The sequence below is a fragment of the Gossypium raimondii genome, chromosome 9, assembly GCF_025698545.1.
Source record: "Gossypium raimondii isolate GPD5lz chromosome 9, ASM2569854v1, whole genome shotgun sequence".
In the NCBI taxonomy this organism is placed as follows: Eukaryota; Viridiplantae; Streptophyta; class Magnoliopsida; order Malvales; family Malvaceae; genus Gossypium; species Gossypium raimondii.
In genome coordinates this window covers 43,892,608-43,953,265 of record NC_068573.1, presented here as the reverse complement: position 1 = coordinate 43,953,265, position 60,658 = coordinate 43,892,608, and the positions used below count along the sequence as shown (strand labels likewise).

At 31.8% G+C, this 60,658-nt stretch overlaps 5 protein-coding genes and 1 pseudogene across 12 annotated transcripts in view; 2 read left to right on the top strand and 4 right to left on the bottom strand.

The window, feature by feature from the left end:
• Nucleotides 1-1,330: 1,330 nt before the first annotated feature.
• Nucleotides 1,331-8,359, bottom strand: LOC105800075 (uncharacterized). Its single transcript, XM_012630972.2, has 10 exons — nt 8,194-8,359; nt 7,900-8,090; nt 6,350-6,458; nt 4,683-5,022; nt 4,102-4,171; nt 3,886-3,953; nt 3,354-3,469; nt 3,159-3,265; nt 2,266-2,405; nt 1,331-2,004 (listed from the first exon to the last, which is right to left on the bottom strand). The coding sequence occupies exons 1-10, from the start codon at nt 8,272-8,274 to the stop codon at nt 1,751-1,753; spliced, it is 1,476 nt and encodes a 491-aa protein (XP_012486426.2). The 5' UTR covers nt 8,275-8,359; the 3' UTR covers nt 1,331-1,750.
• Nucleotides 8,360-10,339: 1,980 nt separating this feature from the next.
• On the bottom strand, nt 10,340-18,237 carry LOC105800074 (nuclear poly(A) polymerase 1). 3 transcript variants are annotated; one of them, XM_012630969.2, is made up of 13 exons: nt 18,105-18,237; nt 17,253-17,930; nt 17,085-17,162; nt 16,815-16,922; nt 15,840-15,902; nt 15,581-15,742; nt 14,596-14,709; nt 14,440-14,502; nt 14,015-14,344; nt 12,608-12,772; nt 11,447-12,421; nt 10,778-10,845; nt 10,340-10,663 (listed from the first exon to the last, which is right to left on the bottom strand). In XM_012630969.2, the coding sequence occupies exons 2-13, from the start codon at nt 17,367-17,369 to the stop codon at nt 10,618-10,620; spliced, it is 2,289 nt and encodes a 762-aa protein (XP_012486423.1). In that variant the 5' UTR covers nt 17,370-17,930; nt 18,105-18,237; the 3' UTR covers nt 10,340-10,617. The 3 variants fall into 3 exon arrangements, with proteins under 3 accessions (XP_012486423.1, XP_012486422.1, XP_012486421.1); XM_012630968.2 differs by having other exon boundaries at nt 18,019-18,165; XM_012630967.2 differs by lacking the exon at nt 18,105-18,237 and having other exon boundaries at nt 17,253-18,095.
• Nucleotides 18,238-25,539: 7,302 nt separating this feature from the next.
• LOC105800072 (T-complex protein 1 subunit delta) lies at nt 25,540-27,631 on the top strand. The gene has a single exon (XM_012630966.2). The coding sequence runs from the start codon at nt 25,685-25,687 to the stop codon at nt 27,284-27,286; it is 1,602 nt and encodes a 533-aa protein (XP_012486420.1). The 5' UTR covers nt 25,540-25,684; the 3' UTR covers nt 27,287-27,631.
• Nucleotides 27,632-29,058: 1,427 nt separating this feature from the next.
• Nucleotides 29,059-31,744, top strand: LOC105800071 (mitochondrial succinate-fumarate transporter 1-like; annotated as a pseudogene).
• Nucleotides 31,745-33,704: 1,960 nt separating this feature from the next.
• On the bottom strand, nt 33,705-42,148 carry LOC105800070 (cyclin-dependent kinase D-3). Of its 4 annotated transcripts, XM_012630964.2 has the most exons (9): nt 42,032-42,139; nt 41,577-41,856; nt 40,756-41,054; nt 40,566-40,674; nt 39,772-39,897; nt 37,549-37,784; nt 37,166-37,474; nt 34,163-34,308; nt 33,705-33,975 (listed from the first exon to the last, which is right to left on the bottom strand). In XM_012630964.2, exons 2-8 carry the CDS (start codon nt 41,670-41,672, stop codon nt 34,251-34,253), a joined length of 1,233 nt encoding a protein of 410 aa, XP_012486418.1. In that variant the 5' UTR covers nt 41,673-41,856; nt 42,032-42,139; the 3' UTR covers nt 33,705-33,975; nt 34,163-34,250. The 4 variants fall into 4 exon arrangements, with proteins under 4 accessions (XP_012486418.1, XP_012486419.1, XP_052476994.1 ...); XM_012630965.2 differs by having other exon boundaries at nt 33,705-33,989; nt 41,577-42,148; XM_052621034.1 differs by having other exon boundaries at nt 33,705-33,969; nt 41,577-42,148.
• A 12,639-nt stretch (nt 42,149-54,787) lies between these two features.
• Nucleotides 54,788-60,658, bottom strand: part of LOC105800067 (uncharacterized) — a 9,044-nt gene continuing 3,173 nt past the window's right edge. For all 3 annotated transcript variants that reach the window (XM_052620900.1, XM_012630961.2, XM_052620901.1), the window contains 13 exons: nt 59,811-59,856; nt 59,587-59,658; nt 58,964-59,026; nt 58,716-58,870; nt 58,543-58,607; nt 57,489-57,639; nt 57,219-57,324; nt 56,995-57,130; nt 56,823-56,887; nt 56,556-56,720; nt 55,937-56,009; nt 55,774-55,847; nt 54,788-55,162 (listed from right to left, as the gene is read on the bottom strand). In XM_052620900.1, coding sequence (XP_052476860.1) covers nt 55,792-55,847; nt 55,937-56,009; nt 56,556-56,720; nt 56,823-56,887; nt 56,995-57,130; nt 57,219-57,324; nt 57,489-57,639; nt 58,543-58,607; nt 58,716-58,870; nt 58,964-59,026; nt 59,587-59,658; nt 59,811-59,856 — 1,153 coding nt within the window. In that variant the 3' untranslated portion in view covers nt 54,788-55,162; nt 55,774-55,791. The remainder of the gene's footprint in view (nt 55,163-55,773; nt 55,848-55,936; nt 56,010-56,555; nt 56,721-56,822; nt 56,888-56,994; nt 57,131-57,218; nt 57,325-57,488; nt 57,640-58,542; nt 58,608-58,715; nt 58,871-58,963; nt 59,027-59,586; nt 59,659-59,810; nt 59,857-60,658) is intronic.

The window sequence follows — 60,658 nt, the reverse complement described above, 5'->3', positions numbered from 1 at the left end:
CCTTAATAGTAATGTGCGCCGTCCTGCCTCTAGCTTTTCTGCCCTAAGTGCATAGTCAAAGGTCTTGTTTGCTTTTGTTTTCTTTCATGCTATCTGTTTCTTTCGTTTGCAGTGGAGAGAGAGATGGAGAATCTTTCAATGGAAGAGAAGGAAGACGTGGAATTAGTTGTTGGGCCAGAGGGTCTTAACAATGTAGTTGTAGATATTGATTATGAGTTATGTCTTATTACCAAGTTTATTGGGGAAAAGCGATCAATTTTTGAAGCCAATACGGAGTGCTAGTATAAAGCCAATTGTTGGTAACGGTTTGTATCTCATTTAATTTCTTTCATGTGGTTGATTTGGGAAAAATGATCTCTGAAGTTCTTTGGTCATTTAACAATTGTCTTTTGCTTGTTCATAAGCTGGCTCAAAGTGGGATTCGAAGGTGATTACTTTTTTTTATGTAGATTTTTGGGTCCAATGGAGAGTTTGTAATGAAGATTGATATTAGTAAAGCTTGTTGATTGGAATTATCTACGATTTATTTTATAGTGTTCAGGCTTTCATCGATAGTGGATGGATTGGATGATTTTATGTGTCACTTTAGTGAGTTACTCAATTTTTTTTAATGAGATCGAGTCAATATCACCGAAACAGAGTCTTGGCCAAAGGGACCCGATTTCATCTTATCCTTTTTACAGACCGTTTAAAATATAGACCTAAATATTATGCGGTCAAGGCTAATTATGCAAATAGAAAAGGTTTTCTTACGCCATATCGCGAGGTGTAATACTATTTGAAAGAACGGTGCTAGTCACAAGCATCATAGACACCTCGTAAACTCTTCAATTTGGCACATTCAAGATTTCGAAATGTGGTTGAAAAGAAATGTAATTTTCTAAAAAATTATTTCTCATATTAACATCTCATTAGTATAACATAAAAAAATGATACATCATACTAACATATTGAATATTTTATAACTTCAATCATACGTGAAATTAAGATGGTCCATATACTTGAAGAGTATATAAAAGGAAGTTTTAATAATCTTAATGATATAAAATCAAATTCAAATGATAATAAACTCGATCAAAGACTAAAAGATGATGATAAGAAGCATATGTTAAATATTAAATATGAAATAACTCAACAAATATGCACTAAAACAATTAAAAAATTATATATGTTTTTTTTCTTTTGCTATTTTTATTAGTACTCATATTATCATCTACTTTTTAGGCTAGCATAATACATATAATGATTTTATTTTATTTTTGATACTTGTTTATTTATCATACTAATAATTTTTATAATAATTAATCTTTTTAAAATATAAATTATGTAGTTATGTAATTACAATTTATACTACCAAATATGACATAAGGAATTTCAATGCAATTACACTTTGTCAACCAAACACGTTAAAGAAATTACAATTCATTGTAATTACAATCTCATTCAATTACTCTATTCTACCCAAAGATACCCTATATGTTTATGTTATAAGAACAATGCAAGGCTGCAGGAGAGCAACCAGCTTTTGCATTGCTGTACTACAAAATAAACTTTGGACCCGATAGATCTATGAACCAACCATTGCAATAACTCCACGGAAGAGCTTCCAGTTCTGAACCAATAAGCTAATGTTAGTATGGGGATGGCTGCTCCTTGCACTCTGGCCATGCTCAGTTCAAGGATATCAGTACATTGAATGCGGATGCGGCTCTCCAATCCCCAACTTTTTTCCTCAACTTTTTCTCAAAACTTACAAAGTTTCAGGCTCACTTCTCTCATCTTTGTAGCCTGATGCCTTTCCACTTCTTCCAATTAAATATGGCTCCGGTGAGGAGCTGTTGGCTTGTGTTTCAAGACCATGATAAGATCGTGTAACGAAAAATTCAGCTCCCGATTTAGCTATTCCTTTGACAAGAGAATCAGGGTCTCGGTCACGCAATTGCAGAGCCTTCTCGGTTACATTAGCTAAGGCAAGAGTGCCATCATTATCTCCATCTCCATTCTCTGTATAACATTACATTCCCACCAATGTGAAACCACGTAGAAAGGCATTGCTTAATAACTCATCCAAGCAGAATATTATCAATAAAACAGTTACCATGAAAGCAATAATAGAGTTCTACAGGTGAAACTGGTGCACCCATTATTTTATATACAAAAATGAAACACTCAAAGCATTATGCAGACAATATTTTCAGCATAACTTTCAGAAAATAAGAGTAGAAATCTGAATACCACCAATAATGGAAAGTGGGGGATATGTACCTTGGAGTTCAAAATCTTCAACATATCCGCCTTTAAGGAACGAAAACCGTGCTTCTTCAGGTTGCTTACTTACCTCCAATTGAGATGAATTGATTAAATCTCGAAATTCCATTATATATGTTCCCGTCCACTGGCTTCCTCTAAAGAATGTAATTTCCAAATCAAATATCCAAAATGGAAGCATAAATATACCAGAGATTTTATGTACAAGCACTTATATATGTCAACAGAGCATTTGTCCTACAAAGTTCTCAAGTTATATGCTTTACCACTTCGACAGCATATCTCCCCTCAAATATACTTTATTTTTGCATATCATTTGAATTTGTAGAATACAAACACAAAAAACATCATCTTTCCATGAGAAATTTCACAAAATCGACAAATATACAATAAACAAAGAACAAATTAACAATTTAGAACAATCCATGTAGGTTAGACACTCAGGATGCGAGTTCCAACAATAGCAAAAACTTTTGTAAAGCAAACATCTTTATTCATCGCCTCTTACTATCTTTAATATTACATCTTTCTTCAAGTTAGAAAAATAGAAAGTCCGGGACAGAATAAAAATATGCAATTGGCCAGTCTCCTCAGTTTCACAAAGCATGCAATCCTTCAATTTTAATATGTTCACTAAGAGAGAGGTATTTCATTAAACTGGCAATTGCATAAGCATTCATATGGCCAACCCAGTTACACCATAAAGCATAGTTAAGTTGAACTGAGAAAAGAAAAAACGATATATATATGACTAAACATGTAGATAGATGCTGAAAGGATTTGGGAATAGGGGACAAGCACAGAGAGGACAGTCAAGACAGATTAGAGAAAGTTAAGTTTATTCTCGATCAAATAAAACATAAAATGAGAATAGTTAATGGGTCATTCACCTGCTGAAAGCTAGCATGGCTTCAAATGGAGTAATAACAGGTGCTAAGAACTCTTTGCTATCCAAAAGTGCAGTTTGCGCACATGAGACGTAGATGAAAACATCACACTGCAAAAATGTAATATTTTTTAGATTAACCACAAAGTCTTTGCCTTCCTAACATAGAGACTATCTACAAGCATGTCTAAGAGGTTACTTCAGGAAAATTAGCAAGTTTGGCAGGGTTCGGTCTTCCCATGACAAGAGTGTAGGCCTTTTTCCCAGCAAGCATGATCAGTTCCTTCATCTGACGAATCATGTGAAGGTAGCCAGCTGCACAAAAGTTACCACCTTATTTAGTACACTTTGATGCATGTAGAAAGTTCCAAGAAAATATAAAACCTTAGATGAGCCTTAATAAAATAAAAATTCTTAAGAACATCTCCAACAAATGCACAATAAAAAATAACAGAACTATGGATTTAGGGCAGTATACACATCTAATGTAAACAAAAGTAAGCATTACTTCTGGACCAATATATTAAACATGTTTGGATGAAGAGTTATATGCACGTGGATACTAAAAAACAACACTATTAACATGGTCAAAATGATTTAAAAAAGGTAACCATGTAAACCCAACAAAGACACTTCACATCCATAATCCAATTCCTAAAAATAACAATTACGAGGAAAGGAGTGTCCTCTGCATAACTTTTAAGTTTAGGAAAACCACCATGAAAACTTACCCACACCAAGAGTTCCTACTAAAATCCCAACCATATTAGCATCTTTTGCTCTCTCCACTAGATAATATCTGCAAGAAACGGCAGTCACATAGTGCAAAACAAGTAACACAATACCGTATTGATAAGGGTGTTGCTGACTTGGGAAGAGAAACAGCAAAACTTTGAGAAGTGGTAAGGAAAGTAGTGAGCAGAAGCATGAAAAGTTGAAATGCATACCTACGCTTAAGGATCCTTTTCTGTTGTGAAACATCTGTCACTAATTGATCCTCTGTTGCATCATATCTGACTAAAAACAAACATCAAAATTTAAACAAATAGCTTCCCGATAAGATAAAATTGTCATATTCTTCTATCATTGTTAAATGTGTACTGTACATGGATCACTAGAAGAAGCTAATTTTCCAAAATCATCACATGAAAAATCATTTTCAGACTAGATGAAATACTGTTTCCTTAATCAAAATGTCTGAGAAAGTCTAGCAGGAGCATAGAAGAAAGTATATCAATGCATGGTAACAAAATAGAAGGAAATCAACATATGATTGCATGCAAAGTGGGAGTCTATCATTTAAGTGGCTTGATGCAGAGGAGGAATGTATTTCTTAATTACGAAAAGTTATGCCAACTTACCAAGCAGAAAGCTAGCAAAAAGGTAAATTCATGTCCATAGATGCAAACAAGAAGTAAAATGTCCTTTCTCTGTGGTGTACGTACTCATATAGCTTCAGTAATGAATGCATCAGTAATTACTATATTCAAAGATGGGAGTATCTGGGGAAACATGGCAACATGTCTACCTATCTCACAGCCATTAAATGTCAGCACAACATTGGAAAAAGCTGAATTGTCAGGCCCAATCCATAAAAGCAAGTAATCTTCCATTCTCCGTCCTTCTAGTAGATCCCATATCAAGCCTCCTAGACTACACCTAGTACCAGTTGCCGCACCTAAACTGTTAACAGATGAACAGCTGCCCAAATATCCAAGTTCGTCGGACTTCCTATGATCTTCTAATGGATTAATAATGGAACACATAATATCAGCAAAAATGAGCTCCAATTTGGTCTTAGGCATAGCTTCCACCATTGCCTCTTTGATATGTGATATCGCATGTGCATACTCTAACCCATAAAGAACCTGCAATACCCAAAAACAAGATAGGAATTCTGAGAATTGAGAAAGAGAAAAATCACCATAGGAAAAACATAATGAATCCTTTCCTCAAATATCTTTTAAGTGATCCATAAGAAAAAAAAATGATGATTATGTCACGGTGCAAATATTTGGCATTTAGATAATATTTCCTTCTCATCTTGAAATATGTTGCTTGCATACAATGAAGAAGACCTCTCACAAATAAGGCAGAGAAAAATGAAACATCAGGAAAGAGAAACATAAGCAGAGAAAGACCATTATGACTCTTTTTTAGTACTTTTCTAAGTAATACATAACAATCAACTTTGAGCATTTGACATTTCCTTCCATCTTAAGATAATGTTGCCAGCTTACTCAAAATAAAAAAACAAGTCGCCTGCGCATTATGAAGAGAACCTTTCATGAGATTTGAGAAAAATGAAATCTCCGAAGGCCCCGAGTATGAAGTGGCATTGACAAAAATAAATCAGTTGATTCAAACGAAATACTTAAATAGCAAAACTAAAAAGTCTATATGCTTCTTATCTGCCTTGAAATCCATACATATAACAATGTTTCCGTGACAAGTAAATTGCAGCTAGAAAGTGATGCTTGTAAGAGGGTCAAATCAGATTGCTCTTCCAGATGCTAGATTTGAAAAATCACTTGATTTGAAATGAAGGGGCTTCTTGTTTTCAGCTATCTACTTTATGAAAATAAAAGTATTTTGCTATGCTAATTGCAGCAGCTGGAATTGGGCTCCATTTAAGGATCAAAATTTATTTTCATTTTCTAAAACAATAGCTAAGCCTTTTCCTGCTACAAAAGTCCAGGCATATGAATCAGATTGAAAAATGCTTTATTCAAACCATCAATGCGCTCAGTAATAGTGAGGTCCGTTTTCATAGTTTCAGCTAGTCCTCTTTGGTCTCTTCCTCTCCCTTGCTTGACATTAGTGTCCTCCATTAATTGATATCTTCTCACAGAAGCATTTATAGGTTCCTAAACATATTTCAATAATTGGGTCTCCAATGAATGTGATCCTGACCATTTACCATGCCCCCATTCCTAATGTTACTTATATTTTTCTCATTTTAGATCCGTATTCCAAAGAGAGAATCCAAGGCAAATTGGAAATAAAAACAAAAGACTCCAAAAATATATCTCATATCATCAACTGAGACACATCTACATATGCAACTACGTGAGCTACAAGTTAAAAGTACAGAAGAAATATTTATTAGTTTTAACAAAAGCTATCTATGATTTTTTATCACAATATAAAATGGCTTAAAATTGACAAGCAGAAATTCTACATTACTTATCATACCACAATAGGTTTGCCATTGGTCCCAAAGTAACTTGATAACTTCTCGACACAAAGAGGTATGCTGATTGAAGCCTTTCCAAAGACACAGAATGCAGGAAGAGTTGAGGTTCTGCAACAAAAAGTAGTTTTTGATATAAAAACATATTTAGTACAACACAAAGTTTACGGGAAAAAATTTTGAACCATTTCTAAAGTCACAATTCTTCAAACTGAACCATCACAGGAGAAACCCTTAAAGCATAGAAACCAAGAGAAATAAGCTAAGTTCAAAATCCCATTAGCCAATCCCAAAAACTGAATCATAAACCATAATAACAGCTAACTCTTGCAACAATCACTAGCACCCTTGACTTATAACCATCTTCAAGAAACATAAAAAATCCAACTGGTGTAACTCTTAGAATAAACTCCTCCAAGAATCCCATGATTTGAAAACAAAGCATCCTGTGGATAAGTTCTGTTCCCATAGAGCTACACAGTTTGTTTTACATGAAAAAAAAAAATTAACCACAAGGTCCTGATTGGAAAAAAAGAAATCACAGGATGTTATGTGGGGAAAGCTGTGACCACAAATGGTGAAGCAGTGTAGCTGAAGTATAAGCTGATGCTTGATCATTTTCTTATGAGCAGAAACTAAAAGGTCGAGATAATTTAAGCTCCACCATATTAACAGGTATCAAGAAGAAAAGATCTTTCTAGACTCATATTCTTGAGTTTTGGTACCCCAAAACCTTCTCCAAAACTAATTTTTTTGCAAGACTGAGGATTTAAGTATTCATCAATCAGCTTTAGCTTCTCCTTAGAAGTGGTCTAAACTCTAAAGTTTCACTTCACCACATCATCAAAAATCTTTATTACCAAGAATTTAAACCCTTATCACTTTTTCCAACTCTAGACAATTAAAACTCATTACATAAAATATTACAAGTCTTTCCTAGGTCCAAGTAGAGGAGGGTTGTCATTAGTAACTTAATAGTCGGTGCAAAGCTTCGTTGAATCAGAATATAAGTAAAAAAAATACACAATAATTTCAGTGCTATCAGTTTGGACTCAAAATCACATCAGGCATTGTAATTTAATGGCACAACTAAGTGACATAAAATTGCGAAAGAGAATTGGAGTGCTGCTGACATGACGCAGCATTTATACTTAATTCTGATACATCACTCACATGTAAACCAGAAATGATTAAAAAGTGTTTTGCACATGAAACCAGTTGTTCCAAGAAAGTGAAAGCTAAAGAAAAGGTTAAAGAACATTGCATTAGACCTCAATTAACATGACACTAAATGAAGAAACTAATTAATAAAGTATAAGATTTTCAGGATTTAACACAAGAAATTTGGCTTAATACCACATATTTAAGATATAACAAGGATACTGCAAAAACCAAAACATTCTTAAGCAATAAACAGAGGAAAAAGAAGTCCATTCCAACATAAATGTTCGAAAAATCAAATCATCAATAAAGACCCAGAATTGATTAGACTACATCTCTGCTTCCTATAAAGACAAAGACAAAAATAAGTTTTTTTTTTAAAGGTACTTACGGGCTGAGACAGGTATGGCCATAATGTATAACGCAATCAGCACCGATATGAGAAGCTCCCACTTCATCAACACAACAACTCCCAAATGTTGTGTCTGCCATTACGAATAACCCGACTTTATTACCAGACCCAAGCTTGTTTCTTAGACAAGTAACGACTTTTGTTGAATGTTTCAACAAGTCATCTGGGAACTGGAACCCAAAGCCAAAATCTTCATTAAACAGATGAAACAAATAAAGAGAAAAGGATGGCAACGGCCAGAAAAAAATATATATGTAAATATCTGATTACTACCTGCAGAGCAACTCTTGTGAAGTTCCTATTTAGAATGAACTCTGCTGTGCGGCTGATTTCGAAGTTCAATTCCAAGTCCATGGCTGCTGGCTGACTAGCTCGCCTCCGGGTGCGGCTCCTGGAAGAAGAAGACGAAAGTGAGGGAAAAATTGAGCCTTGGGCTGGGTCCTGTAATGGCATAAATGGCCTGTCCAACAACTTTTATTAAATTATATTTTTTTAAGAAAAATTATTTATATTTATCAAAACAATAAAAAAAATTTAGAATTTAAAATAAATAAATAAAATCATGACTCAATGTTTCGTATCTTAAATCTCTACATTGAATAGTTATTTCAAAATATTATTATCAAGCTAAATTTTTTAAAAATTTTAATAATTAATTAACATGCATAATAGCTTGAAAAAACGTGCTTACTTCAATTAAAATAACATAATATTTTAAAATATATTATTATCTTTATACACATTTTGTATAATTTAGTGGAATATTAGCATATTTAATAATTGTTTGAAAAGTTATAATGAAAAATGAATTTTAAACGTGTATAAAAGTGAAATTCAATTTTATTAAGTTTTAGATTATTATTTGATTTTTCTTTTAATTCCAATACCAAGGCTAAGAAATATTAATTGTAGAAATAAAATACCCTGTATGAAATAATTATTTTATTTTATTTTTTATTATAGAGATTAATTATAGGGTTTACCATATGGAAAAGCATTATTTAATACCATGTACTTTTACTTACCATGTACTTTCAGTTTAGGAATATGATTTTAATGACAAATTATGAGTAATTATTTGACACATACATGGTGACAAAATTTATATCTAATCTTTAAATTTATTTTTCTAAAATAAGATAGTTTTGACTATTTTAAGCTCAGCATTTAATTAATTAAAATTTGCTGTTTTGATGGGTAAATGAGACCTAAACTGTTATTAAATGTACATCGAAGATTTAAAATTAATTAATAAATATAAAGTGAGACAGAAAACTTGTGAGTAACTATTGTATACCTCACAACGTTGGGGATTTCTATAATTAATTAAAATAAAATTTTAATTATTCTTAATAATGGTCAATTAAAATACCTTTCAAAAATTGTGAATTAAAATATTATTTTACATCTTTAATATTTTATGAAAATAATTTTAAATTAAAACAGAATACATCAACAAATATGAGATAACTTGATATTGAAAATACGATGGAATAGAATTAAAACATGACACACTATTTAATGTGCGGTCAACCAGTCAATATAATTCAAAACAAAATAATATGTATACATTACTATGTAAATTATATAAATAGTTCTTGAAAAGTACCAAATTATGTCAAGAAATAAATATAGAGATAAATTCTTAAATTTGAGCGAGTATATGGACAAACAGCTAAAATTTGACCATTATTTTATAACTAAAAAAGTAAAGAGGTCAAAATTAAAATTGCACCTCATCTTATAATGGAGAGAAAACAACAAAACACGTAACAAATTATGTTACAAATTAAATATAAAGATTAAATCTCAAATTTGATTAAAACTAAAATTTAACCTTCTATAAATTAAAAGAGTAAAGTGATCTTACTTGCAATTGAACCATTATTTTATAATGTAAAAAGCGGCACACGTGTTCTGTGTGGGAATGCCCTAAGGTCTTCGTTTCATATTTAGTTTATAGATATCCATACGTTATATCTAAAAATAGAGTCCAAACCGTTCTCCTAAGGGCTAAAACTGAAATTACACCACCATTTTAAAATCTAAGGACTACGGTTTGAACCATAGCGGTCACATCGTTCTAATGCAAAACCGGAACAACCACTATCCTTTTCCGCACCGGTACTGGCCGGTGCATAAATAATATTAAAACTTCATGAAAATGATAAAGGCATCCAAATTTCAACATCCGTAGCAAAGTGAAGCGGAAAAAGACAGCGGTGGTAGACATTACCATCTCTAGTTTCATGTTACTCGAAACAACTGCTATCTTGTAATCCAGTGATATGACTTCCAACTCAAAAAAGTTTGAACCGAGTTTCACTTGATCACGAAAAATATGACCATTCCAAGTATTCTTCGCTCGATTCATTTAGAATTCTTTTTCTCTTTCCTAGATTCAAGTAAACGGAATAGCTAAAAGAAAAAGGTACTGAAATATAAAAAGCCGGAAGCATTACAGCAAATAGGTTTTCCAGCTGCTTTATCCTTATAATACTTATAGCATTAGCGGTCTACCATTTCATTTACACAACTGAAAGCTGGAATTCTTGCAAACTCTGACAATTCTTTTTTATTAACTACAAGTCTTAACTGTTTAAGAAAGGATGGAAAGGGATCAATTAACTTCAGTTATGATGCATAACCCCACCTTCCCAAACTACTGTGAAAACCACTTCTCTAAAAACCCCCCTTTTACCCACTTTTCTCCGAAGCCTTACCCAAGGACGTGAAGTTCAATCTGCAATTCACAATGGAAATATATAAACCTCAATTGTGCCATTTCAAAACAACTAATCTGATCCTCGTGCCTTTTAGAGTTGTAGTTTTTACCATACTAAGTCATTGAAATTACCTTATTAGCGGCTTCTTCTGGACCACAGGTGCAACAGGGATTGATGTCATTGCAGTAAGTTCCGCAGGCTGTACGTGAATAGTGATAGTCAGAATCAATCAGTCCTTAGTAGTAAGAACAAACATCGATATTTGATCTTGTGTACATTCTGAGAATTGCAAAGAGATAAAGCAACATTTACATGGAACAAAAATGTTTTATAGGTATGGAGCTTAGTGAAGCTTCTCTTGGTTGAACCAGTTCCATTCACAAGCTTATTATTTACAATTGCACATTTTCAAAACTAGTCAACCCATTGTTCCAAGCGGAAAAGGGAAGCCTACTTCAATTTCCTAGCTAAATGGGCATCTTGCTTTGTATAACAGCATTAAAACAATCTTTTGTGCAACCGTTTACCCTATCTCCAGGCTTTGTTTGTGCCCCAGGTTTTATTATCACAAAGGGAAGAAAATTTTTGTTTTCAGGCACAATGGTGCACTTTCTAACAGAAAACCATAAAAATTTAAGCCAATCATACAGAGAACTTCCCCCCAAAAACAAGCAGCAGGGCTCAAGTCAAAGCAAAAGAATCATAATGGGGATATCTAGCAATTTAATGAAAGCAAGAATTCATAGAGCTACTAGAAAAATAGAAATTAGTAAATAATTGAGAAGGGGTAGCACAAAAACCTCTAACTCCTCTATACTCCCGCTAGCATGTAAACTGATGGAAGGACCAGCTCCATTGCTTGAAATTATCGGTGCAGCTCCTGCTGCATCTGACACTGGAGCCTGCAGAGGGCCATTGTTAGTGTTCCCCACAGATACAACCCGGTTCCTAAATTCTAAATCATCTTCAAGCTCTTCAGGTTCCTCTGGAAAAGCTTGGTGGGAGACATATGGACCAGACATTATCTGCTCAATAGCCAACTTCTCTGCCTCTTTAGAGCTTGATGCATCAGCGGTCACATGCAAACCCGTATGTGGAGGAATACATCTAAGTGATCCATCAACCTCACTGTTGAGGGAAGAAAGTTCATCTGTACTTGAAGTTTTTGAGCCATTTGTCATATTGCTCTCATCTTTTCCCCTTGTTGGTTCAACCAATCCTGTTGCATCTACATTGTCACCCTTCAAGGAACAAGGACTCACAGTACCGCCAGGACTACCCGCCTGAACTTCTGCACTAGAAGAAGGCACAGCAGTGATATATTTGCTGTTTTTCAATTGAGTATCTGCACTGTCATCTGCCCTCTTCCTCTTCTTTCCATCAACCTGTCCATCTGCAGCTCCTTTAACTTCACCAGGCTTGTCTGAACCAGCATGACCAGAAACTTTTGCATCTGATGCCCTCCTACTATCCCAGGTTGCTTTAGATGGACGGGAAGGACGGACACCACCAGGAAATACAAAGCTAGGTATGCTCCTACGTTTTACATGAGATACACGGATTTCCATTCCAGGCTTCCACAAAGTGTACGTATTAACAGAGTGTTTAAACTCCTCGACAGTTAACCTTATATCAAATTGTTCGCCTTCATTTACTGGAACTCCTAGTTTGCGTTGCAAGCCCATAAAGTAACTGCAATGGAAGGGCCTAGAATTGTCTTGAAAATCGCCAGGATGTGGGTGGCATTGAAGCATGTTATATGTGTGCCTTTCAATCTAGATTTAAAAATAAAAAATTGAAAAGGATTACGATAGACTAGAAGCATAAAAAAGACAAAGAACAGGTAGGGTACCAAAAACCACTTCAGAATTTTATAAGAGGTGAGTTGTTTGATTTTCAAGAGGGTATAAATAGAACTCTAGTCATGCCTTCTCTTGTACAAAAAAGAAAACTACTTTCACCTTCAATGTGAGTTGACGGAGACGGGACTCAACCCAGCCTTTCCAATTTCTTAAATCATCATCATTTTCGGCAGAGATATCTATTTGTAGATAATTCTTGTATGCTTCGAAGAAGGCATAAGCCTCAAAAAGGGCATCCCAGTCAGCTTTGTTTGCCTCCATAGCCTGCAAGCACTAAAAAAAGTCAACAACAAATTCAAAGTGCAAAATCAATATGAGAACTATAGAAATTATTAAAAAGGTATGAAGAAATCAAACAGCAAACAAGTTTTATAGTCCTTTTGGAATTAAGAATTGGACAGTGAAGGATTTTCAGTTCAGCTCCAAATGAATTATTAGTTGGGAAGTCCAAAACAACATGGACTTAAATCTGAGCCAAATCTGTATCTGATTTTAGAAGCTCAAATATTTGAAACTCCAAATAATGTCTTTAATTATGTACCCCCAAAAAGCTTCTTGGCTTGGAATTGGAGAAATCCAGCCAATCAAAACTGTTCCCCCTAGTTCAGACCTAAGCCATTAAAACAACAGATTTGTTTTAAGATACTGGGTTTCGCTAACTTATACAAATAAGGGGTCCAAATCCAAGTTTTAGTTGCCCAACAAAACTTTAAAATCCATGATTAAGATGATTGAGGTCTTCATTAAAAATTCGCTAATGCGATCGGTTATCTTACACTTACATTGATGTACTTTATCAACAACCATGAGTATTCAAAAACTAAATTCTAAAGAGTCAACAACATTATGAATCCACCTAGAAACTGCTTTGAAATTCAAACAACTTCGGACATTGGGTACCAAACCCAACAGTGAGCTGAAATGAAAATAAAATATTACTGAGGTAAACTCATAGTTCTTATAAATGCAACAAAGCTTTTGATATTGCCTTTTCTAAATCATTTGTCTAAGAATTGATCTCAGCTGAGATTTTTCTTATCTAAGATCAATAAGCATTTTTAGATCTAAGATCAATATCAATTATTTAATGCTAACACTTTTCTTAATTTTTTCATTTCAGTATTTATTGAATCTTGACTTTCCCTCATTTTCTTATCTCTATTCTCTCTCCCCCCTCCTTTGCCCCCCCTTCCACACCAATATCTTCTCTTATTACAGCCTGGTATCCATATACATAGCCCATACTCTCCAACATGGCCCCCAAACTCAAAACCTCAACAATTTCTTTCCACTTGAAACAAACTTCACTCTCTTTTCTCTCCTTAGTCTCTCCCTCACCACTTGGTTCAATGAAAATGCTCCAAAATAGATTTGTGCAAGTTTTTCGTTTGATTTTGGGGTTTATTGGAAAAATAATACACTACTTCGTGGGAGTTGATTTCATACTAATAAAAGCAAAACAACAAATAGGCAAGAAGAGATTTGACATGAACCATAATATCATACCTCACAAATTTCACTACCCCTCTGAAATTCATCTGTCATGATTCGCAAAGTACTTGATGACACATTGTAACTAGAGTTCATAGAAGGATAAGCAGGAGTAATTATAGGCATCAAATGATATCTATCTTTAGGATTTTTTCGGGGATCCCAAACTTGAAGACCAAGAGATCCTTCCTTGATTGCACAAAGCATGACAGGGTTTGGCCAACGCCACTGGGTATACACCCTAAAAAATCGAGAAACTAACATATTGGGCAAAGCATTAGGGTATAGCTGACATATGCGAGCAACAAGCAAAGCCCAGTTTATACCACCAAGAAAACCAGCAACCTGCCAAATTAAAAAAAAAAAAGATTACTTTTTTATCAAGGTAAGAATAAAAGGATCTAGAGGATAATCTGACCAATAAGAGAAGCATCTTATACATTAGAATAAACACCACGACGTTTTGCCCAAAATCTCATGCATCTCAAAGTTGTACGGAAATTCTGCAGATCAAGTAGCAGAACATAATCAAAGTCAAGAATCTCTGGAGGAAAAAAACATATGTAGTGCACACTATATAAAGTGGTAGCCACAACCTGAATATTTGGAACCAACCGTAAAATTTGGTCAGTGACTCTGCAACCATTAAGACTACGAACTGTCTGGTCATCTGTATTTTGTAATATAGAATCTTGCGAAATATCCAAGTCCTGCACCAGAAATCAACACAAGCTATGAGAATTTTCAGATGCAATGAAGAAGAGAGAGAGGTACAATATAATGAATTTTAAGTGACAAGATTGCTATGCAAAGAATTAATACACAAAACATCATCACTCCATAGGCCATAGCCAAAGCTGAGTAAAAACCACCTGTTCTCCCTCAGAATACCTCTAAGGGCACAGCTCTAATGATCGTCATTAAACATCATGCAAATTTTAACGTGGTTGCAATCTAATATTCTAATTTGTTATTTTCATTGCATACAATGTAAATTACCGACCATGAGCACCTCCTTATGATAGAATTTGTTTAATAAAATACATAATGGAAGTAGACCTGAGGTTTTGTTTGGATTCATTACAACAACCAAACCGGCAAGCCAAAGCAGCCTCTAAACTACAAGGTGAACTAATCACATTCCTCTATGACCAGTTAAACCATTTCTATTTTAATTATAATAATTCCTACTCTCACTATACATGAAAAGGAAAGCAAGCAAAGGAACCTAGAAAAATGCATGTGGAGAAGCAAATATAATGGGGACTAGGAAGTGGAAACAACTTCTAATGCTTCATAAAGATTTGGCTGTCATCATTCACAAAATAAAATACTAATATAATTCATGTAGTAGATTCCACTCCCACAACCAATCTAACACTGCCTCCACAAAGTGAACCCCCAAATTCCTCAAACTAAAAACTCCAGCAGAAATAGAATAATAACAAGCTTCATCACATAGATAAATCTTCTTCTAAATCTCGAATGGCAAATTAACTTTAAAGAAAACCCCTTGCAATAAATGAAAACAGTACAGTGTATGTGATATTAAAGACAGAGACAGGATAAACCAGTGCATACTTCAGGAATAACCCAAAGTGAGAGTTTTGCATAAAGAAGATCTATGGAAACTCCTTTGAATTTGAATTTCATGATCGGGACATGAGCATCAGGCACAGGGTGCAATTCCGACACTTCAGGCATCTCTGATAGCATCTTGTGTAGTTCACCAAAGAAATCCTCCTACATCCAAACATGTACAAGCATTTTTGGTGTCAATTAAAACTTCCTGATTGAAAAAAATACTGAAGAAAATAAGCAGAGAAAGATATGGTCGCACTTCTCGTGTCGCATGTCTAGGTCCCACACAAAGGGTATCTATATCTGCACCAGGACCATGTACCTGTTTACAGAAAAACAAAGACAAAGGAAAGCATGACAACCTAGAACTCCAAAGTCAAAGCAAGAGTAAGAGAAACCACGTATTTGAAGGTATTATTATGAAGTCTGCAGAACTACGAAACTCAAAGCAGTATAGACATTAATTAATAGAAAACTATATACTCCAATGACCAGATAAAGAAGATCAAACTCTAGACACAGATTTGTCTCCTTTCTTAAAATGGGAAACAAGAAACCAAATATAAATGCCTTGTTCCAGTCAGATTGGAGCTATTTGAGTAAACCAAGAAAACATCACAGCACGTTCAATATCTGACCAAATTAGAACATAGAACTACTATGCAGGCATGTCTAAGATTACAAGTACGCACTGGAATAAAATAAAACCCTAAACAGAGTAGTTGAAATTGCACAAAGAAGAAGCATGAATAGTTCTTCCACTAAACCCTGTGCTGTTTCATAAATGAATGAGATAGCAGAGCAAGCAAGTATCCTGCATAAAGTAATTCTAGCCAATAAACTTAGTCACAAGCTGAAAGAGCCGGTTCAAGACAATGGTCAAGTTGTGCATAAACCACCAGGTATTGCTAAGATAGATGCATCAGCTACGAATATATAACCAAATATGACAAGCTTCACTTTGCAGAAATTCAGAACAAACATGCAAGCTCGCATCAATAGCCGCTTGAAGACATAACTCAGTTCTGTGTTTGTCCACCATCTCATAATCAGCTAATAAAAGTGTACATCCATTACAAAACTTTATAATAAATTCATTAAACCCTAATGCTAAACTTTATAATAAATTCATTAAACCCTAATGCTTTGCCCTTTATAACTTACAGGACTGCAACTCAAATGAAATTTAGAGATAAATACAAATAAGCCAAGACAAGTAAGAAATCAGCCATACCCCTAGCCGATAAGAACCAAAAGTGAATATCTTAGCATTTGCTTCTTGAACCAATTGCTCATTCAAACCTTTAGCACGGCTAATTGCCTTAACCCAATTCTTCACAATCTGTTTAAGTTAACATCAACAACAAGTTCATCATCACCAATCACTATAACCCGAAAACATAAACCCACACTCAAAGAATCAAGCAAGAAATAGTAAGTACTATTACCAAGTCATTCTACTTCAAATTCTTAAGAGACAGACAAATAAGGACTACAAACCAACCTGATCAAGCCTCCCCAATACTTCCTCTCGACTAACAGCCTCCTCTTGACTCTCGTACAATCCCACATTTTGCAAATACTGGAAGTTAAAAATTCCAAAGAACCAAATTTCAGTATAGTCTCAAACACTAAACAACATACAGCAGTGGAAGTGCAGTTAAAAAGAAACCTTCTCAAGCTCTCGGGTTTTGATCACATCATATTCAGTCGGTCCTCCCAACGAAATAGGTTCCGTGATGCCTAACCTTTGCCCACTGTTTCCAGTTCCCAATCCAGGACTCCCCATTTTCTTTATTTTTTTATAATTTTTTTCTCTTTTTTTTTTTTTCCCTCTCACTCAGTCTCACTTTTTTCTTTTCCTTTCTGGCAACAAAATGAGAATTAATCAAAATTTTATTGATAATATTTTTACACAGATTTTTTTTTGTTTTCCTTTCCTTCCTAAGTTATATAAAAACAAAAAAAAAATAATAAATGCAGCGGTAAGAATCAAATTATTGCTGATTGTAGAGTATTAGGGAGGATACAGCCAAAATTGAAACTGAAATTACAGAATAAAAAGCTAATCCTTCTTTTTCCTTATAATAAGACTATAAAGGAAAGATTACAACACCAAAATTAGGGGCTCCGATTGGAAACCTACTCAAACCCTAAAACAGGCACAAAACCCAAAAACAAAATACAACTAGAAATCCTAACTCGCGAGAACTTCAGGGTCTCCGGCTTGTGTTGCTGACTCTGCCGATGGTTATGTTAACGTTGTTGTTCTTCGTCTGCGATGACGACCGAAGGAAATATTCAATAAAAAAACCCCCCAAAAGCCTCCAATAGAAAATGTAAAGGAACCCTGAAAAACAAATTTTAAAAAATCAGAGAAAAATTGGATCAAGAATAGGGAATTTTTCGAGACTCTAGACAGGAGACAGAGAGTTTACAGGGGTTTCGTGATTGTTGTGGAAAAACTTTTAATTCCTTAATAGTATATTATTTTCTTTTTATTGAAGAGAGGAAAGAGAAGTACCCCTTCTTGGGCTTTACTTTATCTTCTGCTTTTTTCTCGTCCCAAACAGCTAGCTGATTATGGTCGTTGCTGGCGGCGAATAAATTGAGGGGCAAAATAGAGAAATAATAATCAAATTTTGAGTAGATAAATAAGGATCATTTGTTAGGGTTTCTTCACTTCAATATAATAAATATCTTATTATTCTTGGTGCTTATTTTTCATATAATTTTGATTTTTTTAAATATTAATTAGAAATTTAATATTTTTATTTAAAATTATCAATATGATTATTGTAAATTTTGTGTTTAAAATTTTGATATATTACATTCTCATAACAGCAATAAATATGTAAGTGATTTTTATTTTGTTAAATTGTATGTTGACTTCATAAACACCTTTTTACGTGTTTAATCCTTAAAAAAATTATGCATTAATTTATATGACTTCTATAAACAATTTAATTTTAAAAGAATGACCCATAATCCAAATTCTCATCGATCGCTTCGCATATAGATAATACATGTTAAGTTTGGCATAAAATAAAAATTTGTAACTATTAATTTTATGTGAAAAACTTTCAACGATTAAATTAGATATATGTTAATATAGATAATATTTTAGATTGGTATAATAGATATATTGAAATCATCTAAATTTTTACTTGTATGATAAGTACAAATATCTTAATAAATTTAATATTTAGATTGTTAAAATATTAACCGTATAAAAGGTTATGGATTTGTTAAAATCACTTAAGTTTTATACCGGTGTAACTGGATTATTTTTCTGTATATATAAATATATATACCACATGGATAATGTAACTTTCGGCCCCTTAACTTGGTAAGTAGATCCACAATGGCAATTGAACTTTTTTTTATCCACTTTAACCCTTGAACTTGAAAATCTTTATTCATTTAAACCCATTTAATTAATGACCGTAAAAAATGGGGATAATATAACTTTTAACCCTTAAACTTGACAAGTAGGTCCACATTAGCCCCTAAATTGACAAGTAGGTTCATTTTGGTACATGTATTTGGTTCACTTGAACTTGACAAGTAGGTCCACATTAGCCCCTAAATTGACAAGTAGGTTCATTTTGGTACATGTATTTGGTTCACTTGAACTTGACAATCAGGTCCACTTTAATCACTGAACTTGAAAAAAAAATTGATGATGTGGCACTTTTAGTTTGAAAAAAAAACCCTAGATGATGATGTGGTACAACATTAGAGTGTCACATTTCAATGTTTTAACAATCAAATCAATGGTTAAACAAGTTAGACCGCCAGTTTTCAATCCAACCAGTTCGATCAATTTGACTATCGAGCCACCAATAATTAAATAAATAATTAAAAAATATAAAAAGTAAACATATAACTAGTTTTACTTGACTTTTTAGATTTATTGACTATTTATTTAATTATTGTTGGTTCGACGGTCGAATCGATGATATAACCTTTCAACCATTGGTTTGGCTATTTAAACATTAAACACGACACTCTAAGATTGTACCCCATCGCCATTTACATTTTTATTTTTTAACTTTCAAGTGATGATATGTCACATATCAAACTTTCAAATTTTTCAAGTTCAGGGATCAAAATGGACCTAGTTGTAAAGTTCAAGCACCAAAATGGACAATAAAAAGTACATGACCAAAGTGAACCTACTTGCTAAGTTCAGGGGCCAATGAGATGCGGAACCCCGGATCTAGACACAAGAGAAACACAAATTAGAAATAAAAACGATAATAAATAAAATTAGTTAAATAATAATAATAATAAAAGGATAGATTTGCCATATGGAACCCTTGGTTAACTTGCAACCAAAAACGCCAATGATTGAGCGGCTCCCTACGAAACATCTAGAAGAAGAACCTCTAGAAACACCGATGAACGGGAAAGAAATTTGAATATTTGTAACTCCGAAATACCCTCGAAAGTAACAAACTCCAAACTAAATAGCAAGAGAAGAATCACTCTACTCTAAAAAATTTGCCTCACACAAATTTGGAAGAAAACAAATACTCTCTTTTTTATCCTCTCCAATGTGTAGAAAGCAAGCCTATTTATAGGCAAATTACAAGAGTAATTGAATACTAATAAAACTCTTTCAAGAGTAATTGAATCATAATAAAACTCTTTAAAATTATCTAAGAAAATAAAATAAATAATAACCTAACCAATAAAATTACTTAACTCATAAGTGATGTGTCCCAACCAATGATAATTAAGTAAATAATAATAATAATAAGATACATAAAAGATTAATCCACCAATTTATGGGCTTTCACTATTCCAAGATTAGTCCAGTGAATTGCATTCCCGTATTTGTCAACGTCACGAACATGATGACTTAAATTTGTTGCAACAAAGTCTTGGACAAAAGCATTCATCTTTGATTTTAATTGTCGTGCCTTACTTCGAGTGATTGGACCACAAGGAAAAACAACCTCTTGAGTGTCACCTCTTTGGCTCGTATCACAATGTGGATCTACTTGCTAAGTTCAGGGGCCAAAGTGGACCTATTTGCCAAGTTCAAGGGGCGAAAGTTACATTATATCTATTTTTTCACAACTGTTAATAGAATGGGCTTAAATGAACAACGAAGCTTAAGTTAAGGGGTCAAAGTGGACCAAAAAAAAAGTTCAAGGGGCAAAAGTTATATTATCCCTGTTTTTTTCAGGGTCATTAACAAAATGGGCTTAAAGGAATAACAAATTTCAAGTTAATGAGTCAAGGTGGATAAAAGAAATTCATCGGCCAATGTGTACCTACTTACCAAGTTTAAGGATCAAAAGTTACATTATCCCTATATTATATTATTAGGTTTCGGCTAAATTAAGAAACAAATCATGTTTGTATTACAATTATTATAATTCCCACATTACATCATACACATATATATATTAATTATATTACAATGTTTCTAAGTTTCTAATATGTTTAGACTATAAAATTTTGACACGCACAAGTAAATAAAGTAAGCATTTGTAGAGAGGAAAATCCCAAAATATACCCTCTACCTTTTAAATGTATTTTTAATAGTGTTTTGGAAGTTATATTTTTATAATTAGTTTTTCAATAACTTACAATTTCACATAATAGATCATGTAAATTTTAAAACCATTTAAAATAAATATTTTAAAATTTATCATTATTTTTACAAATTAAATACACCATTAATTTTGAAATAGACATTTAAAATATAAATAATGTTACAATAACTTTTAGTTGTCGTAATATTTACATTTAATTTGTTGGAAAATCATGTTTGGAAAATGCAACGGAAAATAAATTTAGGGAAGAACTAAAGTTTTAAAAATAATTTTCAAAACATGAATTTGGTTGTAATATCTAAAGTAATAAACACTTAATCAAAATTGTACATTTTCTATTCGTCTAGGACGAATGCTTCGACCGAATAATCTTTTCTGTTATCCACAAATTCACGTCTATCTAGTGTGAGTTTGCTTCGAATTAAAAAAAAATTCATATAAATTACTAGTGGGTAAGTTCACAATTTCTCTAAACTTTTAGATTAAGTTATAAATAAGAAAATATATCTCTAAAAATTTTCTGAAATAATTTCTTCAAAAAATTTTCTCTTACAATTTTCTATTGAATTTAAGTGTATGTGAAATAATGACTCAATCCTCTCTTTATATAGGAAGAGTTTAAAGAGTTCAACTATGATTAAACTTAATCACTTTAATATTAAATTTAATCTAAATATTTATAAATATTAGATTAATTTTAATATTAAATATTATTAAATTAATAGAATATTTATCTACAATATAAACATTAAATTTAATTTAATATAAAATACTATTAAGATAAATATTAAATTAAAATAAATGTTAAATTTATTAAAATATTATTATTTTTGAAATAGTTAATTTGAAATTAAAGTTCTAGTATGAGTGTAATTCTTTCACTGCTCAACCACCAAATAATCATCGCCGCTGCAAACCATTTGCCGACCATTGGAATGCTGTCGTTGCAACTGCCAGCACCTCAAGCTGGTTCAATTTCTGTCGATTCAATCTGGGCTATTTATCGGTTGGACCATCGGGCTGATTTTACATTCCAGGCCCGATTTGACCATTTTTGAGTCTTGGTCTCAATTTTGGGCTCCCGAGCTCAATTTACGACATCATGTCCAATTTTCAAGTTCAATTACCCATTTGACCAATTGTCTTACTTGAAAATTAATTTCCAAAAATATCATATTAGTTTTAATTAAATTGATTAATTTAATTTTACTTGAGTAAAATTAATTTTCCCAAAAATCACTTAGATTTTTCAATAAAATTCTTTAATCAAAATTTATAGTTGAATACTTTTTTAAGATCGCCCAATTTAATTTCACATTGAATAATTTGACTCGATTAAATTATTTTCAAATTTGTAGAATTTTTTCGATTCAAATGCAATCCAATCAAGTTTTTATTTAGCTAGTGGATGGATAAATCGAAAATATACAATAAGGCTTCAGTAATTGCAATTATACCTAGAAGCATTGTTCTAATAATTCGTAATTACTTAATAACGGAGTCAGTCCACAATAAGTATCATAATTGAAAACTCCTTACAGTATACTCTTTACAAAAGTAATTCATCTAATTGTTTTGTCCAATGACCTCGCCATGTGTATGTCACCCTCATATGATATTATTGATTCCTTCAAGTTAGATATGTTCACTCAATACATTCATATTTCATCTCATTGTCACCATCGTGTCTTCTTAATGATTAATATAATCACTATCAACAAATGATTGTGATAAATTGCTCTTTTGAGAACGATCAATCTAGGTCACATTCTATATTTATCAATTCACACAATGTCAATGAGATGATATCATTAACTATTTAATTGATTTATGAATTCCACTGTTACTAATAAAGTCATGTCATACACAAGTCATGAACCCAACATATTGGTTATCGGCTTGTTCATCTTTAGAGTATAAGCCTCCACTTATATCAAAGCACACGAGTTACACATACGCATGGTCAATGGCTAACTCAAGATTTAGGTAAATTACACCATGAATGTCACAAGTGAATTAATTCATAAACGAATTCAGAATTAATTCATCTTAGGTTCAGTCCAATGTATCATTTTGTCAATGAATACATCTATATCTCTACCCGTGGAATCAACTGCTCTAATAGCCAATACTAGTCATCTTCTCAAATGGAATTGTAGACGACATACTAATCATTCTCAATATTTGAATCAAATGCTCACTTTGATTATTTTACGGGACTATGGACTCGTTTACATTATCTATTGTAGTAAGTTGTCTTTCTCACAATGCAAACTTTTTTACAGTGCTACTTATCATCAATTTGAACTTAGACAATCAATGAGCTAATATTTGCTAGTCATAATTTCGCTATACATGCAAAATACGAAAGACATTACATAAAATGTGAAATTTATTTATTTATCGTTCAAATACATACAAACAATTACATAATTACTACAACGCACATTTTCTAACATAATTAACAATATTCTTTTATTAATTAATAATAAAATTAGTTTACAAATAATATATATAAATAGAATTTTATGCAATCTACTATTATAATATATTTTAAATTAATTTAAAATATTATTAAAGTTATATATTATTACGTTTTAATTTCATAACTAATGAAATTATATAAAATTTATGAAAAATTTTAAGAAATAACTAAATGTAAGGAAAATACATGGTATAATGCTAATAGAGGTTTTATACTTTACAAACAGGATCAAGAGGTTGACAAGTGTCCCATATGAGTATAGTAAAATATTAAAAAATAAGAATTAGTATTTGGTATATTGATAGTGTATATTTTTAATCCACAAGCAACATTAAAATTGACATGTGTCTATTTTTTAAAAATAATTTTTAATATTTTACTAAGAAAACTTGTCAACTTCCTAATCCGTGGAATATAAAAACTTTACTAACAAAGATATCAAGCTCAAAAATAAATATTTAAAAAAGAGACAAATGATAATTTTTTAGGCTACTTATAGAATAAGAAAATACACTATTAAAATATAAAATACTAATCCTTTAATTAATACATACAACTAAAATAACATAAAATAAGGTACGGAATGCATTTTAGGAAAATTTAATTTTGGACTAATTCTTTTGCCATGTGTCACCTGTAATGATCTTACATCTCAACATTTGTAGGTCTAGCTGTTCCAATCATCAACTTCGTACATATAATTTTATAGAAAATATTAGTTTTATCCCACAAATTTATCGTGTATATAAATCATTTTGAATATATTATTAATAAAATAAATAGATTTCTAGTTAAAAGGAAGCATACATTAGAGTAATAGCAGTTTGACTACGAAATTTAAATATTTAAATTAATTTGGAAAATGATTATACTAATTAAACAGTAGTAATAAAAGGAATATTGTGTTTTTATTTTAAACATTTTATATATAATGTTACTTTTTTCTTAAACAATTTTCAATTCCACGGAATTAAGGACTATTAAATTGATATAAATTTAAGAATAAAAACATGATATTATATTTCAACTTTTATCCTATTTTTCCTGAAATTTTGCACTTATTAATGTAAATCATTTATAGGGTAAATTATTAAAATAATCAATTTTATTTCCTTCAGATTATATTTTAGTCACTTATACTTGAAATATTACGTTTTAGTCACTTACGTTATCGTATTGTAATATTTTAGTCATTGAGCGTTAATTGTCATTAATTGTCGTTAATGATGTAATGATAAGCTAACATGGCACCTTAAATTATCATTTCAAACAAAAATTTTAGATTAAATTATACAATTATTCCCCATATTTTTTTATTTTGATTTAATTTTTTCTTTTATGTTCTTTGAATTTTTTTTCTCATTCTCTTCTCCTTCTCCCTCTGTTTTCCTCCATTCATTTCTTTTAACATAGCTTTTTATGTAGTAATCGGTGTGAGAGGAAGTCCGCCGCATGAAGAGTGATTTTATACGAACTTTAATATAATTACTTATATACTATATAGTATTCCAACTTTAAAAAAATATTTTTATTTTCAATTATTAAATTTGTGTTATTTATTAAATCACTTCAAAATAAATAAAAAAGTTAACAGATGTTAATTTTATATATGTGAAAATTCACATGTACGTCATGTAGTAACTAATTAAATTTTAAAATTAATATTTTTAAAATTTTTATATTAAAAATTTATTTAATTGTTAATATGATATTCATGTATATGTTATATCAATAAAATAATTTTTTATTATTTAAAATAATTTCACAAATAATATAAATTTAAGAAATAGAAAAAACGAAAATTAAATGGAACATAAAAATATATATTTTTTTGAAAGTTGGAGTGACAAGTAAATTAGTATGAAAATCTTGGGCAAGGCTTTGATTTGAATCATCAGTACAAAAAAGGCCCTTCACTTCAGTACACTTCCCCTCCCAGTTTTTAACATTTCCAGAACCCACTCTCTTCCTATATTTTTCCCTCGCATATTTTCTAGGGTTTTCCACCGATCCACCCTATCATTTCCCAATCCAACGCTTCCTCTTGAAATGGCTGCCGTGACTGCAGCTCAGCCGCGCTCTTCCAAGACCGAGTCCTACGTGGACAACAAGCGCAAAGAAGACATCCGCCATGCCAACATCAACGCTGCCCGAGCCGTGGCTGACGCCGTCCGAACCAGCTTAGGTCCCAAAGGTATGGACAAAATGATCTCAACCGCCAACGGCGAAGTCATCATAACCAACGACGGCGCCACCATTTTAAACAAGATGGAAGTTCTACAACCCGCCGCTAAAATGCTCGTCGATCTCTCCAAATCTCAGGACTCTGCCGCCGGTGACGGCACCACTACTGTCGTCGTCATTGCTGGTGCCCTCCTTAAGCAATGCCTCACCCTTCTCTCCAACGGTATCCACCCCACTGTTATATCCGATTCTCTCCACAAGGCTTCGATTAAAGCCGTCGATGTCCTCACCGCCATGGCCGTCCCTCTCGAGCTCTCCGATCGCGATTCGTTGATCAAATCCGCCAGTACTTCGTTGAACAGCAAGGTTGTTAGCCAATACTCAACACTTCTTGCCCCGCTTGCCGTTGATTCCGTTCTCTCTGTCGTTGATCCAGCAAAGCCGGATATGGTTGATTTAAGAGACATCAAGATTGTGAAAAAGCTAGGGGGGACCGTGGACGATACGCAGTTGGTTAAAGGGCTGGTCTTCGATAAGAAAGCAAGCCATGCAGCTGGAGGACCGACCAGAATGGAGAATGCAAAAATTGCGGTAATTCAGTTTCAGATTTCCCCTCCTAAAACTGATATTGAACAGAGTATTGTAGTTTCTGATTATACTCAAATGGATAGGATATTGAAAGAGGAAAGGAACTATATTTTGGGTATGATTAAGAAGATTAAAGCCACTGGTTGTAATGTTTTGTTGATCCAAAAGAGTATTCTGAGAGATGCAGTCACGGATTTATCATTGCATTATTTGGCCAAGGCTAAGATTATGGTTGTTAAGGATGTTGAGAGGGAAGATATTGAGTTTATTACCAAGACTTTGAATTGTTTGCCTATTGCTAATATTGAGCACTTTCGAGTGGAGAAGCTGGGGCATGCAGATCTTGTTGAGGAGGTTTCGCTCGGGGATGGAAAGATTGTTAAGGTTACTGGGATCAAGGATATGGGAAGAACCACAACTGTTTTAGTTAGGGGTTCGAATCAGTTGGTCCTCGACGAAGCTGAGAGGAGTTTACACGATGCCTTATGTGTGGTCAGGTGTTTAGTGAGTAAAAGGTTTTTGATTGCAGGTGGTGGTGCCCCGGAGATTGAATTGTCGAGGCAGCTTGGTGCTTGGTCTAAGGTGTTGCATGGTATGGAGGGGTATTGTGTTAGGTCTTTTGCTGAGGCACTTGAAGTTGTTCCTTATACGTTGGCTGAGAATGCGGGGTTGAACCCTATTGCTATTGTGACTGAGCTGAGGAATCGGCATGCTCAAGGGGAGATCAATGCTGGGATCAATGTGAGGAAGGGACAGATCACTAATATCTTGGAGGAGAATGTTGTGCAACCACTGCTTGTAAGCACAAGCGCAATTACACTGGCAACGGAGTGTGTGAGGATGATTTTGAAGATTGATGATATTGTTAATGTGAGGTAGTTTTCTGCATTGGATGATGAAATGTGGTATTGTTATCCAATTTAGTGCTTTTGTTTCAAATTTCTGAATTGGCTATTTACTGCCAAATATTTGCTTGCTTTGAAGATTGATGATGTGCTAAATGTCAGGTAGTTTTCTGCATTAGACGATGAAATGTGTTCTTGTTATCTGATTTAGTGCTTTTGTTTCCTTATTGTTTTGACTATGTTTTAAACTTCTGAATTGGCTATTTGCTGCCAAATATTTGCTTGCTTTCAACAAGGTCTTTTTCTTAGGTTTTGTTTGTCTACTCTTCATATGTTTGATCGGATTTCTTACCTTGAATGAGAATGGAGTGTTATCAAATTGATTTTGGTGCTTTCATTTTGCAATATGTTTTGATTAGAATGCGAGATGCCATGGGTTTATTTGTTTTAGTTGCAATGAATTGTGCTATTTGGAATAAGTAGAATGTAGACAAAGCCCAAATCAGGATTGTTTAGGCAAAAACCTTTTGGATCTTCAATCTACTGACGACATGTATGAATGGTGAAACCTAAAATATGTTAGTTTTTGTGTCGCGTCTCATTCTTCATTCTAGCACCTTGAACGTTTGCTGTTTGTGATATTTCCTTTTGATAAGGGGAAGGGGAGGGGGTCCAGGGATCGATCTGATGTCAATTAGAACTTCATTTAAACAGAAGTCTTTTGTCATGGACTTGGTTGACGTTAGTGATATTTTAAGTTATCTGATTCATCAATTTGTTATGCCTAGCTCTAGTTGTTAAAATTTCTAGCTTTTAGCAGTTTAGAAGCAATTCCAAGTACCAACAATAGCCTGTTCAGATGCTTTCATATGGACGGTACATTGGCAAATGACTACAATTTAATTCCATTTGCGAATGTACCGTCCATAGAAATCCAAGGATGGAGGTGATTGTGATTAGAATGCATCTATTCTAGCTTAAACCTGAGTTAATCAAAATATAAGCTTTAAGTCACCATGTAAAATAAGAAGTATATAGTTAAAAACATTTATGTATTTTACTATTTTTAAATTCTAACAGTCATATTTTCGACCATCAATAGTTTTTGAAGTTACTTCTAACTTCTATATGTAGTTTTTGGCTGTACATGCTACATAGTTTCCTTCCATGTTCCAATATCATGCATTTATGATCGAAGTTGGCACTGATGGTTAATTAAAGCGTAAGGCAGAGCAAACTTCGAAAATTTTCTCAAAAACAAAACAGAATACTCGTATGAGATTCTCTTTAGTTTAACTGAAAAACGATTGTCGATTGGTGAATAAAATTGTTTATGACAATGAAGTCTAGACTGTGTTAGCAAGATTGAAGTTTTGAGTACTTCAGTATACAATTTGTGAGTTCTGTTCAAGTTTTGTGTAAACGCGTCAATGTTTGCTTTTAACAAGTAGCATGTTTAAAGAATTTAAATATAAGCATATATCTTTTTAATCGAGTCTGATATTTTTAGTTAAACGAGTTGATATAAATATGCTTATGCTTATTTGAATTTGAACAATCATTTGTCTCGGGATGTTTTTAAAGAGTTTTAAAGAAATTTTAAAATAATTTTAATAATTTCAGAAAATATAATAACTTATAAAATTTAAATAACTCTTATAGTTATTTTAGAAAAATAAGTTTAGGATGAATATGAACATCCGGTTTTTTAAATAATATTTTTTTGAGTTTTTTAATTTATAAATATTTGACAATGTGGCATATTATGTGTTGCTATATGATTACTTGGTTAGTCAAGTATCACTTCAAAGTATAAATAGATTAAATTTTTAATAGAAGGATAATATTACTCTAGAGGTTAATTTACATGACTTTTAAATAGAAAAAATAAAATATAATCAAAGTCTTAGTATAAAAATTTTCATTGTATTTTCATCTAATTTTATTTATTATTTAATTTCACGATATTTAAAATTGTCAATAGAGAGGTAAGTTCTACTTAAGAACGAAATGCGATCCGACCATGTCACTTTTACCATGATATAGACAAGAATTTGTAGAAAGGAGAAGAGGGGTATGAGTGGTTGGAAGGATGTCTAATTTTGACCTGTGTGGCCAGTCTTTGAAGTTCTAAAGAAGTTGAAGTGAATATCACGTGCGCAGCCGCAGCTGCGTATCAATAAAATATTCAAACGTTATTCCAAATGCGCATCTCTTCTCTTCTCTGCCACCAAACCAAACCATACCATACCATAATATCATCTGTGAAGGAAGAGAAACTACCCCCAACTTCCCTTCTCTTCTCTTCTTCCTTCTTCATTTTCCCCATTCCTTCCTAACTTCAATAGACTTCAAATCTCATGGTCATGGATGAATCTCAAACCAACCAAAACCCCAAGTCTGGATACAAGCAATCCATCCCTCCTTACATGAAAGCCATTTCTGGCTCCTTTGGTGGTGTAATGGAAGCCTGTTGTTTACAGCCGGTTGCAATTAGATGCCAAAGGCAATTACAAGGGAATCATTCACTGCGGAGCCACCGTGTCCCGTACAGAAGGGGTACGGGCTCTTTGGAAAGGCATGACCCCCTTCGCCACGCATTTGACCTTCAAGTACCCGCTGCGGATGGGTTCCAATGCCGTCTTGCAAAGCTCGTTTAAGGACTCCACCACTGGCTCCTTGAGTAACCAGGGCAGGGTTTTGGCTGGTTTTGGTGCCGGGGTTCGCGAGGCCCTGCTTATTGTCTCCCCTTTTGAGGTTAGGCTCATTGTTTTGTCCTCTTTTTTTTGTTTACAGCCTTTTGCTTTATGGTTTTGGTTCCTTTTTTAGATCTTGAAAGTCGAGAATATGAACTCATATTCATGAATTAATGTTTTATAAAGAATGGGGAAGCTTTAACGTATTTTTTCCTCAAATCTTCTGATAGACTTGCACTTGGCATTTCCTCTTTGAGTTTGTTTTTGGATTTATAATTGATAATTGATCACTACATTTTATATTAAGTTTTGGCCATATAATGTTGACTAAGATGGATGATAACTGGTGGGGAGGCTGCTACCTCATCCTTTATTAAAGAGGTCGGGAGTTTTATAGGTAGCCGTTTATGTCTTTGGAGAGCACCCGCAGCTAAAGGATGATAATTTGTGCTTTCTGGTCAACTTAAAAATGTCTTCATGGGAATTTAAAAGCTTTCCTTGTAATTTCTTAATTAGTTCAAAAGGCAATTTGTGAGATCAAGCTTGCATGTAAAGGGGGAAACACTAACAGTTGGATTAATCTTGTAAACATAATGAAAATAGAATTACATGGCGAGATTATTATTTTGTCACAAGCAAGTAGAGAGAGTGAAGTTCTAAATTGCTGGTTTTAACATGCTCAATTGAAACCTAAGTCCTTAAATAAAGTTCACTATTATTGATTGAGATGTTAGGACTCTTTGATCTAGGTGAGAAAATACGCTGACCGAACTGATTCTAGGTTTGTTTCTTCTGAAATGGGAATCTATATTGCTTTGACTCTTCGTTTTTCTTAACGATATGAACTCGTGTTGGACACATATCTGGATATATGTATGACAAGGTATCCTTGGAGGACCTTCCAAATACAAAGAAAAATTTAGAAGTAATTAAACATAACTGTATCAGACATCTACTATCTGATACTCACACTTGAGTTCAAGTAGCAAAGATGCGTCTTTCTTGCTTAGTTTCTCTGGTTTCCTTTTAGACAATGTGGTTCCATAGGTGTATAATATTATGTGGAGATTAGGACAATGAAGCACTTTTTCAGCCTATATGTACTTAGAAGTTTGGTCTGGTTTATGATTGTGAAGGTGGTGAAAATTAGACTGCAGCAACAGAAAGGCTTAAGTCCAGAACTTTTCAAGTACAAAGATCCATGAAGAAGGCATCTTCGGGCTTTGGGCAGGAGCTGCCCCAACCGTGATGCGCAACGGAACAAACCAAGCTGCAATGTTTACAGCCAAGAATGCTTTTGATGTGATATTGTGGAAGAAACATGAAGGTGATCAGAAAGTCCTCCAACCATGGCAGTCTATGATATCAGGGTTCCTTGCAGGAACAGCAGGCCCAGTATGTACCGGCCCCTTTGACGTTGTCAAAACTAGGCCGATGGCTCAGAGTCGAGACGGAGGAGAGTTGAAGTATAAGGGCATGATCCATGCTATCCAAACGATATATATGCCAAGGAAGGACTTCAAGCTTTGTGGAAAGGATTACTGCCTCGACTCATGCGGATACCGCCCGGTCAAGCCATAATGTGGGCTGTTGCTGACCAAATAATAGGTCTTTACGAGAGAAGATACAATTATAGTGCAGCATTATAAACTTGCATCATTTTTTGTATTCTTTTTGACCATTTGTTAAGCATCTTTCTTTTTGTTTTTTCTTGAATGCTAAATGGCAGGCCATGTTGATCTTGTAGTACTTTCTAGTGGGAGAGAAATGAAAATTTTTATCAGCTCTATTCTTCATATTATGTTTAGTTAAATGAGTATATACCATTATTTACTAGCAGGTATGTCGTGACACAGTTTTCTATTAAAATGAGTGAAAACCCTGTGACACAGTATGTCCTTTTAAAAGAAGTTGTAAACAAATTATATCGAATTTTGAAATTGTAAATAAATAAATACGATTGTTATGGTGTACAATTTCTTTTTAAATTTCTATTGTTTTCCTTATATATATAATATAACAAGGACATTTCTTTTTTTATTTAAATAAAAAATAATTAGACAATTTAGTCATTTGATTTAACATAAATATTTATTTTTAAAATTTTGATTTTAACATAAAAATAAAATTGTATTTTTAGGAAAGTGTAATTTCTCTATTCATTAGGTTCTATCATTATTTTCAAATAACTTATAACTTTGAAAATAATTATTATATATTTATATTGTCTTAAATATTTAATTAGATAATTGGAAATTTTAAAATTTAGGTAAATAATTAATTAAATAAAAATAAAAATAATTAATCTATTTTAAAATTTTATTTTAAGATAAATTATTTAAAAATTAATTATCACATTTTTAAAAGAGTTATATTTTTAAATTACAATCTTATCATTATTTTCCAATAACTGCAAAATAATCATATATATTTATATTATCTTAAATAATATTATGCAAAAAGTAAATTTGAACAATCAAATATTTAAAATAATCTATTTAAATAAAAAATTTAAGATTTAAAACCAAAGTTTTATTATCTATAAATAAATAATCAAATATATATTGTCTCACCTTTTTTGTATGTAATTTCTATATATATTTTATTTAATTTTTCATTATCTATTAGATTATATATCTTTCAAAAGATATTAAATTAAATCTTAACATTTATTATTTTTAAGTTTTAAAATTCTAAATCTATTAAAATCATTGTTATCTCTTAAAATTATAATTCAATCTTTAGATTATAAGCTTTTTTAAAAAAATTTAATTACCCGTCACTAATTCTATAAATACTATTTATAATGAAAACTTACGAGTTTTATTTTAAAGGATGTTCATTTTGCCTACTTATTCCTTTATTCTTCAACCTTCCTTTTATTGAGTAATTTAACGTGAATTTTTAATGTTTTAATATATTTAATTATATGTTTTTTATGGTTCATTCAAAGTAATTTTTACTAATATATATTTTTATTTTTAATGTTATTTGTTCTTACTAGGAGATAAATTAAAAGAAAATTTAAAACATTCATTTGCAATGCAAGTTAATTTTTAAATATCGTTATCATTATAATTACAAACTTTATCAATACTTTTATATAAATACCAACTATATAATTAGCTGGCTTCACTTTATTATTTATCGTGTTTTTTTCAATATAAAGCTTTTATTTAATTTCTATGTTTCTCAAATTTTAAAATTTCAATCAAATAATAATTAAATTTATTAACTAAAATATTTAACATTTTATAAAAATTATTTAAAATAATGAACTAAAATAACATTATATTTATACATATCACAAAATGACATAATATATTTGCCACAAATTTTAAAAAAATAAAATTTAACTACCACTTGTGAATGGTATAAGGATTAAAGTTTAATTTAGATGGACAGTACGTTTACTTACAGTTAGTGTAAAAATAGCAGTGACGGTGAGATTAAATACTGTAACGATATTATAGCGTGAGACAAAAAAATAATTAAATACAACACATCGCACCCAACCGCTCATTCAAACCCTACTAAAATTTGACCTATATTTATTTGATTAAATAAAATATCCACCTACAATAGTGAACCTCGTCGTTAATTCCTCTATCAAATGTTTGAAATTTAATCGTTTTTTTTAACTATAAGTTTATGATCATTAAAAATGACCAAAAATAGAATTTGTTTGCTTGGTCAAAAAATAAAAAATAAAAGAGGACAAATATAATGAAACAAAAAAGTATTAAGAAAATGAAATATTAAATGTTTCTCCAATTTAATTTATAATTAAAAAAGAAAAAAAACAGTTGCTTGATGTTAATAAAAAACAGATGCCTAAAGCAACTGCAATACAATATCCGTCTTCAGTCCTCAACTTCACTCGGAGAAATGTAAAAATAGAATAGAATTACCTTCAATATTGTGAAGTTAACACTAACAAATAACCCAAGATTTTAAACTAATAACCCCACGGCTTATCGCCTCCTGTTGCCACTGCCTTGCTACTCTTCACTCACACCAACTGAAACTACAACCACCAAGCTGTTATAAGAACTCAGTCAAGAAAAAAATATTTAAAAAAAAAAAAACCTCTCCAGCTTCAATGGTAACTGTTTCTTGGCATGGAGGGCATTAACAACTAAGAAAGCTGAGTTTAGGTATAGAGAAAATGGAAAAGGAGACTGGCCAGAGTGATCGTGTCAACAAAAGCTTACCATATAGTTAGCTCATACATATCCGGGCTGCCCAAACACATCACCACAAAAGATTCTTGGACAGGATACAAATACGTATGTATATTTCTTAATCATTGTGTTGGAATTCAAGATCAAGTTTCCTCTTCAGATGAGATCTGTCAGCACTGCATATCAACAGTTCAACAATCAAGTCTGTATTTTATTTTTTAGGGGTGCAAAGACCTCTAATTGTCTTAAACATAATACTAAGTTACGTGGCAATGACAAAAAACCCTACCCATCATGACTTAAAATTCAACAATCACCTATAACAAGAAGATGCTAATCACAAGCACAACAATAACAATCACCTGTAGAATAGGTATTTTTTAGGTAATGTTTTTCACTATGAAGCTTTATTATCTTATATAATTTTAAAAGCTCATTTGGAATCTTGAATTTCTGCCAAATGTCAGAAATGATCATAACTTGGAACCCAAGTATTGTAAGGCCAATAGGTAAACAAAATGCAGAGTAGATTTCCAAAAGGCAAAATGGTGGACATTCTATGTTTGGTTCATTCTAATTAGGGCTTACAAGGAAATTCTGGTAAATAAATGGTTCAACAGATCTACCATGTTAAATGAAGAGGCTCTAAATAAACTCCCCATTCTTGATCCCTTTTTTCTTGCACACCTTCCTTTACCCCCAACCCATAAAAGTACAAACTTCCAACTAGAAAAGTACACTTGGCCAGCTCAATGGGGGACATGTACAATTAATAATCTAGTAAGGAAATATGCATGACATGTTACACCCAGAAAAAAGAAAAAGAAAAAAAAAACCCTTCTACACCGGTAACAAGAGAAAAAAAGTAAATGAAACAAAAATTAGGCAGACAAAAACCATATGAAGATAACAGGCAAACAGAGCAAACTGACAAAGTAGAAGGCCAACTCCCATGATGCACAAACTAAGCTAATCCGACATATCCTGAAGCACAATTCTAAATTTTCTTCATTGTACACAACATGAACTGAAGACAGAAATTTAAAGATACATGCATAAGATTTTTCTATAGAGATTTTTTCTTTCTTATGAAAACAGAAGAGACACCTATATGCAACCGTGTAATTTATAAATTACTTTATAATTAACCCAATTACTATGGGAAAGATTTACCAGAGATATCAAAACAATTTAAGCCAATATTTACAAGGACTAATGCTCTTTACTGAGCTTCACAACCTACATCAATCCTTGTAGTAATCAGTGAGTGAGCGAAGCAAATCAACAATGATTCATAATACAATAAACACCATATGGTAAAATACAATATATAAGATGCTACACGGATATTCTTCAAAACTTACTTGGCAAAAGAGGGATTTGCTAATAAGTTATTCAATTTCCTAATTCATGCCTTTTCTTTATTACATGGACAATTTCTCAAAGTCAGACTTCACAAAGGTTGTTAGAAATATTCTAAAATCTCATTTAATGCACTTAATTACAATCTTGTTGTTTACCTAACTTATGATTTATATGTTAAGGTTAACACTATATATAACATTTTAGAAGCATCTGCTAGATATGCAGTAAAAGGTTCAGATTTCATTTAGAAAATTTTTATCACGTAGCATGACTATCTAATCTAATATAAATGCATTGCTTACATCAGCTTACTGCAACATCTAGACAAAAAATTTAAGTACAGGAAGACTATTGGTTGATATTTTTTGCAAGAATTGTTGGATAAAAACAAATACTTGTATAATTGGAATTTATGCTATAAATGAACCGAGCTTGAATGACAAAACTTCTATTAGTGTTTCTATATTTACTTTTAAGCTTGTTCATGTTCCGTTCGTGTTTTAAAAATTCCAAAATTGTAAATGAACTTGTTCATGAACATTAAATGGATATGTTCACGAACAAATAATCAAAGCTTATTTGCAAACAATTAAAAACATGTTCACGAGGTCAATTTAAATAAACCCGAAGAGTTCCAATCCGATAGGACTCAATAGGGGTGAACTTTTTCTTTTTAATTTTTTGAAACTCAGGTTTGGACCAGGGCAGGTTTTTAATTTTACTTTTCAAAGGTTGGATCGGAGCCGGGTTTTGATCAAACCCGCACTGCCCCTCCCTGAAAACTTTACCAAAATACCCTCTTTAATTTATATTTTTTAATTAGAAATTTTAAGCTGCTAGAAGATTTTATAACATTGTAACTATTTTTTGTATATTTTAGTTGGATATTTTTAATTTTTGTAAGATGTATTTTATTAATCTTGTAAAAATTAAGATAATACAAAAATTTATTTAATATTTTGGGTCAGGTCTGGTGGGTGCCAGGGAATTTTGATCTTTTTGGGGTTGGGTTTGGGTATTGAACATTTAAATGATATTGTGTTTGGGGTGGGAGGGAACGGCGAACAACATATAATCTAGCAGCACGCAAAAAGGCTAACCCACCCTCAAAAGTATGGCCAAAAATCCACCCCCTCATAAAGCCTACTACATTTTCTCCACAAAAGAAAAGAATAAGAAATCTTCCAAGCTTGCAATTGACATGCACCCACCTCACAACTCAAAGAATATCCGAGCATTGCTTATCAAGGGCAACTTAAAAGAAGATAAATCTATTAGGCTCTATCGAGAGAGAGAGAGAGAGAATCTACTTGGAGAAAATTCTCTTATGAAATTTGAAATGATGAACCTATGAGGAATTTTCTCCAACTTTGCAGACTTGCTTAAGAACAAGGAATTTGAAATCAGAAGGATAACCCTAGATGAAGGCTTAACAGAAAAGGCTTGATATAGTTTAATTAACCTACTTGGATAGGCCAAGCCATATTAATATTATGTCCAACTTTATCCAAAAACTATCCCATTTAAAATTATTGATACAAGGTTCAAAAATTCCATTTTTAAGTTGAACTATGTGTTGCACATTTGAATCAATTCCCATGCTTTTGAGGAAATTATGGATGAAAAAAAAACCATTATGACATTACCGTAAAATAGCTATTGCCTCACCTGTTAATTGTCGGTCTACTGAGAGGTTTCGACCCAAAGATTGAAAAATCTACTGACATTGGCACCTGGTCACTCTTTCCTGCATGGTCACCAACTGCCAGTCTTGCTTCACCAACATGGTCATCAATCTTCTCCAATAGGTTGGAATTACCTTCAAATCTGTCACGATCTGGCATTACTCTCCTAGATTTTCGTGGGGGAGAAAGCACAGTGGGACCTTCCTGGGGATTAAAATCTGACGGACGAGATTTAGGGGTAGGCCTAGGGAGCTTAGCTGGATCTGTAGGTAGAGGAGCAGATGAAAAATACCTGAACAAAAGAACAAACATTAGAAAAGAACCATACATTCTCTTTATATTTCCAATTAAAACATTCCCTGATACCTGTGCTCTAATGCTTGCTGCACCGTAATCCTAGCTTTTGGGTCATAAGTAAACATCTTTGATAAAAGATCTAAAGCATCATCACTGGCCATTGGAAACAATGAACGCAAAGGTGGTGCAGGAACATATTGGTATTCTACATAATCAGGCAGGTATACCATATCTGGCCACTGAGAGGGCGTTGGTGTCCCAAAAGCTGCAAAGATCTTTCCTAACTGATCGATGTCACTTGTACCCTATTAAATGTAAGATGTTGAACCACAGAAAATTGAGAAAATATACCGGGAATGGAACTTCAAATCGGCGAGCATTGGTACATAATAATAAAGGAAAACCGAAAAGAAGAAACCACATATGAGCTTGTCAAAATTTATGTCACCCGGATTCTGAGATGATTTTCAAATATGGGTATGTGAAGCAGGAGCTTTACTGTTACGTTAAGAATGGCTAGGATTATTAGATATCTTTAGGGTTTAAATCTAGGGCTAAGAGTATTAGTTATCTTTTTTAAATAAAGGGTTCGCATTAAAACCTTATTTGAAAGAGAGCCTAATAAGCTGTAGAATATTTACAGCCACAACATTCTTATTATTTTCTTCGAATTAATGGAGAGAAACTAGAAGACATTTTTGTTTTCTAGAGTTCCAACTTCTTACTCGTTTGTTCAGCATAATTCTATAGATTTACTATTATTCCCCCTAAACCACATCAGTTATGTATATGCTGAATTTCTTCCAAGTTTTTCCATATATTTGGATGATCATACCCCAATACCCACCTCTAAATGTGTGTTGGACACAGGTACTTCGGAGAAAATGAAGAGTATAAGTATCATAGGTCAAATGAATACCAAAAAGACATTTTAACATGTTATAATGACAATAATGACAAATAGTCAGCAAAACCCAATGTAATAATCCATAGTAACACCGAAACTACAATTTACATATTGCTTATAACGCAATCAAACAAAAGGTTCTAGTCTAACACTTAACATTGAAAAGGGGAAGCAGCATCTCTAAAGTAGGGTTGACCAGAAAACAGAGAAAATGAGAAACCAATTCAAGCCACAGTGTTCAGTTTGGTTTCAGTTCAGTTTTTATAGGATTTGATGTAATAATGAATATTTTTGGTTCATTAATAGAAAACCATAATTATTCGAACTGAACCAAATTTTATTTTTATTTAATTTTAATTAGTGTTTAGTTTTTATACTATTAAAATAAATATTACATTTCTAAATTAGTAAAAGATATAAAATATATTTTTTAAATTTTAAAAAACCGAAAAACCAAACAGATGGAATTTAGTTCAAGTTGGTTCAGGTCAATCTGGTTACATATTGTATTCAGCTCAGCTTTAGTTTGATTTTTAACATTATCTGTATTTTTTTTTCCAAAACCAAAATGAATCAAACTGTTATCATCCACACCTCTAACATGAACTAAAGATAAGACCAATCAGAATATATATATAAGGTATCAGAACAATGAATACAACAAAATTTCTGATGGATATCCAAACAAGCTAGGAAAGAAATATCACATTGATGCACTGTGCAAGACCAAGGATTTTTGCTACATAAAACTAAAACCAAATGCTTATCAAGCATAGCCAAGCTACCTACAATCAGTGTTAAAATGGCTTCAATTAATCATAAGCAGTCTTTAATTTGGTAAAGCAAGTAAACAAGGTTCAGTTTAAACACGCATTAAACGCAATGATTCACATTTTTGACAAATTTGAAACATATCATTGCCATCCTTAAACAGCCTGCAATACTTTTTATCTGCTGGAGACATGCATGTCATTAGAGCATTGCACCAGCAGCCAATTCTGATCTGATCTTCATTTGAATAATACATGAATAAGCCTAAGAAACCGAACAAATGAATATTCCCTAGGGAACTAAAAAGAAGATCAAGTCACCCACAGTTGAACAAAAACCAGATAAAAGAACAAGTTACAAATGGCCATATAGCAATAACTCGTTATGATTATAACTTGATGATGGTGACGATGTTTTTAGCAAGGCCACGTGATAAAAGAAGAAAACTGAAAAATGAGATTCAATCATCACATATCATCATTTAATTATATATATAAAAGACTGCTATAACCAGCAGGAATATATAAATAAGGTAATCTATAACTTGACATCATGCAAATATCAAAACAAGAAAAACCTAACACCAGAGAACTTTGACTATACAAAAGGTTTACCTGCAGAAATGGTCGACGGAGGAGAAGTTCAGCAAATATACAGGCAGCTGCCCAAACATCCACACCAGCACCATATTGCTTGGTACCGAAAAGTAACTCAGGAGCTCTGTACCATCGAGCAAAGACCTATTTATAGTTCCATGGACTTACAAGTAAGTTAAATCCAAATCAATAACTTTTCAAGAAGAGGTCACTAATGTGTAAATAAATAAATAGATAAGCAGGTTTCTACATCAAAAAGTATGCAATACCAAGAAAAGAACAAAAAAAGATGGGACAAATACCCTTGCTGATCTTATTGGTCTCTCTCCACAAAACTAGCTATATTTGCATTTTTTGTTTTAAAATACTATGATAACGACATCAATGACAAAAGCTAAGGGTCCAACGAAATAATGGATATAACACAAGATATCAATGATATTTACTACAAAACAATATGCGTGTTGTGTACATAACCTAGTTCCAACATAACTAATTAAGCCATAATGTAGAAAGCAAGAAGTTAAAACTGAAAACAAGAACAAATATAAACCCAGTTTCTAAACTTTTCCCATAGAAACATAGTGATTGCAAAAAACAAGAGAGCTGTGGTTGTGAGGACTTTCTTTGAAAGGTCAAGAAGTTAGCACTGCCACAAAGTAAGTTTATTCCTAAAAGAAAGTACTAATCCAAGATACAACAGAATTTTGATAAAATTATGGAGAGAAAAAAGAAGATGCTATAGCTATTCAGAGCACCAATTAGTCAGTACTGATAAAATTGAAAACACCACTTAGCAGCTATAAGCTTACCTGGTGAGTAAACTTACGATCCGGGCTGCCAAATATGCGTGCTAAACCAAAATCTGCAAGTTTAAGTTGTCCATTGGATCCTATTAGCAAATTATTCGGCTTCATATCCCTGTAAAGCAAAATAACAAATAAAGCAATTTATGAAGCAGCAAACATACAAAACTACGCTAAGAGCAAACCGAAACAAGACCTGTGTAAAACCCATTTCTTGTGGCAAAAAGCAAGCCCTTTCAAAGTCATCTGAGTGTAGGATTTGATATCAGCTGGTGAGAGGAATATATTACGATCTCGAATAACAGCTTCAAGGTCAGTCTCCATGAACTCGAACACAAGATGCAAATTACCCTTGTGTGGGAATGCATCTATTAAAGCAATTATATTTGGATCTTTAAGCTCCTTAAGAAGTTTAATTTCTCTGAGTGCAGTAAAATTCACCCCTTCCTTTTGCTTCCCCAGCCGAATTTTCTTAATTGCAACAGTCTGTCCCGTCTGCAATGGACCAAACAAGCAAACAATTGCAGTTATAACAGTTGAATAAACAATTTAGCCAGCCAAAAATTCTAGAAAACAGTTTTGTATTGAACAGTTATGAAAATTAAAGAGAACTGCAACTAGCTTCGTGTAACTGGAGTTGCTTGTTCCACTTTCAGAAAATGGCATTTGGCTTAAAAAGTGAAAGGGGGTGCAGACTGCAGAGGCGAAATAGCAAAATCTCCATCTGAAGTAATCCTATAATTCTTTTCCAGACACTTCACTCAGTTAAGTGACAAAATTTTTAGTAACCAAAAGTTGATAGCAGAGGAACTAAATTATTTGATCCTCGAGTGACAAAATTTTTAGTAACACAAAGTTGATAGCAAATGAACTAAATTATTTGATCCTTACAATTTACCTTAGAGAGAAAAAGGATAATTACGCATTCCACCTAATTTTTCTATTTCTGTATTCAATTTTAAAAGCTATTAAAAAAAGAAAGAAAGAACAAGATTTAGGATTAGGGTTTAGGGTTACCTTAGTATCAATGGCTTTGTAGACAACACCGTAAGTACCTTCACCAAGAATCTCGCGCTTCAAATACCTATCCGCCACTTTCTTCGACGGATCCATTTCTTTCTTCTTCTCTTTTTTCTCTTTTCTTTACGTGTTAGTTTAAAATTCTTTAATTTATCAGAATTTTTACAACGCTTTACTTTTATTTTTCTCCAAATTTTCCATCACAACTTAACTCCAAATTCCAAACCCAAAAGAAAAGGGGGGAAAAGCAGAAAGTAAGTTTTTCGAGCTCTCAGCTCTGGATGATAAAAGAGAAAAAAAAAGACGGAAATAATGGAAAATCAGGCAAAGTATGAGAAACCAAAAAATAAAAAGCAGGAAAATTTTGAAATTGGACAAGAGTTTAAGCAAACATCAATTTGATTGAAATACTAAAAAAAGAAGAAAAGAAACATAATCTTGTATGAAGGTACCATAATGGGGAAGGGAAAAAAACAGTGGCAAGCCTCCATTTCAGTAGCCAAAGAAGAGCGTATTGATATAATTAATCTTTAGACCTGACTACTTTTTGGCACCAACGACATAGAATAAATTAAATATGGTAAAATTATTTTTTCTTTAAATAAATCTGAATATGTTATGAATTTATTAGAATTTGTTAAGCTTATATGACAGAACTTTTAGTTTAAATAATTTGATGTGTTGAATTAGTTATATTAATTTTGTTGAAATTTGTTACTAATTTGCAAAAGGAAATCATATAAATTTAAATTTATAAATACAAATACGTATGTAGTAAAGTTTTCTTTGGAAAAATAAGTTTTTTTTCCTTTCGCATTTATATTTTTCATATATGAGTTTGAGAAAATTTTAGTGAAGTAATTGAGTTGCTGAATTATTTAATAGATTTGTCGAGTTTGTAAAGGGCAGAGGTGAAGCCGACACTTGAAGATTGAGAAATATAACTTTGTATGCTTGAGAGGTTGGATAAATATTGAGGCAAGTTCATGAGAAAATAGTTTGAAAATGATAGAATAAGGTAGAAAGTTGAGATGATGGAACAAGATAAAAGATTGTTTAGAGATGATGGAATAATGTAGTGTATGAGTAACGAGTAAGTGGAATAGAAATAGCAAAGGTGGGAGGCACAAAATTGTTTACATACACCTTGTCACTAGAGCAAGTATAGTGCTTTTTTTTTTCCCTTGAGCACTGTTATCTTCTTATAGTTATTATATTTTAAATATTCTGCAATCTTCATCTATCTTTTTTGGGAGAAATTTTTGAAGTGCCAGTCATCAAGTAGTTGACGGGTTTACCAATAACCGAATATATTATTCCTCAGTGAGGGTTTTATCTCTCATACTCTATTGAGAGCTAGCATATCGTAAGCATATGCTTTGGGACCTGGTTCAATAACTCGAGAGCTCCTCAATTGGTAAACCTGCAAGACTTGAGTGAGATATGTCAATACAAAGCGTGTGAATAATTATGGAGCTCACTTGTGTGCAGTGGAGGGACTCAAATCACCAACCTAAGGCATATAGGCCATTTACTTGTCGAGTCGTTCAATACATATACTAATATCTTTCCATTGAGTCTTGTAAATCCAGCAATCAAGGCACTTTCAGTTTTGTGAACTAAGCCCATCGAGCATGTTCTCATGACATGCTAACTCTCAACATAGTACAATAAATAAAAGCCCCACTTAAAAATAATACATTTAATTGTTGGGGAGTCGACCGATTGTCGTTTAAACGACACTTCAAAATTTTTTTTTGAAAAAATCGACCCTCCTCAATATACTTAAATAAAATTATAACAGTGTAAACACAAAATATAATATGAATACAATTAGAATATATATTTATTTAAATTAAATCATTATAATATAATAGATGACATAACATGTTACATAACCAATCACAAATCATTCTCTAAATTCAATCATTACGACAAACAACACCAAACATGAATGAGACAAAAAAAATGACACAGTATGCATGTATGAACATGTTAATATATAATTAATTATTAGCATAATATATATAAATTATAGATACAAAATAACAGGATCACAAAATATAAAATATGTATATATATGAGTAGAGTATGAATACAAATATGACAAAAATAAATTATTAACTATAAAACTTATATAAATTTATAAAAAAATTATAATATTTTAAAATAACACGATAATACCAAACATATGGTTTTAGGTTGGTGAATATTTAATAACCTAATTTAGTTTTACCATAACTTAACCTTTAGAACCGTTAAAAAAACTAATTGATTTAGCTGTAAATCAACTATTATTTTGGATGTTGATTGAACTATCTCATATATACATTGTCAACTTTATGTGTTGGCATGATAGTCAAGCTATTTATCATTTTAGGTGTACTTTAGGTTCGAGTTACTTTAGTCGCGTTGCTGTTAAGGCTTTACTTTTCTCTTATAATTAAAAAAAAAACTATCCTATGCATTGTGTGAGTGAAAATTAAAGTAAATAATAAAAGAGTTTTTTATTAAAACGATAAAGTACAAATGTTAAAAATGGTTATATTTTAGGTTTAAATCTTATTATTCATATTTATTGTTTTATTATTTATACTATTTAAGCTTCTGACTAAGTCGATGTCACCCTCAATCGGGTCACCAACTCAGTTAAAGAAACTATGAAAATGTCTTTCCATAATTAAAATAAGTTATATTATTCGAAGGCACTTTAGTCTTTTTATTTTAAAAGAAATAAATGAAAATACGAGCACGATAAGATTTGAATACAAATCAATTGCATTAATAAAACTTTTAATTTACTACTCAACTAAAGCTTAGCTTTAATATTTTTATACATTTTAATTTTATTATGCACGCTTTATTACTTGCATCAATTGTATATCCATGCTATTAATTAGAAATCCTATCACACGAGTATGTTATTTAAATACACACATCCGTGTTCTAAATTTGTGGTTTCGCACATATATGCATGTGATAGCACTTCTTATTTGTATTAATGTATTTGATTAAGCTAGTGTGACAGGTTAACTTGACACCGACTCAAAATTGAAGACAACCATGATAAACTATTTTAATATAATTTTTTATTTTAACGTCGTACATATTTTGTGTTATTTTTAATTATGTTTGTTATTTTTTAACACACATTATATTCTTAATTTGTTGTTTCCACACACATGTGTGATAAAAACTATAGTTCTATATAAAAGATGTAAAAAGAAAAAAAATATTTTCAAAATAATATAATTTATTTTGTAAAATAAGAACATTTTAATCATTACTCAATTCAATTGATGCACGATTAACTCATGACATCAATTACTGAATAGTATAGATAAGATCATATAAATGATGCAAATCAAAAGTATCTTGAAGAGCTTAATTTATGGCAATAATATTTTGCTGACATTTAATCCCTCGGATCTATGTTAGAGTTCATATCATAGACATGCTTGTCTCCGACGATGTCGGTTCTTCCAAAATGACTCTAGACTATCATCATCGGGATTCGATAAAAAATATATCGCTATAAATTGTTATAAGATTTTTAATCAAATTTAAATTATATTTTAGAAAAATTTCAACTAAATATTATCTGAGTTGAAATATTTTTTGAAATTATTCTGGTTGAATTCTATACATTAAATTATAATAATTTAGTAAAAATATCAACTTAAAAGTCCATCAAATTGAGAAAAAAATTATAAACGAAAACTTTATTAAAAAATTAATCAAAAGAAAATAAAAATTATATATTTCTAGTAAAATAGTTTGACTAAAAAAGCTTAACATCAGCTGTTTCATTTTATTACTTTTAACTACGAATTAAATACATATTTTAAAAGTAAAATTTTAAAAATAGTATTTAAGCACCTTATATCTTATTTATTACATGTTATTTTTGATACAATGTCTAAAACTATTCATAATTTCTCCCAAATTTATAAATAAAGGATAATGCGTACTTGAACTCAAGTCCTCTTGTTGTCAATGCGCATATTAATCAAGTTAAAACTCAATCGATATTTATTATATTATTTTTCCTATAAATTAGTTATGTTTATATTTATCACGAGCTAAATTCTAAACAAGAGATGAGGAAAAAAAATGTACCTTGAACGGATGAACGATGTGCTGAAGCGAATCAAATTAACCCAGCCTGCATAATCAATTAAAAATATTGTCTTCAATCTAAATTTTTCAAAAAAAAAAAAACACCTCGAACGGATGAACAATGTGCTGAAGCAAATCAAATTAACCCAGTAAAAGAGCTATACTTAAACTAAAGCTTGAGTTTGAATTGAATTTTTTAATATAAAATAAATAATCATGGAGGAAATGTAAACTACTTATATAAAGATTTGCATACACAGAGAAGCTTATTGTTAGTCCAACTATTTGACCCAGTAACTTTCATATTAGAATAGTCCAAAGTCTAGTGACTCAATTCAAACTTTTTAAGCATAAAGTAAAGACTTTAATAAATCCTTCACATGTGAAAAACAACTTAATTAGATGTTGATTAATAATATCGTAGAAGAGACTCATTAACAATTTATTCTGGAAAATTTAATAAGAATTAGATCATCACTTTTAAAAACTGATTTTATTTACTTACTAATTAAATTAGGAAATTTAATTTTTAAAATAAAATATTTTTATAAACAGTTATTTTTCAATCCTATAATCCTCCATAATCACGTCTTTTTCATTACGTGAAGAGATTGAAGGCGGCGAGATTATGCGTGGAGCAAAAGCAGTTATGAAAGTGGATGTGACATCATGGGTAGTCAACTGTGTAGGCATGAATCTAAACATTGTTTGGCAGCCAAGGAAGCAAAAGCAGTCTGTCCACCTCTAGTTGTAGAAGCCAATACTTGCACTACAAGAACTTCCAACCTTTCTTATTTTCTTCATTTTCATTTTATGCGTGCAATTTATTTTCCAGGGGCTTCATTTTATTTTTACAGAATAATATTTGTTGGATAAAATTTGCTTTATCAATAAAAATTAAATATATAAAAAAAATCTCCTCCCATTTTGATAAGAGAAACATCATTATTCGAAAAGAGTTACATATTAATGCTATTTTTTCCTTTTTAATAAATTTTACGTGATTTGAACTCTTTGGAGAAATTGTAGCAACAATATAGACTATCGCTATATTAATAAAAAATATTTTAATATTTTTTATATAATAACTAAAAATATTCATAATTTTTTTTAACTTTTATATAAAAAGGATTAACATGTTTCAGCGTGCTCGAACACGCGTTCTCTTATATTGACAACAACCTTGATGCTAATCGAGCTAATATTATTTTAATATTTTTATGGATTAATAAACAAATTTGTCACTATACTTTAAGTGGAAATTAAAATTATCACTCTACTTCACTTTGATTGATATTTGCCATCGTCCTTGTGGATTATAAATAAATTTATCACTATATTTTAATTTTGTATTGAATTTTGTGACTTTACTTTTATTTGATTTAATTTTGTCACTAAAGTTAAATTTTTATTAAATTTTACTACTCTTTTTAATTTAAAATAATTTGAAGATAAAATTTAATTAAAAATATATTTTATATTTTATTTTAATATTTAAAAATAATAAATTAACTAATATACTATTAAAATTAAATGAAAACGAATATTTTATAAAAATAAACTTAAAATTTTCTTTTAGAATATATGTATTATTTTTCAAGTTTTTATTTCATTAAATAGATATTCTAATTTAGTTTACTAATTTTTAATGTTTATAAGTTAAAATTATTATTAACTATTAAAATGAAATATTTGAAAGAATTTATTTTATCAATTTTTTCAAATCATCAAATTTATTATCGAATAGTAAAATTTGATTAAAAATTAAAGTTAATTGTAAATTTTAATAAAATTCAAAGTTTAGTAGTAAAATTCAATCACATAAGGGTTGAAGGATAATTTTACTCATAGTTCCAAAATATAATGGCAAATATCTATGAAAATTTATAATAACAAATTTCAATATTCACTTATAATATGATGACAAATTTGCACCTTAACCCAATTATTAATAAAACAAATAATAATTTATTATAATAAATGTTATTTAGCTTTTAAAGAATATTATTCATTTTAATAATAAATCATAGGGATTACTAAGTGGGTTTAATTGCTCACTCCATCAAAGCATTTATACTACATTTGATTATTAGTAGGGAAGCTAAAAGAATTTATTGAGAGGATGAATTAAATTGTATATTTTTACGACAGTAAAAATGTAATTTCATCATTTTAATAGATTATGTTTTTATAAATTTTAAAATAATTAAATTAATTTTTATCATTTAAGGGCAAAGTATAATTTTACCATTACTAATTTAAAATTTTATAAATTATAAAAAGACTTAATCGCCACTAATTGTTAGTATAGTAATTTATTTAATACATTTGTTAAAATAGTTAGACATAAAAAACGAATAATTAAAAAATTAAACTTGAAATTAGAATAATGAGTAATAACTATTATAAAAAATAAAACTTCTTTAAAATAAACGAATATTTTTCTTTTCTTTACTAAAACTAAATATTACCAATTGAAATTAATTTATTGTTACATGATATATTAAAATATGAAGAAAATAATAATATTCCTGCAAAATATAGCATTGAAACTTTGATTCATTAGATAATTTTAACAACCTAACCATTAGCGTTGTTTCTCACGAGAAAGCTTGCAACAGTGGAAATGCTTTCTTTTCTATTTTAGTATTAAATTATTGTTTTATTATAGCTTTTGGTCTAAAAATTATCTGTGTTATTTAACTATGGACTAGTTTGTCAATATTATTGTGGCTGATAAAGCACTTTTGAAAAATTTAATTTTAAAAATTATATTTAAAAAGTACTGTGAAAATGTGTTTAGCATTATTGTTAAAAATTGAGGTAAAATGTTAAAATTTTCATTTTAAATATGACGTTAAAAATAAAAATAAATCAATTTAGATAATATTTAAATAAATTTATATAATTATATTAATAAATTATTTATAAATTCAAATGCACATGAAATATTTTCAAGTATTAAATAAAATAATTTAATATAATGAAATAAAATATTTAAATAATTTAATATAATAATGTATAAAATATAAATTAGAAATATATTTTAAAAAATTAATATAAATAAAAGTATTTTGAATATTAGCACCACCAAAAACAAAAACCGAAAACGAAGAACACCTCGAATATTGGGCTTTACTTTTAACCCAAAAATCAAATGTTGGGCTTTACTTTTGAAATTGGAAAGCAGTTTTCCACCTCGAATACGCAATGCGAAACGGGACCTATGTGTTCAGCATTAACTGACGATGTGGCGGTTGATGTAAATATCTTTATATCCGATTGATTTGTAACTCGGGTCAGGCAACCCAGTATTAGCAGCAACAACAGTAAACATAACCCAATCCAATCCAAGTCGTTAAAATAACCTGAACTTAACGAAAATAAATGCCTGCCTTAGCCTATATATTCGAAGTTTAGGGTTTCTCTTTTCTCGTATAGACTTAAGACCTAGCCGTTAGCACTCATCCGCTCTATGGTGTGCGAACCACCAACGGACCGCTCTGTGTCCTTGGAGTTTCTTCATTTCTTATGGTTTCCCACTATTAGATAATTTTTGTTTTCTTTTTTATCATTTCTCATATTACAAAATACCCATTTACTATTATCAAGACAAGGATTTTTTATGCATCCCATTCTTGATCGCTTTAGATACTGCATTAGGTGTTTAGTTATTACTTATGTTGTTTTCTCATTTTTATTTACAGGATCAGCTTGATATAGACCTTATTTGAATATAGTATGTTTATGTTTGAACTTTCAATGGCGGTTTCATCTCTCCCTTTTATTCACCTGTTAGAGTTCCTTTTAAAGCATGTTGCTTATTATCTGCTGGAGTTTGCAGCGGATTCAACGAGAAGAACAAGAGAAATGCTTTTTTTTTTTTTACTTCCTCGAGGAAATTAGAGAAAGATATATCTACTTTCAATCAAATGTGCTTTTCCTTTAGTGTTTTTTTAATGTTATGCATGTATTGATGTGCCTTTGCTTGATGATATGTCCCATTGTTTTAGTATAAGTATCTATTTGTTTGTTTAATTTATGGTATCATGTGAATGATTTGAGGGTTATGCTGTTAGGGCATTGGCTAATTTAATTGTTTTTCAACATCACAGATTTAATACATGATTACCCCTGATCCTAGTAGGAAGGTGTTAAATATTATTTTTTCTTGGCCAAAGTGAAATATTATCGAATCATATACACTTTATGAATGGATTTGACATGTGAATGAATGCAAGAGGCAAGCTAGATTGGTTAGCCATTAATGAATCATATACATTAGTTTGAGCTGTCTTTTATATATATATATATATATATATATATAGCGTACATTTATACATACATGCACACCCATGCTAAAATAGCCACATATACATATTGCATCTTACTTCAGTCTGATGACTGCTTCTTTTGTGCCTTCTGCCTATGACAATATGAGGGAGGGTTCTATTGTCTAAAGTGCACCTGGCGCCTTTGGTAACACCTCTCAAATGATATAGCGTCCAATACTGTGTGTTCAGTTATCATTTGAGCTACACCTAGAGGCTATATCACTCGACACTCTAGTTCAGTTATTAATCTATACATTCAAGTATGATTCCTTTTTTATTTTTGGATATACGAGCCTCTGGAAACTGTTATAAGTATTTAATATTTAATTGCTTGCGTTCCATGAGTCTAACCAGACGTAGTCAGGTGTCTACCTTTGATATGATGGTAGGGACTGTTACATGTCTGGAATATGAAAGATAGGGAAGGAATCAATGGTTTGGGTTTCCTATCTAACTATTAGCCATCCCTTGAAGGAGTCCATCGTTGCCCAGTACTATTTGTTTGGTTATTACTTGAGCTACATCTGGACACTACATCTCTCAACAACTCTACTTCAGTAGTCAATCTATGCATTCTAGTATGAAGCTGTTCTTATTTTGGATACATGGACCACTCCTGTGAATCTGTTCTAAGAGATAGTAAAGCAAATGATAGTGATGTGGTTTAGGGGAGAAAATAGCAGCAATATTTAGTTGCTCTCTATTCTTAAAGCAACTTATTTTGAATATTGATACATTTATAGATGTTTGTCTATGAACTGTTATTTAATATTTAGTTATTTGCGTTCCATGATTCTAACCAGACATAGTCAGGTGTCTACCTTTGATATGGTTGTAGGGACTGTTACATGTCTGGAAAATAAAAGATAGGGAAGTAGTTGATGGTTTGGGTTTCCATTCTATCTGTTGTACATCCCTTGAAGGAGTCCATCGTTGCCCAGTACTATGTGTTCTGTTATTACTTGAGCTACATCTGGACATTACATCTCTCAACACCTCTTTATATATGCAGCCAATCTATACATTCAAGTATGAAGGTCATCCTTATTTTGGACATAGTGGATCGCATGTTGTGAATCTGTTTGTTTTTTAACGGGATACTGAACAAATTATAATAACACTTAATATATGCGTTTGGAAATACTTCCCGTGCTTCTTTATCTTTTGAATACAGATGCATTTTATTGTTTATCTGTAAACTATTATTTAATATTTTGTTGTTTGTGTCCCATGAGTCCAACCAGACGTAGTCAGGTGTCTACCTTAGATTTGATGGTAGGGACTGTTACATGTCTGGAAAATAGAAGATAGGGAAGGAGTTGATAGTTTGGGTTTCCAATCTATCTATTAGCCATCCCTTGAAAGAGTCCATCGTTGCCCAGTACTATTTGTTTAGTTATTACTTGAGCTACATCTGGACACTACATCTCTCAACACCTCTACTCCAGTAGTCAACTTATGCATTCTAGTATGAGGCCATTCTTATTTTGGATATGTTGACCACTTCTATGAATCTGTTTGTTAAGAGATAGTAAAGCAAATGATAGTAACACTTAAATGCTTCAATTCTTATATTAACTTATTTTGAATATTGATACATTTTTAGTTGTTTGTTTATGAACTATTATTTAATATTTAGTTGTTTACGTTCCACGAGTAGTTAGGTGTCTACCTTGGAATATGATTGTAGGGACTGTTACATGTCTGGAAAATAAAAGATAGGAAAGTAGTTGATGGTTTGGGTTTCCAATCTATCTATTAGCCATCCCCTTGAACGAGTCCATCGTTGGCCAGTACTATGTGTTTAGTTATTACTCAAGTTACATCTGGGCACTACATCTCTCGAAACCTCTTTCTATCAGTATTCAATCTATACATCCAAGCATGAAGGCCATCCTTATTTTGGATATAGTGGATCACGTGTTGCAAATCTGTTTGTTTTCTAAAGGGGTAGTGAAGCAAATGATAATAACACTTAATATATGCATTTGGAAATACTTTCTGTGCTTTTGTATCTTTTGAATATAGATGCATTTTTGGTGTTTATCTGGAAACTATTAATAGTTGTTTGTGTCCCATGAGCCTAACCAGACGTAGTCAGGTGTCTACCTTAGATTTGATGGTAGTGACTGTTACATGTCTGGAAAATAAAAGATAGGGAAGGAGTTGATAGTTTGGGTTTCCAATCTATCTATTAGCCATCCCTTGATGGAGTCCATCGTTGCCCAGTACCAGTCTAAAGTTGTTATTTGAGCTACATCTGGACACTACATCTCTCAACACCTCTTAAGTAGTCCTATACATTCAAGTATTACGGCTATGAATATACTTCTGCTGTGAAAATATATTATTCTTTTAAAAGAGATAGTGAAGCAAATGATAATAACACTTAATTTACGCTTTTGAAATACTTTCAATGGATATGTACCTCTGAATATTGATATGATGGTATGGACTGTTACCTGTCTTGAAATAAAAGATTCGGAAGCACTTGTTCGGTTGTCTTCCACACTATATATTTTCCATCCCGTGAAGGAATCCATCGATGGCAAAGGACCATGTTTAGTTATTACTTGAGCTACATCAGGACACTATAGCTCTCAACACCTTTCAACCTCAGTAGTCAATACATACATTCTAGCATGGGGTCATTCTTGTTTTGTGCATAGTAGATCACTGCTGTGAATTGTTATTTCTATAAAGATAATAGTGAAGCAAAAGATAATGATACTTGGTATATGCATTTGCAAATCTATGCTTACATTACATACCTTCATTTCAAAATAGATGCATTTTTAGTTGTTTATCTGCGAGCTATTATTTGCATCTTATGAGTCTAACCAGGCGATGTAGGGGCTGTTACATTGATGCTCTGAGAACTCTGAGAACTGATTTCTATACTTGTATAAGGTGTTCATTGATGCTCAATAATCGGCACTAATAATTTAGGCTGTCTACATCTTCACTCGTATCTTCAGAGCTTATCCACTGAAGTTCTAGAAAGTATTCATGATTTAAATTTGAAAGGTTTAGATTAGAAATGTAAACACTATGAGGTTTTGATACCTATATAAAAAATTCTATGTGGGATTCCTCTGTATTCTACGAATACTGGATTTATAAAAGCCATAGCATTTCTCTTATTGCTAAAGATCAGATTTCTGATTTTAGTTCAACTCTTCACTATGTTGAAGGCATTGTTGTAGTTTTGTAATACTCTGATGTCTGGTTGCTGGTGGAATAATACGAGGAAAAGCTTATTTATTATATATGTATTATAATAATTAGACATAAATTTAAATTTAAATTTTAAAAGATGAATAAAAACTTTTATAAAAAATAAGAACTGTTTTAATTGATTTTTTGTTGTTGCTAAAAATAGGTTACGAAAGCGGCTAATTAGAACATATATGATAAATAATACTTTTACGTAGGGTAATTTATTTTGTTTACTACCTTTTTTTCAGTTTTTTTGTATATTTCGAAAGACCAAGCATCCAAGTGGAAGGACTTGAATATCTGAGTAATATTTTTCACGTAAAGGGAGTTCTCTTTACGACCTGCAAGACTTAAATAGGTCACTAGGGCAGGTAAGGATTCAAATACCCCACCTAAGGGGTTTATATGGGGTTTAAAATGTAACGGTGTGTTTATTTTTTATAAGATTAAAAGCAGCAATAAGTTGTTGTAAATTTTAATGTACATATTTTTAATAAAGTAATAAATTTTAATATGATAATGTTTGTTTTATTATTTTAATACAGAATGATTAAATAAAACAAAAATAAATGATGTTTAAAGATTAAACTCAACCCTAAAGACAATTTATTTACAATTACTTTACCATTCAGTTTATGATTAAGTTGCTAAATAAATGTTCTTAAATATAATTTTAATATTAATTTTTTCTTGCTGAGGCAAAGTCTAGTATATGTGTATATATATGCGTGTGTTTATGCATAAATATAAATCAAAATTATAAATATTTAATATACATAAAATATAGTCTATTATTATAAATCAAATTCAACAGCTTAATTCAAAGATGTTTTTAAATGAATTTATAAAAAAAGGAAAATATCATGAGCAAAATATAAAATAATAACAAGTGAGATGGTTTTTAAATAAAATTTTACATAAAGCAATACAAAAATACTTCAAAAACATGTTGCAGCAGGTACGATATAAAAATCTCGATACCCATGATACACAAATAATTTATGCAAAACTGGCATGCATTTTAATATTTTATTTTATTTTACAAGGACACGAGGCTCTGAGATAGATCAACTTAATAATAGTCTAATTGTGCTCTCAATTCTTTTACACACATTTGAAACTTAATGCTAACCTTTTCAAAAATCCAATTGATATTATTTTAAACATCATTAAATTAAATCATATAACATTTTCAAAATAAAGAACAGAAAAATTGACTTTAAAACCGCAAACAAGCAAATATATACGTATAATCTTACAATCTCATTTAAAATTAAAGGTTTTTATTTACGTATAATCTTCCACACATAATATTAAGTACTTTTTATTTTAAAATACCACAAAACCCAGTTCTCAGAATTCCTTGGATGGTGTTGCTAATTAGACTTAAATATAAAAAAAATAGCAAGACTAAATATCAAATATGCAAAAGTGGGCAGAATTAGATTTAATAATAATTTGCGTCATAATCTTATCGTAATTCAATAATTATAATAATAATGTAACCTAACAATATTATTTAGGAACAAGCTCGGATTGAAACGAAGCCAGTCCTCTTTTTTTTTCAATCACCTTGGCGAGTTAAAAAAACACAAATATGCTTATTTTTTTCAACAAATTCGACATTAAACAGACTTGCCTACCAAAAACCATCCAACAAACAAAGCTTGATCAAACTGATTGAACACCATTAACCGCAATTCTTTTTAACCCCTAATGAACAATGGGTTGGTGTGTACTGGTTCATACCATATATCAAAATCACAATGAGAGCAGCAACAATAACCATCTCAACTTCTCTTGACAACTGTTACATCAATACATCTGTAATGCAATAATAGATAAAGCAACAATCCCTCCACTCTTCCGTGCTGCAACACAACAGGATAAGTTACACAGCAATTTGCTTACCTGCCAAGGTAAGTACATCAGTCATATTTATCCAGATACTAACATGAGTATATGAAAACTAATTGCAATAATCTTGTGTATGATAATTTGAAAAAAAAGTAAAGCCTACTCCTTGAAATTGAATTAACCAACTGCATTGATCGAATGGCATGGAATGCTATGGATAACCCAGTTTCAGCATGATCTCCGAATTAAACATGCTACCAACTAGTGTATGAGTCGAGAGGAATAGCACAAGAAAGCCAGTTTCAACTCCATAATTGATTCCCTATCTACAAGTGAAGAGGCTTGGGATCAAGCCACACAAAACGCACTAATGTTGACCAACCAGGATGGATCTCCAAAAAAAGTAGGTGTGTAACAGTAGTGTAGTACTTTGGTGACAAAAGGATCGCACCCCTCACAGAGGGAAGAAAAACCTTTAAAAATCCAATTCTCGGTTTTGAGACAAAAATTTGGTATCAGAATTGTTATCAAATCAAATATCTTAATTTTCTTTTCCATCCTTTCTCAGTGGTCTATTATGTCCTAAGTTGGATACCACTAGGGGAGGTTAACAGTGACACAGTAAAAACTTCACACAGCAGATATAAGCAACGTTTGAATCTCACCTCTAAGAACAAAATTTTTTAAGCACTACTGCGTGAAGGAAGATCAGTGACTTTTCCCACTGCAATGGTTTTCCCTGTAGATATGATAATTCGTGTGACTCACAGCCACCGAGAATAAATAATTTATCCACAATTGGAAGAAAAAATAAAGGGTCTCTTTTACCTTCAGTGCGAAGAGTGAACCTCCCAAGTTGAGGAAAATCTGAGAACTTCTCAACGCAAATCAGGCTATTGACCTAAGAAGCATGAGAAAATAGTATTTTATCAAACCCAAAACTAACAGAGAGATCAATGCAGCCAATATCTTCTGTCAGTAATCATCTGATAGATGTAACCTACTGAATGGAGTTTCCAGCCTCCTCCCCCCTAAACACAACATACTAAAAAGATTGTGCATCACACACGCATCGGATAGAGTAGAGAACCAACCATGCTATTATGTTGCAAGTTCAATCTAGCTGGAAATGTTGGTACTAGGCACCTATTTCGAATTTATCAGAGCATTTTCCCATTTCTGGAACCCCAAAATGAAAGCTTATTGTGGCCTATCATTAGTTGGTAATGATCCTATTATTTCTAGTTCTACCCTTATGGAAAAAAGGACAAGCAAACAACTTTGGGACAACTGCTTTCCGACTGTTTCTCACTTTTTTAATCAGCCAATTCATCCAGTTTCATTTCAAAAAATTATAGAAAAATGCAGACAACCAAGAAAGTTGAATGGGGCAAGAAACAAAATATCAAGTTTGGTAGATTAAAATTTTAAAATGAAGAGTTTGAACCTGAATACGACAAACCACAACAGCACCATTCTTCACAAAAAGAACTTTCTTTTTCATGGGTTTCTTTGTCTTTGGATCAATTTGCTGTAGTAGCTCAACTATCTCGCATTCCTCAACAACAGAATGAATGTGCAAGACAGCCTTATAGCCAGCTGTAAAAATAGCCTAAACAACGACATTTACAAGACAGATTACATTCAGTCATTATGGTCGGAATGCATCAAGTTTAAAGAGTAAGGACAATAGAAAATGACATAAAATGCATACATTCTCAAGTAATTCAAGGATCTGCAGCTGCGCTGTAAATTCAGTGACCGTAGGTATCGGTTTTACTGCAAGAAGGGAACACACACATTATACCCTAAAACTAACACACAAAAAGAACCTAAGCCAAGAAAGGGATAGATTTATCACGGAACTCCATTTAAGCAAAACATACCAACACTTGACAAGACAAAACCTGACGATATGTCCTCCTCTTCAATCCCAGATAACCTAACCCGTAGATTTTCACCAGGTCCAGCACGCCTAACCTTATCTTCATCACAGTATACAGCTAAAACTTTCACTGGAGCCTGCAATCCATGCATAAAATCTTCATACCCATAAGATAAAAATGAGCATATATACATAAATAATGAAAAGGTTGAAAAGATAAAGCACCTTGTTTGGCATAACTAATAAGGAATCACCCTCACATATGCTTCCAGATTCTACCTTTCCCATAACAACAGTTCCCATGTCTTTAAATTTGTCAATTATAGGCATCCTATAGAGATGATAGCAATCATCAGATGCATCAAAAAATAAGATAACCAAAAAATTGATTATGCATGCTACTGTTAGATGGCAGGAAGCCAGGAAATAGAACCAAACATAAAAATTGTGCATGCAGTGAATCCTGCTAAGGAAGATAGGCTTTAGATCACTTACCTATATGGACCTTTTGGATCTCTGACAGGAACTTCAACAGAATCGAGGGCCTCAAATAGGCAGGGACCATTCCACCAAGGACATATATTCTTATCTACTCTAGTTTTCATGTTAGTACCAACAAGACCAGATATTGGTAAGAACTGGACATCTGCAAGTTCAAACAGGAGAAACCAATGAAATACAAGTGGTTTTAAAGCGTAAAATATATGCTCAGCAAACTAAGCAAGTCTCCAACATGGGAACATAAGCTTCACTAGCATATAAAAACATGATATCATCATCTGATCCTATTAAAAGTTATAAATTGAAATCAATAAATCAACATTTCAATATCAGTAATTTTGGGAGACAAAGCCTATTAGACATAAAATTACATTGCAACTACGCAGAACAGAACATAATGCAAAGAAAAAGTAATCAAATGTTACACAAGTTTTTGGCAAGAAAAAAGCATCCTAGACAAACTAACAGGAACTATTTACTTCTATTCCACAATTTTAGCTTCAAAATAATTTAATAGAAACACCTGCTGAAGGCCGAACAACCATATTGAAACTACATAAGTACCATCAGGTGATAAAACAGAGTTCTATAACTACCATATCAGACTAAGAACCTGAATATATACTGTATGCAGCATTGACTTTATTAGTTTGTCGAACAGCACCTAGGTTTCCTAGACAAACTGGCAGCAATTTACTTCTACTCCACAATTTCAACTCCAAAATAATTTGATAAAAGAATATATTGCTAAATAGCTAAACGTGTGTTAAAACTACAATAGGTAAAATTTCTTTGGAAGATCATAGCAGAGTTCTATGCCATCATATCAAACTAAAAAACCCTGAATATGTATGCCTCTAGACAGCAGAAAACAAGTCCGGTCACATAAGCAACCATGAACATAATACAAAAAATGCAAGGGACCTTTGCAAATTAAGCACTTCAATATCCCACTAGTCATGGTAATAACATACGTAAATGGTTCAACAAGCTTGAAAATATCACCAAGACAAAATGCAACTTGGAAGTTATTTAACAGTTTCAATACCTTTCTTCACATTGTAGCCAGATGACCTGAGAAAAGGTACCATCTTTGATTCAATTTCATCATACCTGTGAAAGGACTCCATCAGTACTATTAAACAAACCAAACTTCAACATAAACTACACAATAAGGACAGCACAAAAGCTTAGACTTTTTACAGAACCCAGTCAAAGTACCTTTCTTTAGACCAGTTGACAGTGTGATCATCCATCTTATTAACTACTACAAGTAGCTTTGACACACCCAAAGTCTTTGCGAGCTGCACATGTTCACGGGTCTGCCCACCCCTCTCATATCCAGTTTCAAATTCCCCTTTACGAGCAGAAATCACCTAATTAAGAAACCGTGGACATTTATGAAATCCAAATCTACAATATATACACTATATTAGGCAGTTAATGGAGAGACAGAGGATGTGACTTACAAGCACACCAATATCAGCTTGAGATGCCCCACTGATCATATTTGGGACATAACTCTTGTGACCCTAAGTAGCCAATGCAAAAGTGTATTTAGTTTTAATAAACAAAATTGCATCAAAATCTATATTCAAAATAAAAAGAATCTGGTCAAAAATCAAAATGACTTTGTTCAGTTCCATTTGTTATTAGATATAAGCACATTAATCGCAGTTAGACAATACCCTAAGGCATATCTAATGAAAAGTAACATGATATGGAAACATTTGGTTTTATATTTTCTGTTACTTTCTCTCTTATTTATGAGCAGCATCATTATATAGCAAGAGAGCATGCTATTTGCAACCTTATAAGACAAATTTGTGATGCACTATTAAATTGATCCTGCAATTTTAATCATGTAATATATATTTTTAATATCAAAAGAGGCATGTGAGGAGCAACATAGGTACTAAAGAAAGCAATTCAACTAAACAAAAAATCAAGACCCAGAAAAAAATCTCAATTTACAAAGTAAAATAGTAAAATAAATGAGATTGTCAGCTTATTCTACAAATAATTAAATGTGCCATTTGAAGGTAAGATAAATTAAAGAAATAACAGTGTATTTTAGAGGCAGTTCCCTTACTGGTGCATCCAAAATGGTAAATCTAGTTGTCTCAGTCTCAAACTGTGCTCTTCCAACTTCAACAGTTTTACCCTGCAATCAATAGTTCGAATTCAGTTAACTCCTGGAGTAACAACTGCAGTCTAGCTAATCAAGAATAACCGTTGACAGTATTACAGGAGATATACAAGGAATTAACTATACTTTCACAAAGTTTATAACAACATTTCCCCATTGTACACTACCTTAACCCTCTCCTCTTCATTAGTGTCCATAATATATGCCATATACCTAACACATGAAAAGTAGTTCAGTCAGATAATGCAAAAGCCAAAGATCCCCAGTCTGTAAGACATTTTCATTGAGGTAATTGATCCTGTGCTGAATTAAGCAAATCTTAAAGAGTGGCAGGTGAGTGGGTATGTCAGTTTGAGAGAAAAAGAGATAAGAATCTCAACATCAATAGAATGAAATTTCCTACTGACAAATCTGCAAGGCAATTGGAAATAATTTTAAAAACGGTGAACCAGTGTTAGTTCTCAAAAGATGCAAATTGCAGAATGGATCAATTGTGAAAAGATACACATACTAAAGTATAAATGAATCTTCAAGAGCAATAAAATAATAAAATAGACAAAAAGAACTTTTCAGCACTTACAGCATCCAAGAAAAAGTAAAAAAAAAAATGGAAATGGTTTCCAATTTGATAACAAATTAATAACAAGCCAATAACTTGTCCAAGTACTGTAAATTCCTTTGACAACTACATCTTTAGTACACTTAATCTTGATGAAACCTTCACATAGCTTGGATGGAGGAAAAGAGGACTCAACCCATCACTCTCTCCCCTATACATGCCTTTCAGCTGGAAGGACAGCTAATACAGTGCCTCCATGGATGCCAGTCATCTAGTCACTCATTTAAGTCATGGGTTAAATCCTAGTACTACCATGTTTGAATTAGATTGAATCTTGGCTCACAATTCTTGCTGTCTCGGTCAGAAACACTCCACAATTTCAAACCTGCTAATGTGAACCGTAGATCATACTCCCTCTGTCCCAGTAAAAAAGCCACAATTGACATTTTTTAGGTC

What these genes read in the sequence shown, in the direction of transcription:
- LOC105800075 (XM_012630972.2), bottom strand. Translation starts at nt 8,274, where the DNA reads ATGGACTTGGAATTGAACTTCGAAATCAGCCGCACAGCAGAGTTCATT. An exon ending in GCCATGCTAGCTTTCAGCAG is followed by an intron (nt 2,406 to 3,158) that starts GTGAATGACCCA and finishes TACATTCTTTAG; the next exon opens with AGGAAGCCAGTGGACGGGAA. An exon ending in TGAAGATTTTGAACTCCAAG is followed by an intron (nt 2,005 to 2,265) that starts GTACATATCCCC and finishes AATGTTATACAG; the next exon opens with AGAATGGAGATGGAGATAAT.
- LOC105800074 (XM_012630969.2), bottom strand. Translation starts at nt 17,369, where the DNA reads ATGGGGAGTCCTGGATTGGGAACTGGAAACAGTGGGCAAAGGTTAGGC. An exon ending in TATTGGGGAGGCTTGATCAG is followed by an intron (nt 16,923 to 17,084) that starts GTTGGTTTGTAG and finishes TAACTTAAACAG; the next exon opens with ATTGTGAAGAATTGGGTTAA. An exon ending in GGGGTAGTGAAATTTGTGAG is followed by an intron (nt 12,773 to 14,014) that starts GTATGATATTAT and finishes TAGTGCTTGCAG; the next exon opens with GCTATGGAGGCAAACAAAGC.
- LOC105800072 (XM_012630966.2), top strand. Translation starts at nt 25,685, where the DNA reads ATGGCTGCCGTGACTGCAGCTCAGCCGCGCTCTTCCAAGACCGAGTCC.
- LOC105800070 (XM_012630965.2), bottom strand. Translation starts at nt 41,672, where the DNA reads ATGGATCCGTCGAAGAAAGTGGCGGATAGGTATTTGAAGCGCGAGATT. An exon ending in ATCGTAAGTTTACTCACCAG is followed by an intron (nt 39,898 to 40,565) that starts GTAAGCTTATAG and finishes AACTATAAATAG; the next exon opens with GTCTTTGCTCGATGGTACAG. An exon ending in TCCGTCGACCATTTCTGCAG is followed by an intron (nt 37,785 to 39,771) that starts GTAAACCTTTTG and finishes TACATTTAATAG; the next exon opens with GGTACAAGTGACATCGATCA.